Source organism: Panthera leo, chromosome F2 (assembly GCF_018350215.1).
Source record: "Panthera leo isolate Ple1 chromosome F2, P.leo_Ple1_pat1.1, whole genome shotgun sequence".
NCBI lineage: Eukaryota > Metazoa > Chordata > Mammalia > Carnivora > Felidae > Panthera > Panthera leo.
This window is the reverse complement of record NC_056695.1, coordinates 48316648-48377595: the sequence shown is the minus strand read 5'-3', so window position 1 is coordinate 48377595 and position 60948 is coordinate 48316648. Positions and strand designations below refer to the sequence as shown.

The 60948-nt window shown below is 46.2% G+C and overlaps 1 protein-coding gene across 5 annotated transcripts; it reads left to right on the top strand.

Moving 5' to 3' along the window:
- Window positions 1-12200: 12200 nt before the first annotated feature.
- KLF10 (Kruppel like factor 10) lies at window positions 12201-30686 on the top strand. 5 transcript variants are annotated; one of them, XM_042923869.1, is made up of 5 exons: window positions 12201-12477; window positions 16329-16455; window positions 27389-27622; window positions 27728-28640; window positions 29121-30686. In XM_042923869.1, exons 2-5 carry the CDS (start codon window positions 16414-16416, stop codon window positions 29378-29380), a joined length of 1449 nt encoding a protein of 482 aa, XP_042779803.1. In that variant the 5' UTR covers window positions 12201-12477; window positions 16329-16413; the 3' UTR covers window positions 29381-30686. The 5 variants fall into 5 exon arrangements, with proteins under 5 accessions (XP_042779803.1, XP_042779804.1, XP_042779805.1 ...); XM_042923870.1 differs by lacking the exons at window positions 12201-12477; window positions 16329-16455 and adding an exon at window positions 24074-24334; XM_042923871.1 differs by lacking the exons at window positions 12201-12477; window positions 16329-16455 and adding an exon at window positions 24445-24495.
- Window positions 30687-60948: the final 30262 nt, after the last annotated feature.

The following is a 60948-nucleotide window of genomic DNA, read 5'->3' as shown; positions in this document are numbered from 1 at the left end:
GTGCTAACGTGGCAGGATGCCAACATGGTGATTCAGAGAAACTTCCTGGAAAGGATGACACCTGGGGTAGGTCCTGAATGACGTGTAGGAACTAGCAAGGGGAAGCAAAGCAGAGGCCATTGCACAAGCAAAGACATGACCCCTTGCCTGCACTTTACCTTGACGAGGCATAGGTGTGGCCCACACAGGAGTGAAAGCCAACTTTCAAAAGTGAATTCTGAAAAGAATATTAGTCCACATACTTACACTTTAAAAAGTAGATCCCCTCCAGTCTTGGTTTCTGATATAACCTTCTTTCCATGAAATCCTCTTTCTTTAACAATGCTTGACCCAAACATAGGACCTCGATGAATTGAGGTCCCTCAGAATGATTTTAATGCTTGTGCAGAAGCAACACCAAGAGTTAGAATAATACTATCTTCTTTTGGCAAGATACTTTATAGGGCTTTTCTCTCTCTACTATTTTTTTTTGCATTAATTTTTTAAGTGCTTTAATGAGATGTTGAATACATACAAAAGAATATTTTTTAAGTTTTAAATTTTAATTCCAGTATAATTAACATCCAGTGTTACATTAGTTTGGGGTGTACAATATTGTGACTCAACACTTCCATATATCACCGGTGCTCATGAGGACAAGTGCACTCCTTAATCACCATCACCTATTTCACCATCCCCCCCCACCCACCTTCCCTCTGGCAACCATCAGTTAAGAGTCTGTTTCTTTTTTTTTTTTTTAATGTTTATGTATTTTTGAGAGAGAGACAGAGTGTGAGTGGGGGAGGAGCAGAGAAAGAGGGAGACACAGAATCTGAAGCGGCCTCCAGGCTCCGAGCTGTCAGCACAGAGCCCAATGTGGGGCTTGAACTCACGAACCGTGAGATCATGACCTGAGCTGAAGTCGGACGCTTACCTACTGAGCCACCCAGGCGTCCCAAGAGTCTGTTTCTTGGTTTGCTTCTCTCTCTCTCTCTTTTTTACCCTGTGTTTGTTTTGTTTCTTAAATTCCATATATAAGTGAAATGATACGGTATTTGTCTTTCTTTGACTGACTTAATTTGCTTAGCATAATACCCCCTAGCTCCATGCACGTTGCTGCAAATGGCAAGATTTCATTCTTTTTTTATAGCTGAATAATATTCCATGGTGTGTGTGTGTGTGTGTGTATCACATCTTCTTTATCCACTCATCTATTGATGGACACTTGGGCTGCTTCTACCATTTGGCTATAAGTGATGCTGCAATAAACTTAGGGGTGTGTATATCTTTTCAAATTAGTGTTTTTGTATTCTTTGGATAAATAGCCAGTAGTGTGATTATTGGATCTTAGGGTATTTCTATTTTTAACTTTTGAAGAAAATTAATTTTTTGAAGAAATTCCATACTGTCTCCCACAGTGGCTGTACCAGTTTGCATTCCTACCAACGGTGCGAGAGGGTTCCTTTGTCGCCACATCCTCACCGACACTTGTGTCTTGTGCTTTTGATTTTAGCCATGCTGACAGGTGTGAGGGGATACCTCATTGTAGTTTTGATTTGCATTTCCCTGGTGATGAGTGATGTTGAGCATCTTTTCATGGGTCTGTTGGCCATCTCTGTTTTCTTTGGAAAAACGTCCATGTCATTTGCCCATTTTTTAGATGATTTGTTTTTGGGTGTTGAGTTGTATAAGTTCTTTATATATTTTGGATGCTAAGCCTTTATCAGGTATGTCATTTGCAAATAGCTTCTCTCATTTAGTAGGTCGTCTTTTAGTTTTGTTGGTTGTTTCCTTTGCTGTGCATAAGCTTTTTATTTTGATGTAGTCCCAAAAGTTTATTTTCAGTTTTGTTTCCCTTGCCTCTGGAGACATGTCCAGAAAAATATTGCTCTGGTTGACGTCTGCTTGTGCTTTCTTCAAGGATTTTTATGGGTTCGGTTCTTACAGTTAGGTCTTTAGTCCATTTTTGGGTTTGTTTTTGCATACAAAAGAATATTTAACATGCAAATACACAGAGTACTAATGAAGCACATAACTTCAATGCTGCTGTGGACATAGAATATCACTCCCACCTTTAAAGTCTTCTGTGTACTCCTTCCTGATCCCATCCCTCCCTCTACCTCCAGGGGAGAAAGATTTTTTTGTTCACATTTATTCATTCAAAAGACATTTTCCTGACCACCCCACTAGCTATGGGTCAGGCTCTGTGCTCTAAAGTAGTGAACAGAACAAAGCCTTTCCCTCCCTAACTTAAAGCGCTTTCACATCAGCCATTTCCATTTGATTTCACGTTCTTAATATCCCAATGAGACACATATAAGCAGCTAATAATTACTCTTTCCCTGGCCTGCTTCACAGATGAGAAAATGGAGGCTCAAACTATTGACTTATCCCAGGTCACGTGGTTTCTAAGTGGCAGAACTAGAACAAGAAGACAAGTGGTTGCACCCCTCCCATCCACCTCCTTCCATTGCACCACAATCTTCTCTCCTCCTCTCCTGGCCTCGCCCAACAACAACACACTGGGGCTTCGACTGCTGCCGAATGCCAAGCGCAGCAGCTGAAGTGAGGCAACCGCAGAGCAGAGAGCTGGGTGGGGTCCAGAGACCCCTAACAGCCATGCTGGATTCAAGACTAACCAGCCTGCATGTTGGGAGGGACGTCTCTGCAGTGAAACAGCTCCCAGTGGGGACAGACTTGTCCCCAGGAATTTGAGACCATATCCAACCCCGACTTTAAAGTTGCACTATATCATACGCACAAAACCATCTTTTTGCCTTTTCCATTTCATTGGGGAAAACATGGTTTACTTGTGGTTCACTTATTAGCTACTTAAGTTGGATAAACTTGGGGCCATTTATGTACGACTCGATTTCTGCTTCACTTGTTGGTATCCTTTGGTAAAGACCTCCCTGTAAACAAAACTGCTAATGCCTGATAATGCCAGGTGACAGAAAGACAGTTCTCAGAGGCTGCTCAAAGGTGAAGAATGGCTTCTATCTAGTGTAGCAACGCTGATCCATTGGCAGCAACTAACCGGGGTGTTGTCTTAAGAAGGCTCAAGGATCATAATAGATTTGCAATCATGGGCTCTGGAGAATGGAGTGGGGGCTCTTACACCACGTATTTATCAACCCTGATGTGGCCTGTGATCAGTCAAGATTAGCCAAGCACCAATGAAGGCCTCAGACCAGAAAGGTCCATGGTGCCCAGTAATTGGCCTATGTCTTGCTGTGTGGCCCTAGTCACATACTCAAAGGAAAGCAAAGATCTGGTTCCTGGTTCCAGACCCTTTCGAATGAGGACATAGCATGACAAGAAAGCCCCAGCTCTAGAACCAGATGTGACCTCTTGTGACATAATAAAAAAATATATTTGGTCTCTGCCTGTGATTCCTGACACAGAGCTCTTAAAACCCTTCTAATCTCCTGAGTGATAAAGATGCTAAGACATCTTTTGTTCTAATATTTGGTCTTTGACCCTAGTTCCTGACAGAGCTCCTAAGTCCCTTGGGGTTTCCTGGGTGACAGGAACATCTTTTGTTCTAATGAGGTGACTCTTGGTGAGCTCCTGGATAGCTTCAGGATGAGGGCTGGTCACCCGAAAGACCAAGCCATGGTTAGAAGCTTGGAACTTTTAGACCCACCCCCATCCTCCAGGGAGCAGCGAGGGGCTAGAGTTGGGTTAATAATCCATCATGCCTACGTGATGAACCTCCATGACAATCCCTCAGCTATGGGGTTTGGAGAGCTTCTGGGTTGATGAACACTTCCATGTGCTGAGAGGATAATGTGCCTCAACTCCATAGGAGCAGGAGGTCCTGCACTAGGAATCCTTCCAGACTTTGCCCTGTGTACTTCTTCTTCTGGCTGTTCATCTGTATTCTTTGTATCCTTTACAATAAGCCAGCAAGTGTAAGTGTTTCCCTGAGTTCCGTGAGAAATTCTTGAACCTGAGGAGAGGGTCATGCAGACAAACCTCTGATTTATGGCCAGTGGGTCAGAAATACAAATGACCACCTGGGACTTTCGATTAGTGTCCAAAGGGAGTAGAGGAAGACGAGAGTTTTCCTTTAGCTCTGTTGGCCTCATTGACTCCGTCCACGGATATTTTTGTTGCGGGCTCTTCTGTGCCAGATCCTCTGCTGGACACTGGGGATCCTAAAGTGACCAAATCAGAGACCCCGTCCTCAGGGTGCTTGCTTACTGTCAAGTGGGTAAGACAGATATCACATGAATAGCAACACTGCAGTATAGTGAGGGCCATGAGAGGGGAAATGCAGAATCCTACCAGAGGTTGTTCACACGGGTAGTCAGGAAAGGATGGCTGCCCATAACACTGGGGGCAGAGAACATTCTGCAATGAGGCAAAGAATCCCTATTCTTCCCTGAAACATGTTGGTGAGGTTGTTTTGTGACCTGCTGGGTCTTGATGATACTAGGAAAGCAGGTAGAGGCTGGACTCTTTGCGTTAAGGGGCGGAATAGGTACCCAGGGCCGCTGTTTATAGTTATGCAGGTTGTGGCTTACACAAGGTAACTGGCTTAAAGGGGAAAACAGGAGGGAGGAAAGGGTAACTTTTACTAACTCTGCCCAAAGAGGTAATCTTTCAATTACCCTATAACCATGGAAGGTAGGACGGACTGGATTACCTTTTAGCTGCTTTCATGGTGTCTACACATCTTAATATCCTTTGATCTAAATGGACATCCAGACATTTCTTTGGATCTACATGGAAGGGTTCACGCAGAGAAGCCGAAGCTGTGGGTTCTGGTTAAGGGTTTTATTACAGGCATGAGCCTCCCTCTGAAGGAGACGCTGGAGAGGTGAAGGCACAGGAGGCCCTGAAGGTCAGAGAAGGAGACACCAGGCTGTTAGTCAAGCAAACTAAATAGATCCACCACTGTGGAGGGACCATATGGAGAAGCCTGGGGGAGGTCTTTGGGGGGAGGGGCCCGTGTGGGTTCCTTCTCTGTGGATCTGCCACGAAGCATCTGAGGAAGAGCCTGGGACTGCTGTCACGTCTAGAATCAGCAGTCAGGAAGAGGAGCAGGATGTGGAGGGGAAGAGAGTGAGGACAAGTGAGACCCTGGCACCTTGGTATCTGCCTATCACCACATCTAACCCCGATGACCTTCCAAGTGTAATGGCCACTGCTTCAGTTTCACCTTCCAGATCCTGAACAAATTCCTCCATGGGCCAGATCTAACTCGGAACCATGTGGGAGAGGGGGTCTGGGAAAGGGAGTTCCATTTCAGCCAAGTCGCCAGAGTGCAGCCCGCCATGCTTGAAGAAAACATAGTGGGTGAGGGCAGCTCCAACCTTCTTTAATAAAGAAACAATTCAACAAAGTTAATAAACCTCCTGGTTTTAATAAAGAAACCAACTCTGCAGAAGTCCCCAGTTCAAAGCACCAGTGGTCCTGAGACTCATGGGTATAGCTGAATTGCTTGGGGGAGCTGATAAAAAGACCGATTCCCAAGGCTCGTCTCTCCAGATTCCAAGGTGCAGCTGGGTGCCTATTTCAGCAAGCTCTATAGGTGATCCTGATGGGCACGAAAGCTTGAGACCCACTATCCTCAACCTTACAAGCAAATAAATAGGTTATTAATCAATGCAACTCAAATGACCGCCTATTGGAAGCCCTTATCAATTACCTGCCATTTAGGGACACTGAGATGGTGACCCAGATGTTCGACGCAACCCCAAATTCCCTCCTGAGCTGGACTTGATGGGTCCCCCATCTCCCTGCCGGAACCCTCTCAAATTCAGACTCAAGATTCACTCCTGAACTCTTCTCTGAGGAAGCTGGGTGTGGCTGGACAGCCGGAGAAATCTCACGCAGACACTGCCAAGGGGCTGATGGATTGGGAAAGCCAGAGGTATGCTCCACCCTGCAAACTGGGTTTACTGGTAATCACACAATTGATTTATCTCATTCAGGTGATCACTATTAAACAGCATGCCTGTGACACCTTGAAGTGCGTGGGCATCCATGCAGAGTGCTATGTGTCGCAAGTGAAAATGATAGGCACCTGTCTTGGAGGTCAGGGATGACCAGACCTGCAGACCCTCCCATGTTCTTGTTGGCCCTGGGGCTCTCAGATCCTCACCCGGGGAACACACCTGCCCACCTGTCTCCTCCCCAGCACCACGGAAACTTTTGACCCAGCTTCCAAGGCTACTGAGAGTGCCAGCCTCTCTCTCCTTGGGGAGGTAAGGCAGGCAGCTTGAGAATCTCAAAGAAGGATGGGGCAGGGTCTGGAGTGGCCCAGCTAAGGTGCAAAACAGAGCTGAGAGAAGATCTTCCTGCTGAGTTCCACAGGGTCAGAGTCAAGGCCAGCATGCAGCCCTCAAGTTGTTCCCTTCCCATGCCTGCCTTTCCTGCCTTTGCAAACAAAGTCACAGAGGAATTGAGGCACATTAAAATGCCCTCCTCACCCTGTCTTCTCCTACTACTGGTCAGTTTTAGCATTTCTGACTGAACAAATTGAGCCGGGGGGGGGGGGGAGGGGGCGCAGATCCTCAACCAGTAAAGTGCCTTGACCACCCAGGGAGCTTGTCAGTGACACAGATTCCTGAGTTTCACCCTCAAAGAACCTGACTCCATAGGCAAGACTGGGAAACTGCGTTTTAAATAGTCACCAGGGATTCCACTCAAGTGGCCAGGGACAAGATTCTGGAGAACACCACCCCAGGCAGAATGCCTGTGGAGGTGGGATGACAGAGGAGGATGGGGGAGAATACAACTCCAGCTAGGTGGGAAGGCAGATGGTACACAAATGAAAAAGACTTCAGGGTGGGCAACACGCATAGCTTCACGAAGACCCTGGGAAGGGAGATCGCCTGGATCCATTTATCCCAGTCTGCTTGGTTCATGGCTGTATCTCTGGCATCTCATAGGGTGAGGACAAGGGAGGGGCAAACGAGGCGCCCGGAGCATTAAAGGAGGCTCTCACTCCCAATTTCCAGCCCTGGACTTGTGCGACCCTAGGGAGGGCACCTGCTAAATGTCACCCCTCAGCATAGCCCTGGCACCTGCAACCGTGCCTGGCACACAGTAGGCACTCTGTAAATATCTGTTGACTGACTGAATGAATCTATTTAACAGACATCGCATAAAGCCCAAGCCTTTACACTCGGTGTGTGCAACTGGATGTGGGGGGTGGGTCCGGGAGGCAATGACACCCTCAAAACGAATTGGACCCAGATCTAGCTCCGAAAGAAGTTTCTGATCTGGTTAAGTTTGGCAAGCCCGAAAATAAAAAATGCACGGGAACAAAGGCTGGTGGATAATGGAAATCTGGGGGCAGGAGAGAGGGAGTCAGCCAACATGTTCCATGAGAGCAGGGCCCCGGCCTCTCGTGCCATTCTCTGTTCCTGGCACAGCATGGGTAGGTACGTGGTGGGCACAATATACATTTGTCAAGTGACCGAGTGGTAAGCGCCAGCCTCCAGCTTCTAGAGATATACCCTGGTGTGCTGTGTAGCTTTATAACTGAAGCTAAGGCCGGTAAAGCAGGTGCCTGGAATTAGGTGAGGCTCACGACAAAGGCCCCCGCTAACAATCGAGCCGCGTGGTTGCCAAATTTGGCTGGATGATCCAAAACACCTGATGAGTGTTTGGAAAATAATGACTCCCAGGCCCCACCCAGAGGTGCCAAAGCAGGATCTTTAAACTCAGGGATCCGGATTTGAACTCCCTGGGCGCAGTTCGTGAGCACCCAGGCCTGGGAACTACTGCTCTCATCAGGACTCAAATCTCCAGCTTTTAGAGAGCACTGGATCCCAGCCTTCAGGAGTGGCCACATCCTCCCACAGCCCCGGGCCAGGTGGGGAGGCAGAGGCAGGTGAGGCTCAGAGAGCAGCGTGCCTGGGCTCACGCCTACTGACCAGCTGGGTGACCCCTTTTGGTTTTAAAAAGTGTTTATTTAATAGAAGTTAGATCATAGTATTAGTAATTAGGTTATTAATAATCATTTAGCATGGATATATTAATTATTAATATATAGCAATTATATCGATATAATAATATTGGTAGATTGGCAGATTATTGTAGATCATAGTATTGGTGGTTAGATTATTATGCTTATTGGTTATTAGTGTGTTAGTTGTTACTGATGTGTATATATTAGATAATTTAATTTGAATATTAATCATTATTAGATTATTAATATATGCTGAAATGCATTTAATGGTATGCTTTTTTCCTTTTTTCTCCCCAATCTTTTATTGTGAGAAAATACACACAAAATTTACCATCTGAACCTTTTTTTTTTTTTTACGTGTATTTATTTTTGAGACAGAGAACGACAGAGCATGAACGGGGAGTGGTCAGAGAGAGAGAGACACAGAATCCGAAACAGGCTCCAGGCTCTGAGCTGTCAGCACAGAGCCCGACGCGGGGCTCGAACTCACGGACCGCGAGATCATGACCTGAGCCGAAGTCGGCCGCTTAACCGACTGAGCCACCTAGGCGCCCCTGAACCATTTTTAAAAAACGTTTATTTATTTTGTGAGAGAGAGAGAGAGAGCACACATGAGTGGGGCAGAGGGGGGAGGCGCAGAGAGAAAGAGAGAGACAATCCCAAGGGAGAGACCATCCCTGTGCTCTCAGCACAGAGCCTGATGGGGCTTGATCTCACCAATCGTGAGATTTTGCAAACACTTTTACAAGTCATTCATTGGCCTGTGTTTAACCTTTACTTAATAGGTCCTAAGTCACTTTATTAATTGATGCCCAGTGCCAGAAAAAGCTCTGGTTCTAAGTTTACAGCCTACTGAAAAAAATGATTAAGATGTGTACACACAGGAGGAAGATTCTCACCACAGTTCAGGTGATAAGATGCTTCAAATATATGAGAGGCATCCACACAGCAAAGGAATTCTATTTGTCTGGGGGAGGAAGCCCACCGTGGCAGAACTGGGATTAGTGGGGATGGGAGCTTCGGGAAGGAAGACATCCATTTGGCGCAAGGAAAAACTTTTGAACAATTATTTTCAAAGAAAAATAAAAACAAAGTGCTGTTGAAGCTGCTGTGAGCACCCGAACACTGAAGTATTGAATCAGGGGATGGAAGTGTCACCAGTCAAGATGCTGAGATGGGTCCGAGCTGAGGTCAGAGGGGGTCCCACCCAGGTCTAGGACTCTGTGATGGTGTGGGCTAGAAAGCGCTCTACCTTATCTGGACGGACTTATCTTCTGTAGAGGGCCCAGGGAAATGTTTTTCAGACCGGATTAAGGAGAAAGGATTTCTACCTCTGAAGACCTGTTCCGGAATATTCCCAGTTGTTTCAACAGCTAGTTACCAAAATAGAGCGTGCACGTGAACTTATTTACAAAATGGAGGGGGCATTATGCACCTCAGTCACAGGGCTGCTGTAAATACCAAGTGAACAAATATGGGAAGGTGCTCGAAAGGGAGCCTCGGCTCAATAAGTGTTAGAGATTATTATTAGCATTATAATGCATAAAAACTAGACAGGCAGTTTCTTTCTCAGGACACAGTTATTAAACAGCTAGAGAAATTACTAGAAAGAGGGGCGCCTGGCAGGCACAGTTGGTAGAGCATGTGACTCTTGACCTTGGGGTCGTGAGTTCAAGTTCCACATTGGGTGTAAAGCCTACTTAAAAAAAAAATTTAAAAAGGCCTCCTTCCAGAAATTACTAAACGTCTATGAAAATTGCCAGCGGTAGAGTAGGGGGAGGTAAGTTGTTGAGTTTAGAAACCAAAAGTTGGTTAACATCCCCGCTTCTCTAAGTACAGAAATAGTGACATTGCCTAATTCCATATCGGCACAAATTACAATAACTTATGTTATTGTAATTATGTAACTTATGTATTGTTTAAATAGGATATACTTTACAGTATACAGTTTCCTCTTTTGTGTATATATGGGGATATATGGGGTAAGTATTTATATGTATATTTATAATTATTCAAGTCTCCATTATCCAATTCCTTGAAGTTAGGGAACTGAGTAGTGAAAATATTTTTTAATAAACAAATCACTTATAACATTGGTCCCTACTAAAACATTTCTCAGCTAACACTCCTGTCTTACCAAGTAGGTCTGTGTGAGTCAATCTCTTGCTATTTAAAAAAGTTAGGAAATATAATATAGTAAAAGTGCCAAACTCGCGAAAGATGCAGGATTTCATGAAGTTGCCAAAATAATTTTGGAGAATTGCTTGCATCTCAAGCAAAGACATCGGTAAATAAAGATGTGGCATGTGTAAACCAGTTTACAATTGAGAAGCCACTCTGAGAAAGGTGTGCCATACAAGCCCTTCAGAAGCAAATGATTTAATATCAAAGGATAAAGAGAAGCCTTAGGAAAAATTGATAAACTCTTAAATATATTGCAAAAGCAACAAACAAAACCCCAAACCTGGCGTCTTCTGTGATAGTGCTTTAAAAGCCAAGTAAAGTGAAAGATGTTACAGTATATAATTTTGTCAGGAAATGTATGCTGAGAAAAGTAACGTATAATTCATTCTTTGAGAATTAGTGCACATTTTCAGTTATAACCTAGATTTGTTAAACCTAAGAAAGCATGTTTTAGTACCACTCAGTTTCATTTTTCAGTATGAATTTCCAGTCAAGCTCCCCCCACCCCATTACCAAACCATGATTCTCTTATTAAGTGGATTCACATTAAATGTCCTTGCCTGGCAGCAATTATCCCCAGATATGGCAAGAGAAAGAGAGGGAGTGTGAGTGAGCACTAGAGACCTTTCTCAGTAGTCGCCTAATTCTTCAGCTAAGTAGCAATGTGAGACAAACAGACCCACTGTCCTTTCTTTAAAGTCTTGTGCCATGGAGGGAGAAAGATATTTCCTCTTACTAGGGAAAGCCCTAGAAAGTTACCTGGGTTCTTTTCCCAGACTTTCACTGGAAGAGTTTGTAGGGTGAGCGTGAAGTAGACCGCGACATTCAAATCAGATACTTCAAGGCACCTCAGAGTTTGAACCTCAACTTGACTCTGAATCGCTGCTTGACTGTGTTAGTAGAACTTCAAACCTAGAAAACCATTTTACAAAATGGTCCCTGAGGGTCAAAATTGTGTTGCTTTTGGTCAAATACGTTTGGAATCGATCCCCCCATTTCATAGGTAAGAAAACTAAAGAGATTGCGGACATGTGACTTTCCCCAGACTACACTTGCTATTAATGGCTCAATTAGAATCAAGACCCAAGTCCCCTGAATGTACAGCTGTGGTTCTCAACCTCGATTGCACACTGGAATCACCTGACAGCTTTTAAAACTACTGATGTCTGGGTGTCATCCCCAGAAACTCTGGCTTAATTCGTCTTGAGTACGGCTGAACTGGGGATTTTAAAGAGCTCCCAGGTGATTCTAACATGCAGCCAAGGTTGAGATCCTGATCTTTCCTAATTTTTGCTCGTGCAAAAGGACCTATGTCACTTAGCACCACAGTCTTTCACAACCTTCCACTTTTCTCTCCCAATTAATCCTAGTTCTTCTTTGGTGTTGTCATATCCCAATAATTATCAAAGCCTAATGCTCGAAAGGTGGGCTGTGTGACCACAGAGCAGTGGGCACCTAGTCGCCTCCCTTGCTTACACTGGACAGATGTTGAATTTCAAAGCCGAATGTAGCACAGAACCAATGCCACCCTAGCAGCAGCCGTATACCCAAATTGAAGTTTAAATATTCTGCATATGCTCAGGCTTTGGATTCTCTCCTGGAGCAACAGGCAGCAGAAACTAACCACCCAAGTCCTAGCAAACAGCAATGACTTTTGGAGCTGAAAACTGTGGACTGCTGTGATAATGGGAGCATGACCAGGCGCTGGACCAACCCGCTTCACTACCTAATTGCTCTGCCCTCAGCTGTGAGACGGCCTTTACATCCCCCCCCCTTAGTTGCGTGCGTAAAAATTAGTGTTGGATCCCACCACAAGAGGAGCCGTGGTGAAAAAGCAGACCTAAAAAATTAATCTCTTTTTGAGAAAAGTGATCAGTACAAGGAGATAAGCCTATTCCAGAAGCCCAAGCCCTTGCGGTCCTGGGCTTCAGGCCCATGTGGCTCATGAGGGTATGCAAGCTCCATCTCCAAAGGCCATCACGGCCAGTCTCTCAGCTTTCTCGAGAAGCTCTGACCCCGCCTCCTGGAGAATGAATCAATCAGGACAGGCCCACTGCGGTCCGCAGTAGGCTGGGGGATTCCCATGATGCTCTGTAACAATAACCTGTTGCTTAGGAGGTGGGTTCCGGCAGCTACTTCCGGTTCCCGCCACTCCAAAAGCGGAAGTGCAGGCTTCCCAGCGAACCGCCAACCAGACAAATTCCGACCCACTGGCCCTGCGCACCCCGGAGCTGACTGCACGTGCAGAAAGTAGCTTCCACTTCTCTGAAAGATGTACGGGCCCACTGAGGAATACCCACTCCTTGCCTGCATGGGCTTTCACCCGCAGTTTCAAGCGATTTGGATTTCCATCCCAAACCAGAGGACTCCGGCAGTTCGTCTTAACGGTATTCAAACTCTGTTTTAGTTTTATCCAGTGCATTTCTGGAGCATTCATTCCACAGTTTCTTGAAGGATAGCAAAGTAGAAATGGTACTTTAATACCTCAGGACACAAGAACTTGAGCAACACTCTCCTTATCATGTATTAAATCTGTGGCTTATTCTAGAACAATACGAAGCGTAATACGAACTATTACCAATTACAGTTTTGAATTAGGTGCGGAAGCTAATTAGAGGCCAGATTGCTCCATCTTTTGGCTTAGGGGCCCAGGGAAGCCATTTCTCAGAGCTTATTGGGGACGTGCCCCTTATGTGATCACTTCTGGGCAGTGGACACAGGCAAATAAAGTTCCGACCCTCCCTGAGTTTATAGTCTAATGGAAAACGGAGATGTTTGAATTATAGATAACTGTGCTGTGTGATATGTATGCAGGAGAAAGACGCACGATTAAATGACTTCCTTACTTAAAAAATAAAAATAAAATCGGGGCACCTGGCTGGCTCAGTCAGGGGAGCATCTGGCGCTTTATCTCAGGGTTGTGAGTTCCAGCCCCAAGTAGGCACGGAACCTACTTAAAAGTAAGTAAATAAAATAAAAAATAAAATAAATGACTTCCTAAGGTTCTCTGTCAAATCAATGGTGTCACCAAACCTCAGGAAAGCAAACCCCCTGGCTTAACATACCCTAACACATCTTTGGCTAAAGTTGGCCTCATCACTTTGGGGCCCAGACCCTGCCTGCTAGGGACCACTTGAAGGTGAATGTAGCAAGAAGCTTTGATGAAAAGAATTTGACTGCAGCCAAGATGACGGCAAAGAGGGTATGTTGTGATCTGTTGTGAGGTAACAGTGAAGAACATGGCACCTGAAATGGGGAGCTAATTTTGGGTTAGGTCGTGTGGGGCTGGATTGTAAAGCCTTTATACATGTGGTAGAGGAGAGTTTTAGGGGGTTTTGTGTGCTTTTATCTTTTTTTTTTTTTAATTTTTTTTAATGTTTATTTATTTATTTTTGAGACAGAGAGAGACAGAGCATGAACGGGGGAGGGTCAAAGAGAGGGAGACACAGAATCCGAAGCAGGCTCCAGGCTCCGAGCTGTCAGCACAGAGCCCGACGAGGGGCTCGAACTCACGGACCGTGAGATCGTGACCTGAGCCGAAGTCGGACGCTTAACCGACTGAGCCACCCAGGCACCCCGTGTGCTTTTATCTTTTTGGTCTTTACCCCAGGTGAAGAAATTTTCGAAAACTCAATTTTTAAGCAATTCGCCATTAACCTACGCAAGATTCTTCCCTATTTTTTCTTTTTAGTTCCAAACCCTGATTCTATTTTTCTTTGCTCCCGTAGCACCCACTCTAATATGTTTAATATATCTTTATATGGGCATGCATGCCTTCTTACAAAAGGTGTATTATTTTTATGCCAATGTGTCTTTACAGAAAGGATAATGTGCTCTGGTGATAACGTGTTCTGTTTCCTATATTTTTCCCCTTAATGCTAGGTTTTAAGATCCATCAACGTTGTTAATGTGCATCTGGTTGACACTTCTGGATTTAGTTTTCAACAGCGCACATCTGCCATATTTTACTCACCCCCTTCTCTATGATGAGCATCTAAACTGCTTCCAACATTCAGCTACCCTGTACACATCCTTGAGTCTGCGGGAGAATTTCCTACGAATATATGTATTCTAGCATTTTCCCACAGATCATAAGGCATGCGCATGCTGGAGCTCAACAACTGCCAGATGACCTTCCTGAGTGGTGGTGGTACCAGTCGAGACTCCCTCCAGCAGTGCCCCAGACTTCCATGTTCTGTATTCTCACCTGCACCATTTTGTCCCTTCTGACATTGACCATTCTTAGACATGCAAAGGCAGAGCTCAGGTAGATGCAGTAGGTCATAGGGAGCTGGCGAAAGCTCTTCACCTGTGGGTACCGTGAGAAAGGGGCTGCTTTAGAAGAATTGTGCAGGAACAGATCTGACTTGCAAAACCAAAAGATGCAATATATATATATATGTATTCTCTGAGAGGTTTGGGAGATGTTTAGCGTGACAAATAAAAACTATTTTGTACATATACTTCCTTTTTTGTTCAAATGTCCTCTTCGGTATTTGCTCCTTCTTCCCATGTTTGGTTAGTTGGTGCTGATTTGGTCTGAAATGTGGTTTGACTTGGCCGTGGCCGGTCTCTGCCATGGCTGGTCGCAGGAGGCGGGGAAGAGGCAGAGCTGTGAGATCAGAGTGTCCCGCTGAGCAGAAGTCTGGCCTCACTTGGTGAGCTCTGTCTCCCTCCCTGTCTTCAGCTGTCATTCCCCTTGAGGGTTGGGTGGAATATTACAGTGACAATAAATAGTAACAATGAACATTTGTAGAGTACTGGCTACTCAGAATGTGATCTTCAGACTGGCAGCTTAGGCGTCACCCGGGACACGGTTAGAGATTTGGAATCTTGGGGGCCACCCCAGGCCCACTGAATCAGAATCTGCCGTTGGCAAGATCGCCAGTGGGTTCTGTGCACATAAGCACGGCTTCAGTCTTTGCCAAACATTTTCACATAGATTGTCTCATTTAACCTCTTCCCAACACCCCTGATTTCCTTGGGCATAGTTGTTACATACCTCCCCTGTTACGGTTGAAGAACGGGCTTGGCAGGTGAGAGGGACTAGCCCAAGAGTATCAGAAGAGCCCAGGGCAAACAGATTTTCAGACTCTGCAACTGCATCTCAAGGTCATACTTTATTTATAGCCCCCTTCTCCCCGTGCCCATTTTCCCTCAGTCCAAAAGGAAACCACCCAGGAAGAGCTCATTTCAGAGCCAAAAGAAAGTGGAGTGGAGGTGAAGCCTCCGGGTCTCCTCAGGGATGTAAACGGCCACTGAGACCAAGAAGCACTCCCTGCTGTGCAGCCTTGATCCCCCTCCTGCTGCACTGCAGCTTTGAGCTAAGAGGGGCAGCCCGATCTCACGGAGTGTGAAGTAGGTGGAGATATTAGTGGGTCCCTCCCTTGAGCAAAGTCTACCAGGTTCCATTTTCCTTCTTAAAAGCAAGCCAAGCAGGGGTTGCTTAATCTGGGGTTCCCCAGATCCCTAAAGCATTTGTGCGTAGAATTCAGGAGTCTGGGAACTTAGCATTATCTCCACCCTAACTAAAGGAAACAAACCCACAGTAGCATCAGCAGGACCTGTGACTTTGTAACTAATAGAAATCACAGATATTCCCATACTGAGTTGCAACTGTTGCACACCTCGAAATCTTGTTCATGCTCTTCTTGACTCCAGTACTTTAGGTATTAGACCCACACTAGATCCTGTTGTTGAATATGTTCAGAAAAGGGCACTATATTGCTAAATTACAACTTTATTTTTTGATATTTTGATAACTATCAATAGAATAGTTTCCTTTGTAATTTTACAAATTTCATCTATGAACTTGAAAATATCATTCTGAGAAGGAACTCATAGGCTTTACTAAACTGTAAAAGGACTATGTCAAACTTTGGAAACCATCACATCCCCAGGCTGTTTTTGGTTGGTTTGGGTCACCCCCTATATTTGTTTTAGGTCTTTTTGTTTGTTTGTTTGTTTTTGTCAGCAACATAGCACGTAAAACCAAAGTGGCCTATATGTTTGTCTTCAGGTGTGAAACAAAGGATTTCCTGAGAAGATTGTACTCCATTGCATAGCCAGGCTCGATGGGAGTGAGGGCTGAAGAACTCCAAGGGAGACTATTTATGACCCTTCTGTTATTCTAGAAGATCTTCTCAACATTCAGAAGATTTCAGTTAAAAATGCATGCCACTTGTTGGACAGAGGGACCATTAACTATAGCTTTCTTTGGTCACTTACCTTTCTGCAGGTTTGTGTCATGATCTCAGTTATAATTCACAAAGAAGCTGGAAGATGTTTGGCCTTTGAAAAGGAACACCCCTCTCTTCATACCCATGACATTAACCAAGATTACCAAGATTCTGAAGTCTGAAAAGGTAAGTTAGTGACTGCACTATCCAGAGAAAATGGAGGCTCAGACTTTTATGTAAGCTGTAAGAATTCTACCTTGATAATTATCAATGCACAGAGAGATGTCCATGATAGATTAAGTTAAAAAAAAAATCAGGTTACAAAACAGCACATTTTATTCTGTAGAGAGAGGGGAAAGTGAGAGGGCAGGGCAGAGAAAAAGAGTCTGAAAAAAATATATACGTTAATAATATTAATTCTGGGGAGTGGAATTACAGGAGATTTTCATCTTTTATTCCTTTTTGTATTTCTTTTTCCTTTGTGTGATCAGCATGTACTACTTTTGTTTTTTAAAAAAGGCGGTAAGCCTATTTTCACTTTGTAAAAATCAAAATGTTTAACAAGTATAGTTTACTGCTAGTTGGAACCTTGCAGAGTCACTTAACCGCGTAACTAGCTTCATACCTCTTGGGGAGATGAAAAAGAGCAGAATGGAAAGTGGGAAAAAATTTAATTGTGTACAAAAAATTCTAACATAACGTGCTATGCTATACCATGGACTTTATATAGTGGGTCAAATCAAGTCCCCCATATTCTCAATGAACCAGGCAGCAACTGGTACATAGCAGGCCCTCCATCAAAGTGAACTCCCTTCCTTCCTGTTACATGTTCATTTCCAGTGCACAGTGCTCAGTACAGTGCTTGGAAGGTCGGAGGCATATTTTTCTTCCAGATCTACATACTTCCCATTTTCCCAAGTTTTTTCTTACTCTAATTGTTCTTCCTTTCCTACTTCATCGGTTCTTCTAGTCTTCCTTCCTGGGGTTTTCTCCCAGCTGCTTGAGATTTTTTTTTTTTTTTATAAGATGAATATTTTGAAAACTGGCTGTCACTCCAGAGCTGATACAATTACACACCCACTGTTTCAGTTATTTCTTGTGGCATAGCAAACCCACCCAAACCCAGGGACAGTCCTGTATGCAGAATTGGGGGGCGGGGTAGTGCCTACCTGGTGGAGGGGAGGCAGGAAACGCTACGTGGGTTGCCCTTTCATTTATCATTCCTAATTCTGTGGGTCAGGAATTCGAGGAGAACTCCTCTCTGCTCCAGGCTGGGTCACCTGGGCCTGTGTGACTGGTGCTGGAGGGCCCTGGGTGGGTCTGCTCATGCATCTGGAGTCTTGGGCCTGGCTGTCAGTTGGGGTGCCTTGGTTTCCACCTCCTCCATTCAAATGTTCTCTCGTTTTTCAGTAGTTCAGCCCAAATGCCTCTGCCAAATGGCTGGTTTCTAAGAGGGTGAAAATGGAAACTCCCAAGTCTTCTTAAGACCTAGGCACAAGTGGTACCTGGGTGGCTCAGTCAGTTAAGCGTTCGACTCTTGATTTCAGCTCAGGTTGTCATCTCATGGTTCTTGAGATCAAGCCCCAGGTTGGGCTTTGCACTGTGGAGCCTGCTTGGGATTCTCTCTCCCCCTTTCTCTGCCCCTCCCGTGCACTCACTTGCTCGCTCTCTCTCTCTCTCTCAAAATAAGTAAATATATGTTTTAAAAAATTATTACAAAAAATAAAAAGACCTAGGCACCAAGTCCTACCATACCACCCCCGATTTTGTTGGTCATAGTGAGTCACAGAGCCAGCCCCCATTCAAGGGGGCTATTAATGCAGGAATGGCAGTCACACTGGAAAAGGTTACATGGAGTGAAACGGGTTGTTGTGTCCATCTTAGAAACAATCCACTCAACACAAAGAATTCAAGATTTTATTATTATTTATTATTTATTTTTAATTTTTAAAGAAATCTCCATACCCAACGTGGGGCTTGAACTCAACCACCCCAAGATCAAGGGTTGCATGCTTTTCCTACTGGCCAGCCAGGTGCCCCTGAATTCAAGATTAAAAACAAATTTTTTTTAATGAGCTTAAAACCCATGGTAATTGGTATGATGAAAATAACAAATACTATTCACTAGTCAGTAGGGATGTTTTTCCTAATCTGTGTGACACTTTCACTTCCTGAATCATCCCTTACTTGCCTCCCATCTCCACTTTATGTCATATTAGGCTGGGTATGTAAGAGAAGTCCTCGCCATGTCCCCCTTTGTCACGATTTCACCACATGGCCGTTCCCTCTCAGTCTCCTTCCTGAGCCCATAGTTCCCAAGAGACCCAACCTCAGTTCTCTTATCTCTTGTTTACTCTTCCTAGGGGATTGCATCTACTCCTCTGGCTTCAACTATCACCTATACCCTGATTACTCCCAGATTTTAATCTCTGGCCCAGATCTTTATCTCCTGGGCTCCAGACCTGAAATTTCAACTGCCTCCTGGGCATCTCTGTTTGGAAGTCCCACAGGTAATCTTATCTTTATAGGTCCTAATTCAAATTTGGCATTTTATTTCTCTACACCAAAACCTGCTGCCTCCCCATGGCCCCTACCTTGAGCAATTGGGTCTTGTTTCATCCAGTGAATCAAGTCAGAACCTGGCAGCCCTCCTCCACATCTCTCTTTCTCATGCCTCCATCCAATGAATTGCCAAATTCTGTTGTTTCTTGGTATTTCTTCTTTCTTTCTTTCTTTCTTTCTTTCTTTCTTTCTTTGTGAGACAGAGAGAGACAGCATGAGCAGGGGAGGGGCAGAGAGAGAGGGAGACACAGAGTCTGAAGCAGGCTCCAGGCTCTGAGCAGTCAGCACATAGCCCGATGCAGGGCTTGAACCACAAACTGTGAGATCATGACCTGAGCCGAAGTCGGACGCTTAACCGACTGAGCCACCCAGGATCCCCTCTTGGTATTTCTATTCCATTCTTTCCATGCCTGCCACCATTTCCTTAGTTTAGGCCAGCATCATCTTTGTTGCCTACATTACTGCAAAAGCCTTCTCACTGGTGTTAGACCCCACTTCTCTGGCCCATTCTCCATAATGAGCCCAAATGGGCTTTCTATACCATCATTCCTTGCTAAAATCTCTCAGTAGATCCCTATTGTCTTCAGGATAAAAGTTCTACTTCCACATTCCTTAGCCCTGTTGTGCAAAGGCCCTTTATGTTTGGGGCTACTTCCCTTAACACCCTAAGCTCCCCACCCTACCTCTCAAATCTGTGATCCAGACAGTTTAGAGCATCCTGGATCCCCAGCGGTCTGTCTACTCTCTACCTCCACCCCTGCTGTCCTCTAGCTTAGGGATCAGCTGAGGGAAGCCTTCCCTGACCTCTTCCTTGGCCCTCCTGGGACACTGTGCACACCCCTCTCCTGGCATTAGCCATACTCTATAATAATGGCTCCCTCTCCTGTTTACTCCTCCCACTGTCCTGGAAGCCCCTTTGACTTGGTTTTAGTGTTATTCCCCAGTGTTCAGCTAGTGCCTGGCATATGGTAGGGCAACAATGAATGGTGAGGATACCCACTGACTTTAAGGAGCAATGAGAAGATGGCTGTTGGTTACAATATGCTCTAATTCCATAACTAAACTGAGGGATCTTTACATGTCAGTCCCCCTGCCACTTTCTTCATTATTCTGATGGAAGGAGAAACCAGCACCATCAGTAAGAAGGGTCAGCATCTATCTGAGGTACCGCTTACTACTGCCCAGGACTTTTTTTCAGTCATACCCAAGATGACAGTTTTCCATGCGTGGTCCTACACCGATGGAAGCCAAGGGTGAGGTAAAGAAGGATCTATACTTCTGTCCTCGGTGTCTGTCCACATTCTGTCTGTAACTCCATTGGGTCTTCAGAGACAACCTACAATTCTATTTCCTCCGTTAAAAAAGTCTTGAGTGCCTAGGGGTGCCCGGGTGTCTCGGCTGGTTAAGCGGCTGACTTCGGCTCAGGTCACGATCTCACGGTTGGTGGGTTTGAGCCCCGTATCAGGCTCTGTGCTGACAGCTCGGAGACTGGAGCCTGATTCAGATTCTGTGTCTCCCTCTCTCTGCCCCTCCCTCGTTCACACTCTGTCTCTCTCTCTCTCAAAAATAAATAAACATTAAAAAAGTTGTTTGTTTGTTTTTTTTTTAATTTTGAGTGCCTAATACAGAACAGACACTGGACCAGAAAGATTATGACATGGCTGCCATCTTGAAGGAGGTGTTGTAAGATACCTTCTTGCAATAAGATGTGATATGTGCTCCACTCCTAGCATGGAGTGTGGACAAAATGCTATGGGAACAGAGAACAATGGATTCATCTTGAAATTACCAAAGAAGGCTTCAACAAGGTGGCTGTACAGCAAAGAAGCCAAAGGAGCCCTTCAAAGATAAAAATGTACATTTCTTCCAAGACACCATGGCTCCTGTTACACTTTGAGGAAAATCTGTACTTCGCACTGTGGCCTGTAAATTCCTCCTAGTCTGACTGCTCCTGCTCACTCTCCAACCCTGTCCCCCCACACCCCACTTTCCCCAGCACCCTCTACACCTCCAGCCACACTGTATCACCAAGTGAGCTCCTTCCTTGTAGGACACTGTCATAGCTGTGTCTTCTACTCAGGCACATTCTCCATGAATCTGCCTATCCTATCGTTAGTTTTCAGCTTAAGAGTCTCTTCCTCAAAGCAAGATTCTTCTTTAATTTTTCTTAATGTTTATTTATTTTTGAAGGAGGGGGAGACAGAATGTGAGCAGGGAAAGAGGGAGACACAGAATCTGAAGCAGGCTCCAGGCTCTGAGCTGTCAGCACAGAACCCAATGCAGGGCTCGAACCCACAAACCATGAGATCATGATCTTAGCCAAAGTCAGTGGCTTAACAAACTGAGCTACCCAGGTGCCCCGAAAGCAAGATTCTCTTATCTCCTAAACCAAATCACAATCATAGGCACAATCATATTATCATATCACCCCATCGTAATTCTATGCATTAGTTAGCTTCACCATCATAAGTGATTGTATTATATATATATATATATATATAGAGAGAGAGAGAGAGAGAGAGAGAGAGAGAGATGGAGACAGAGAGACTTGTCTTTGCCTTCCCATCCAAGCTTTCTGAGAGCAGAGACCTGGACTGGTTCCTTGCTATTGTTCTGGTACCTAGGACACATAGTAGGTGCTCAGCAAATACTTGTTGAACAGATTGGGTAAATGAGCAACACAATGTTTGCTAAATGAGGACTGTGGCTTAGAGATGTGGAATTGTACACATTGAAGAACAACAAGTCATTTGCCCTGGCTTTGGGCAAGGGTATGTCTAGATAGGAGAGGAGTTAGAAGGATGGGGAGGGGAGTTGGGGGCAGACTATACTACTCTGAATGGAATAGCTTCTTATCTCCTAGACAACAGGAGCCAAGGACCATTTTTAAGTAGGGAGTGTCATGATTGGATCGTGACTTTCAAAACACCACTGTTGAGGCAGTATGGAGAGTTTGGGCACTAGAAATCAACTGGGATGGGGTTGGAGGTTGGATGGGGAGACTGCAGATTATTCAATCCAAAGGAGAGTTGATGGCAACAATTAAAGGAGAGAAATGAAAAATGAGGAAAGAGAGACGTTTCTGAGGCAAAACTTTTCCAATCTGGGGCCCAACTGGATCTAGGACTTTGGGGGAGAAGGTGAAGGCTGGATGGGAGATGATGAACCTATACAGGAAGGAGCAGAAATGATTTTAGTTTTGGTAATGTTGAGTCTGAGGTGCCTGGGGAACATCTTTCTCTGAATCTCTAGGAATTGTGCCACCACCACACTGTTCCTCCTACCCCTTTTCTCTTTTCTTTCCTGTTTTGAATCACTCCCACAAGCCATGAATGCTCCCTGCTTCTCAGCGTGCTAGGGCATCACGCCAGCAGGCCCCACATTCCTGAAGAAAGGACTGGATTCAGACCTGGAGGGCTGGCTGTGGCCACCTGAGGGGGCGGATCCCTGACAGGAAGGAAGGCTGGCCTGTGGAGGGGGCGGATCCCTGACAGGAAGGAAGGCTGGCCTGCTGGTTGGGCGCCGAGGGGAGCTTCCCCTAATGCAGCAGGTGCCCTGGGCCAGCTGCTCCAACCCCTCCAGCTCAGATCAACAGGATGGGACAGCCCTGGCGGAAGGAAGCCTACAGGAAGGGACACCCCTGCAGACAAGAGTGGAGGCAGGGAGTGGAAGGGAGATAGGAAGAGCTGCCTGGGCTGCTGAGCTGGCCCCCCTCCAGCTGATTAAGGAGGGGCAGTGACAAGAGGCCATTCAACCCCTGGCCCTGGTCAACTGTATTATTACTACTGTTGTTGGCTACCCTGGATCTTAGATATACCAGAAGGAACCACTAGAAGATGTTCACGGATTTAACAGTTTCTAAAATAATTAATTCCCTTCTGTGCTCATTCTGTGGTTATTGGGAAAGGAAGGACACTTAAATTAGCCTTTCAGTTACACGGAGAGGTGAGACAGCTTGAGGGAGGGGCCGTGATTTTTGCCACGTGTTCAGCCGGTCCAAAGGAGGTAAAATCTTTGGTTTGCTTTAAGCCGGGTTATCACTGCCCAACTCTCCAACAACAGCTGCTGTGAACGGGACCAAACGGCCAAAAGAGGGCAAACTGGGAACGAAAGCAAAGTCACGGGCTCCCCATCTGGAGGCCTCAGCCCGCCTCGGAGCCCTGGGGGTCGGAGGTGGGGTAGTCGGAGAGAGGAGGGCCGGTGGCGCTTTGGAGGGGCGGGTGTGTCTTTGACTAGGCGGGCTTCCCCGCAGCAACCCCGCCCCGAGGCGTGCTCCGACCTGCGCTGGGTGACCCTAGGAGACCCCTCCCCACAAGCCGTTTCCCGGCAGGGCGTTTCCGGAGGCCTTGGCCCGGGGTGGTGGGGTCTACCTTTGAAACAGCTTGTAGACTGCAATTTAAACTTTACAACGAGCTCAAAACTCGATTCTCCAACCGAGCGTCGGCTCCGGAGAAGGATAAAAACTCGGGTCTACAGCCCCTCATCACCCCATTGGTCCAGTCCTCAGGGCTTCCTGCAGTCCCCACACCATTCTCCCAGCTGCCTGGAGGAAGGATGGGCGGGGCGGACGGGGCGGGTACTGCTGCCAGCGACGCAGATGGGGAGGGCGAGCCCGCGCCGGCGGCGGGGGGCGTGGGCGGGGGGCGCAGGAGCAGGTGTCGGCTCTGCGGCCGGGTTCCCCTCCCTCCTCACCCCTCCCCGCTTCGGTGCTCCCCACGGCTCAGCGAGGCAAAACCCAGTAAATGCTCGAGAAATGCAGCTCAGTCGGTCAGCGGGCTCTGCTTTCTTGCCAGACGCCTAAGGACGGCGCTTCCAAATGCAAATCTCTTGGCTCGGGCCCCTTGGCTAGCAGCCGCTGCCTCCCCCGCCCGGCTGCCCGGCGTCCCGCCCACCCCGTGGCGGGCCGAGATGGGGCCCCGAGCAGAGGGGACGGGGCGGAGCGGGCATCCCTCCCCACCTCCCACGTGGGGCCGGCCCTCCGCATTGCCTGGGCGCGCCGCGGCCGCGCCTCCGGGTTAGGCCCCCGCCCGCGGCACCGCCCCCTAGGCCGGGGCCGAGGACCGCTGTTGGGGGGGTGGGCGAGGGATGAGAGGGTGTCACTGAGTCAGGTGGCGGCGGGAGTTCCCTCGGGCCGGGCCGAGGGAACACGCTGCCGGGGATTGTGTACACGCTCCACTGACACAAGCTTCACGCTGCCGGGCAGCCGCTGATCACGCGTGGCCCCGGGAGCCCATTGGCCGGCGCCTCACACACCTTTGCCGCTGATTGGCCGTCCTCAGGCTCCGCCCCCGCCCCCGCCCGCGGCGCGGGGCAGGCGGAGAGGCTACCTGAATGGGGAGGGGGCAGACGGCGCGGAGCGCGGCGGCGGCGGGAGCGACGTCGAGTGTCTCCGGGCGCCCGTCTGTGGCCAAGCAGCGTAGCAGCGTAGCAGCCAGTCAGCTCGCCGCCGGCAGCCAGGCAGCCAACCATGCTCAACTTCGGCGCTTCTCTCCAGCAGGCTTCGGTAAGTCACCTGGGGATGCCCCTGTCCTTCCTCTCCTTGCTGCGTCTCAGGGGCCAGCCGGGGCGCCAACCCCGAGCCCTTGACATCAGCGGCGCCCGAAGACCGGGGTGCAGCGGGGTCGTGGAGGAAAAAGGGGCTTTCTTCCTGCAAACTGGGCATTGGTGAGAGCGTGTGTGTCGCGGAGTGGGTCAGGAGAGGCGAACGGGGCTCTAGAGACGAAGGGAGAGGTGTATAATGAGGAGGGGAAGGGGCAGCTCCGCAGGGAGACTTGAGGTGGGCGAGGGGGAGGATGGCTGGAGGAGCGCGGAGAGTGAGGAGGGGGCTGCTGCCCTGGCAGCGAGGACTGGGGAAGGTGTAGAGGGGAGGGGGGGACAAGGGGTCTACCCTGCACCTGGCACCCGAGAGAGATGCCGCCGTCTGGATCAGGAATGCGACCCAGGGCGGGAGGGGGCTTCTGGCGAGCATTTGAGGGGCGGGGTGTCCACTGGCGAGGCGAGGGGGCTGCCCCTCTCAGGGGTCTGAGCCGAGCCTTGCAGGACGGGGGCTGCTCAGCAGACAGCCGGGTGCTGGGGGAGGGGGCGCCCGGCGTGGGCGCGGGGGAATGGCACGTGGGCCCCGGGCCGCCGAGGGGAGACGAGGCGCCGGCAGGGGACTCCCCATCCCTGGCGGGAGCAAGTGGCCACCTATTGAGGGCCCCCTGGAAGGGGGGTAGGGAGCCGCCTTGGGGATGCGAGGGTGGAAAGCGGGAGCCTGCCGTGGGGCGGGGGACGTGGGCGGGGGGAGTCGGGGCCGCGAGACGCGGGGGCCGCGTGTCGAGGCGGGAGCCGCGGGCCGTGCGTCTGGAGCCGGAGCCCGTGGGGGCTGCACGTCTGGGAACCTGTGGAGACTCGGCGGGCGGAGGCCGGAGCTGCCGGAAACCGCGGGGAGGGGGCGCCGCGTCTGCGGGAAAGACGGGGTGGTCTGAGGTCCCGTGGGCGGCGTGGGCGGGAAGCGCCGAGGGCTCGGCCGGATCCCCGGGGGCTGCGGCCGGGAGGAGGGAGGGGGCTGGGTTTCCGCGGGGACACGGCTCCTCCTCCGGCAGCTGAGGCGGAGGCCGGGGGTGGGCCGGGAGCGGGTGCGCCCAGGGAGCTTCTCGTCCCCGAGTGACCCAGCCCCGGCCTCCGCCAGGGGCGGCAGAGAGGCCCAGCCCTGCTGTCGGTTCCTAAGGGAACGGCGGCTCTCCGGGAGCGGGGAGGGGCGGGCACTCCCGGAGCCGGCGCCCGCGGCCCCGCCCCTCCCCGCGGGCTGGGGCGCGCACTGCCGGGCGGTTGGCGGCGGCGCCCGCGGCCCCTCCCCCGGGCCGGCGCGAGGGCGGGGGCCCGCGGGCTCAGGAAGTAGGTGAAAGGTGACGGCGCGGCAATTCCCAGTTCACGTTTCCTGCGCCGCCCGGAGCAGCCGCCGATCACGCTTTGTTCACATGCCTCGCCCCCACCTCCCCCGCGCCCCCCGCCCTTCGCGGCCCAGCCAATCCGGGCCTGGGCCGCCGGGCAGGCTGGCCAATGGCGGGGGCAGGGGCGCGGGGACGTGCGAGCGGCGAGGAATGTTCCCAGTGACTCACCCGCGAGCCTCATTGAGGTTAGGGCGGCCCCATCCGTCTGTCCCCGCCAGCGAGGATCTCCCCCGCCGTCCGCCCCCGCCCTTCGTCTGCCTCCCCCGCCCGCGCCTCCACCCGCTCTTCCCTTTCCTGCCTTGCGCCCCACTCCCTTTCCTCCCCTCCCCGCTTCTCTTCCTGCCCTTCCCAGCTCACGCTCCCCTTCCTTGCTTGCCTGCCTTTTCTTCTTTTTCTTTTCTTTGCATTGGCGTCTTGAGGCTTTTAGACATACGTGCGCTGTCCGTTGCAGCTTACATAAAGGGGCGCGCGATTATGCAATAGCGTTGTTGGTGAAATCTCCAGAGCAGTGGCTCCTTTTCTAAGGTTATCAACACGAAGGGTTTATGTATTTTTTGAAACTAGCGTCGAGAGTAGTACTTTGTAAAGAATGCTTTTCGGTATTTTTACACAATTTCTACTTCAACCAAAAGAATGGCATCACATTAATGGAAAATGGAAGGTGGTGGGTAGTGCCATTTTTTTTTTAAGTGCAGTTTAAGGAACTTTAATATGAAACATTAAACACTTGATAGAGGGAGCTGTACGAATGGCAAGCATGCACTATCATTCTTGTCATCTGGCAGTTATTTTTAAAAATTTAAAAAATGTTTGGACTATCGCAGACTCACCAGGCAGTTTTTGCAAATTCTGGGTGGAAGATTACATTTTGATTGTCCATTTTTTAGTATCGCATTAGCTGGTCATAGCTATGCATGGCAAGCCATTGTTTAAATCTAGTGAAAGGGAACACAAATATGAAGAACTTGAAGCCTAAATATGGCTTTGGGATTTTTCCACATATTTCACTTTATCCCTCTCTACCATAGATAATCAAGCTATGAAAGGTATTTTACCTTTAAAATAACCTAATGTAGTAATTTTAAAAAGACACTGAAGATTTCTATTCTGTTGATATTATCCTAACGTGCCAAGTGACTTTGAAAAGATCAGACCCATATCGACAGACCCGAGTTCTGTCCACTACACTTTGCCTTTTCCCCACTACCAGTTGTGGGGAATTGGTACCTCAAAAGTCCTCATACCTCACCTGCAGTATTGAAAAAACTTTTGCATAACCTTCCCTTAGTTATTTCATTTGATCTCAGTTGCAGATGGCTGTTTTGGGAAGAATATAATATTTCTAAATCAAGTTCTCTTTTTTGGATCATACATGCATTGTTATCTTTGGCCTTGGTCTCTTTAATGGTAATATGCTCCTCTTCTACCTTGCAGGGGTATCAGTGTTCAACCCTAAGTATTAGAGAAAGAATGAGGAAAATTTTATCTTTAGTAGGGGCGAGAGAAAAAATTATTTCACAAACTTGGGAATTTGTGCAACTGTAAAGGAAAAATTGTGCGTTCCTTTGCGTGTTATTTGGATGACAAAAATATGGTTATAAGCATTTGATCTTTTGTTCTTAAAGGAGGAAAGGATGGAAATGATTTCTGAAAGATCGAAAGAGAGTGTGTATTCCTGGAACAAAACCGCAGAAAAGAGTGATTTTGAAGCTGTAGAAGCACTTATGTCAATGAGCTGCAGTTGGAAGTCTGATTTTAAGAAATACACTGAAAACAGACCTGTTACTCCAGTATCCGATATGTCGGAGGAAGAGAATCTACTCCCGAGTACACCTGACTTTCATACGATCCCAGCATTTGTAAGTTTCATTGTTTTTAACATGAGACTGTAGATGGTCTAATTTTTTATAATTTACATAACAAACTTAATTTCTCATGCCGATTTCTGTGTATTTCTTTTCTAGTGTTTGACTCCACCTTACAGCCCTTCTGACTTTGAACCCTCTCAAGTGTCAAATTTGATGGCATCAGCGCCATCTACCGGACACTTCAAATCATTCTCAGATCCTGCCAAGCCTCACATTGCTGCACCTTTCAAAGAGGAAGAGAAGAGCCCGGCACCTGCCCCCAAACTCCCCAAGGCTCAGGCAACAAGTGTGATCCGTCATACAGCTGATGCCCAGCTGTGTAACCACAGATCTTGCCCAGTGAAAGCAGCCAGCATCCTCAACTATCAGGACAATTCTTTTCGAAGAAGAACCCACCTGAACGTTGAGGCTGCAAGAAAAAACATACCCTGTGCCGCTGTGTCACCAAACAGATCCAAACGTGAGAGAAACACGGCGGCAGATGTTAATGAGAAAGCAAGTCCTGCACTTTATGACTTTTCTGTGCCTTCCTCAGAGACAGTCATCTGTAGACCTCAGCCCGCCCCTGTGTCCCCACAGCAGAAGTCGGTGCTGGTCTCCCCACCTGCAGTGTCAACAGGGGGAGTGCCACCTATGCCGGTCATCTGTCAGATGGTTCCCCTCCCTGCAAACAACCCTGTTGTGACAACAGTTGTTCCTAGCACTCCACCCAGTCAGCCACCAGCTGTGTGCCCACCTGTCGTGTTCATGGGCACTCAGGTGCCCAAAGGCGCTGTCATGTTTGTCGTTCCCCAGCCTGTTGTTCAGAACCCAAAGCCTCCGGTGGTGAGCCCAAATGGCACCAGACTCTCTCCCATCGCCCCCGCTCCAGGGTTTTCCCCTTCCACAGCAAAAGTCACTCCTCAGATTGACTCATCCAGGATACGAAGTCACATCTGTAGCCACCCAGGATGTGGCAAGACGTACTTTAAGAGCTCTCATCTGAAGGCCCACATGAGAACACACACAGGTACCAACCATTTCTTATTCGTGTCCTTGAGATTTAGTTGAATGTTTTTTGGCCATGATCACAGGTACAAGCCAGGCATGTTAAAGAAGAACTTGCCTTATTAGCCAGTTCAGTGGGGGATATTTACAGGTTTCTCAAAGATTTCATCAAGGTGTTTGTTTTAATTTCTCAAACGATGATTCTTTATGTGTCTGAGTAGTTACTTTAATAAAGTATCTCTAAAGCCGTTGTACCATAGTTGAAGTCAGAAAACCTTTTTGTGTTTGGCATTTATAAAGGGAAGATTCCTATAAATGTGATTGAGTGAAAGTTGGAAATATATGTAGCATTCAGTTAACAGTTGATTCATTTAGTAGCTTTTATTTTAAAGAGCATCTCTTAAGATATTTTAAAATGTATGTCTTTGGATATAATTAGATCTGCAATTTATAGTGACTTGATGAATGCATAGTGACGATGATCTGAATTTCTTTGTCTCAGGAGAAAAGCCTTTTAGCTGTAGCTGGAAAGGTTGTGAAAGGAGGTTTGCCCGTTCTGATGAACTGTCCAGACACCGGCGAACCCACACAGGTGAGAAGAAATTTGCTTGTCCCATGTGTGACCGACGGTTCATGAGGAGCGACCATTTGACCAAGCATGCCCGGCGCCATCTGTCCGCCAAGAAGCTACCAAACTGGCAGATGGAAGTGAGCAAGTTAAATGACATGGCCTTACCTCCAACCCCTGCCCCCACGCAGTGACCGCTCAGAAGGTGAGAATCCGAAGTAACTTTGGTCACAGCCAGGAGCCAGCGGTGATGTAAAAATGCTTCTACTGCAAGTCTGTGGCCCTCCGGTGCGGCGGAACGCAGAAGCCCCACAGCCTGAGGAGAAGCCTCAGCCCTGGGCTGGAGGACAAGAAGTGCTGCAGCCACAAGCAGGTCACAGAGTGGCAGGATTCATTTCTTATCACATAAGAGAGATGAGAAAGCCTTTATTCCTTTAAATATTTTTTGAAGGTTTCAGATGAGGTCAACACAGGTAGCACAGATTTTGAATTTGTGTGCACAATTTATTACTTCGTTTTCACCGTTTGTACTTGAGACCAACTTTTCAATGTGATTCTTCTAAAGCACTGGTTTCAAGAATAGAGACTGGAAATAAACATTATGGTACGGAGATGGAGATGGAAAATTGATTTGTATTACAAACTTTGGCATCTTTTCCTAGTTACCTTGTTTACTTAAATTCCTAGTCTTTCCAGTCAATTTCGTGGATGTAGTTGTTAAATATGATCTAGAACTAGCATTTTTATACTTGCTACCATTTGGAATTAAGCAGCTTGTATATTGCTAAAGAGGGCCCAAAGATTTGGAATCCTCAGTAATTTAATTGCTTTGAAGTATAGCTATAATTTTTTTGCATTTTTGTTTTGAAAGTTTAACAGATGACTATATCTAGGCATTTTATTATGCTTTGAGCTTTAGTTTGCCTGCAGTTTCTTGTGTAGATTTGAAAATTGTATACCAATGTGTTTTCTGTAGACTCTAAGATACATTGCACTTTGTTTAGAAAAAAAAGTGGAAGATAAAAATATATATTGTAAAGAAGGGATACCAAGAATTTTAGATAACTCCTTGAAAAAGATGACTTATGTCATCAGTAAAGTACCCTTATATTATGAGGATATAATGTGTGCTTTATTGAATTAGAAAGTTAGTGACCATTATTCACATGGGCAAGTGTTGTCCTGTTAATTTATAGGAGTTTTTTGGGGGGGGAGGGAAGTGGAATTAGGTGAATAGAAGTTGTTAAAACATTCACTTTTGTTAACAGTATTTCTGTTATATTCTGTTATATAGTGGATGATATATACAGTGGTAAAACAAAAGTAAACTGTTTAAAATCTACAGTGAAAAATGGCACTATATCTTTCCATTTAACATTTTTCTCTATTGGGTATTGATTTCTGACATCAAAACTTGGACCCTTGGAAAACAGGAATTTTCTTTTAATAATAAAAAAAACTTTGTGATTTACAATTTGCACAATATTTCTTTTGTTGTACTTTATATCTTGTTTACAATAAAAATTTCCTTTGGTATATTTACTTGGTTGATGGCATTTGTTGAAAACCATTCTCACTCTAAACATGACATTGATCACTTATGAGTGTATCCAAAGACTTAGTGTCTGCATTTTTCTAAGAGCTTCATTCAAATTTAGAACTGCAGGGGTGTATCTCTACTGTGAATCAAATTAGTATACGAAGTGAGGACTGGTATCCATATATTCACTGAGATAACTTAACAAGCCTGCCCAGTTCAAGAAACCAACACGTTTTAATCTTGAAACATTCTTGTACATTTTGATGATTTGGGATTGAGATATAGCTCTGGCTCTCAGCAAAACCTTAAGTAGCATTAAATTAAGGGGCATACCACGATGAATGATTACAAGCAATAGGACTGCTGTGGCAAATGAAAAGAATCCTGACCTGTTAAATGGAGAGTGAATTACCTCCGGAAGTTAGATTAGCTTAGGCCATTAAGTGAAACCTTAAATGCAATAAACATGCTGATACTTACGCTGCATGAAAGGTAATACACCTGGCAGGAGAAACACTTGCTAGTCACTTGTCAGTGGAATTAGGAGCTGTAAATGCTAGTTGGGTGTATTGAGTGTAATTTTGGAGGTTGCTATTTTAGTTGGCTCTGAAATCCCCTTGTCATGAGAGAACATTGTCCACAGTATCCAACTTAGCCATTGACCTAAAGTCTGGCTCGCTGTTGAACACGCATGGTAAGGGGCAATGTGCTCACTTGGCACCAGTTATAAGACAAGCATCTCGGGTCATCTGTGCACCTGTTACGACTTATTTCTTGGAAACTTAACACCGTGTAAGTACAGCACAGCCGTTGGGGAGGGTATTGTTCTGCAGTCTCAATGCTGGGACCTGGACCATCCTAATGGTTTCCTCATGGTGGTAGGTCTCCAGAAGTGGGAGTAGAGGAAGGTAGCTGCCCTAGTGCCCACACCCTTGTGATGACGTGGCCAGTGGAAATGTGCCACCCGTGGCTGTGTTCTTCCCAGTCCTAGCTGGCATCAGACTTTAACTTCAAAATTTTGTAAATCAAATCATTTGAACAGAGTAATGAATTTGAGTTGAATGTTCGCGCAAACTGATGTTGGTGCAAAAGTTGCCCCCAGACAAGAACATTTGCAGCATGTAATGATAATTACGGTATTAGTGTAGCTTTAGCAGTAGTTTTGGCTGCTTCTTGTCTGACTTCCGTATAAGTTGGACTGTATGAAATTACTGATATTCAGGCTATTTTAATAGTTCATTCTTTTTAGATAATTTTAGACTTAGAGTTGCAAAAATAGAGTTCCCATTTACCTTTCATCCAGCTTCTGCTGGTAACATAGCCATAGAACATTTATCAAAACCAAGAAATTAAAATTTGCTTAATGTATGTTTATTTTGAGAGAGAGCGCGAGCGAACAAGCTGGGGAGGGGCCGAGAGAGCGGGAACAATCCCAAGCAGACTCCGTGCCTGTCAGCGCAGAGCCCCACGTGGGGCTTTGAACTCACAAACCGTGAGATCATGACCCGAGCCAAAATCAAGAGTCGGATGCTCAACTGAGCCACCCAGGAGCCCAAAAGTAAGACATTAACCTTGCTACAATACTTACTAAAGTTTAGAACCTGTTTGGGTTTCACTAGTGTTTCTACCAGTGTCTTTTTTTTTTTTTTTTTCTACCAATGTCTTTTTTTTTTTTTTTTCCTATCAGAGAACCTAATCCAGGATCTCAAACATTTACTTGTCATATCCAATTTTTTCCAATCTATGCTCACTCATTTTGTCTTCTCTCATCTCTTTGAATAGTCCTTCTTGGTTATTTTGTAGAATGACCCTCACTTTGGGTTTGTCTGATGTTTTTTCATGACTAGATGAGGTTATGTGTTAATTGGGAAGATACCACAGAGTGATACGTCTTCACTGCATCATAGGAAATACATGATGTCTGTATTACTGGTGATGCTAAGCTTGATCACTTAGCTAGTGATGTCTGCTAGAATTTTCCGATGTAAATTATTTTTCTCCTTATAATTATTAACTATTTGGGGAGATATACTTTAAGATGGATAACCTGTTTCTGCTTAAACTTTTGCCCACTCAGTATGCTTACATAGATCTTGCATACGGCAGTTATTACTGTGATATGCTAATAGCGATTTCATATGTTCTTCATTATTAATTGGAATTCTGGGGAAAAGAGTTGTTGCTTCCCCCCCATTTATGTATTCATTTATTTATGTCACTGTGGAATTAGGGATATTTATGTCATTCTTTATGTTCCAACTTTGATCCTTGTTAGGTCTCTCACTATTCAACCATTTTTGATGGACAAAGATGGAAATTGTATCTGGGTTCAACCTATCATGTTCATGTTTCACCGGAATGAGAGCTGTTTGGTGTTAGTCATCTCACTTTTTGGAAGTCTTCTCTGTCCTCATGGCTACCACCCTCTCTCACTTGAACAACCACAGCTATCCCTAATGGGTCTCATCTTGTCTCCCACCATCCAGCCCCCTCAACCAGTCTTTTGAAAATGCAAACCCGACCATGTCACCTCCTTATTTAAGACATTTCACAACCTTCCCAGTGCTCTTAGGATCAAGTCCAGGTTTCTTAACATGGTCCAGAACAGTGCTGACCAATAGCGATACAATGTGAGCCACGTACGTAATTTGAGATTTTCTAGTAGCCACATCAGAAAAAATTTTAATTAATTTTCATATTTTTATTTGACCCGATACGTCCACAAAGTTGATCATTTCGACATATAATCAATATAAAAATTGTTAATGAGATACTATCTTTTTCTGCACCACACTTCAAAATCCAGTATGAATTAAATGTCTACAGCATATCTCAGTTGGAACTAAGCACATTTCAAGTGCTCCGTAACTATATGTGGCTGATGGCTGCTGAAGGCACAGAGCAGAGCTGGAAGGCCCCACACGGTTACGCTTCTAACAACCTCTCACACCACTTTCCACCTTATTCTCTACACCATGTCCAAGTTCTGAGCCTTCATACACATGATTTCTCCTGCTGGAAATATTTTCCTGCCCTTTCGCTTTGACATTTCTGCTTTAATAATTACACTTTGCCAAAATTGCTTAATATCTTTTTCCCTTTCACTATAAAACTCCATGAAGACAAGGACTCCATGAATCTCGCTCACTGCTCTGTCACCAGTGTCTGGCGCACTGCAGGGGCTCACTAAATTTTGTCAGACTGAAAACTGAGAGGTCTGTGCAGCTTAGGGAGAGAACAATTAGGGAGCTGTTGCAAGACATGCAGGGTACAGACGAAGGCAATGAAGAGCTGAAGACTGCCTTTTTCTTATTCCCATCAACCTCTGCTAGTGCTAGAAGCACTCTCACTACGCCTTCAAAGCTCTCAAAGCGCCACTGGAATTTAGGTTCTTTTCATTGCATTTTTAACTGGGCAGGGAAGAAATCTGATCAAGACGGACATATACAAGGCTCACCAAGTCCCTCTCAGTGAGTCTAATTCCTCAGCCTGTAATGGCTCAGCTCTTAACCTGTTCTTTCTCTTTGGAGGAAATGAAATCCAGGGACACCTTAAGGGAAGCCTTGTCTCTAGAGATGTCCCACTGATTGTGTGTGTGTGTGTGTGTGTGTGTGTGTGTGTCTGTCTGTCTTAATCCAGTTCTGGCATTTTTCTGACCAACTTAACAACAGTTTGAGAAATGGCTTAGAGTTGGTTCTCAAATAGAAATACCTCTAATTTTCTACATAGGTAGCTGTGCTCTAGAGAAGGTATAGGGAAAGAGCACTGATCAAATTGAAAGACCTGGTGTATTAGGGTTCTCCAGAGAAAGAGAATCAGTAGGATTCATATCAAGAGATTAATTACGAGGAATTGCTTCATGTGATTATGGAGGCTGGCAAGTCCCAAGATCTGCGGTGGTCAAGCTGGGGACCCAGGAGAGCCAATAATATGGTTCCAGTCCAAATGGAGGCAGGCCCAAGACTCAAAAAGAGCTGAAATTTCAGTCACAGTCAGAAGACAGGAAAAAACTGAAGTCCCAACTTGAAGACAGTCAGATTGCAGGTATTTCCCCTAACTCAGCCTTTTTGTAGTAGTCTGGCCTTCAGTTGATTGGAGGAGACCCACCCACATTGGGGAAGGCAATCTGCTTTTCTCTATTCAAATGTTCATTCAATGTCTATTCAAATGTTCATCTCATACGGAAACACCCTCCCAGAGACAACCAGAATGTTTGAGCAAATATCTGGACACTCTGTGGCTGCATCAAGTTGACACACAAAATTAACCATCACACCTGAATTCTGGTTGTGGTTGAACTGATAACTAGTTTATTCCTTGGGAAAATTGCTTTTATCGTTCTGCATCTCAGCATCCGCTTTTAAGAACAGGGCTGAACACACTCATAGAGCTACTGGCAAGCTCAAACAAGGCTCTGTATACAAAAGCTCTTGGAAAATATAATACATTTTACATTTCCTGGCACTGTATAGCACCCATGTGTGGGAACATAAATATGGCAGTAAATGGATTAAAATTCCCATGTAAGGTGGCTACCTATTCTGGGAAAGGAAAGCCACTCAAAGCTAGGGAGATTAGAGAATTTTGATATCCAGGGTTTCCATACTTCTCTCAATGTGTGTAATTATTTGGGTGACCCATTTGCAGTAACTGTCATCACAATTAGACCAGTCCTAATGGGAAGGAAAGCACAAAGTGGAAAGCCATGGCTATTTGCTGAGCATAGCTAAAGCATGGACAATTGTCATTTGATTATAAAGTACAAACTTGGACAGAGTTACCATAGAAGCACCCAGTATCTGAACTTAACTACCTTTATGGAGTCAGTCAGTTAATGGAGCTTCCTTTGTTCCCCTTGTAATGACCCCTGCTTGTGTGAATTCTCCATATCTGGGCTTAGTTATGATAGACGCCCAACATCAGATGTTCTATCCAGCAATGGCTAAAAATGCTATACAGACCTCTAGGAGTTGGAGCCCCAGGGTCAGCAGGAGTGATAAAAACATCTTTCCTCCCAGAAACTGATCAGGTCACACCTCTGCCAGGTCTGCCCAGGTAACGTGACCTCCTTCTATTGACAGGCACCTTCCGAAATCTCTCATCTTCAGCTTGTTGTTCCAGCGGAAGGAATAAAACCAAATGGGGCCACATAAATGAGGTCTGTTGTTTTAAGCTTCCCCCACCGGCTGGCATCCTAATCTTGACAGAGACTTAGAAATTTGTGGCTTTCTTCCCCATGGATGCCAATAATCCCAGTTTGATCTTGATTGACCAGTGTGGAAGTGGGATGTGAAAAGGGTGGAAATACCCCCAAATATAAGATGATACCTGATCATCCTTTGATTTTCTTAGGATAATTTGATTTTCATTCTAAGCGTAGCTACTGGTCAGTGGAGGCACAGCCTAGGTTTGGAAAAAGCCGTGTGAGGTTCTGGGGAGAAAGAGAGAAGTTAGGAATAAACCGAAGTGATGAAGGGATGATCACTGGTAGGTGTCGGTAGATGAGATTGGATCCTCTGATTAAATTCAATTATCCAAACCTTGACCATAGTTTAAAAAGGCAGCCTTTTAGTTTGCACAGTCTCACTGAAAAGATAAATACAAGCATCAAGTGTTTATTACCACTGTTCAAAGTAAAGCAGTGTGATCCTGTAACAGGAAACATCTCCTGGGGTCACGGAGCCTGTGTAGGGCTATGAGCTCTGAACTGACTGTAATTATGAGCTCAGCAATGCATTTCATGGCTCTGTTAGCTCTGTTAGCCCTAAAATGGGGATTCTGATGCTTATCTGACCTGCTGCCCAAGAGAGAATTAGGCGGGAAAGCTGTGAACAAAACAAGCAAACAAATGCTAAGGGAGCTGCCCCAGTACAAGCAGCGGGTACTGCAATTGTCACAACTCAGACCAATTGTGAAAACAGAACAGGCTCCAAAGTTTCTAACGTTAGTTAGAAATTGTGAAGGCGTGGTCCCTGTTCCGAGGGAAGGTCAAGTTCCAAATGTTCAGAAAAATGTTCACAGTTCGAGGCTAGAAATCTGAGATCAAGTCTCAGCAAGGTTGGTTTCTTCTGAGGCCTCTCTCCTCGGCTTATCGACGGCTGTCTTGTCTGTGTCTCCCCGTGGTGTTCCTTCTGTATCTGCCTGTGTCCTAATCGCCTCTTTTTTTAAGGACACCAGTCATATTGGATTAGGGCCCACTCCAATGACCTCATTTTACCTTGTTAACTCTTTAAAGACCCTATTTCCAACCACAGTCACATTCTGAGGTCCTGGAATTTTGAGACAACGCAATGTGAGTCATTGGGCAACCTATATCAGTCTATACTGCCCCATCTTAATACACAGAGAGCAGTGAACTGGTCTTAAGTTCCTATTTTTAGTATCTGGTAAATTTCCCATGAGAACTAAGTACCCTCAACTCCCTACCGCGTGTCACACAGTGACATCATGCCCAGTGCAGTGTGTAATTCCTAGCCATAAGGGAGACATATTATTCTATTATGCACCCAGGTATTTCTTAGTCATGAAATAATCTTTATCCTCGACAAAGCTTTCCTTCATTACGTACTTACAAACTTTATTTGCAATGTAATTTGACAATCCCCTTTTTTCTCTTAATTATCTCTAAAGATAAGCTTGTTCTGCCTCAGACATAAAGCAGATACAGCATCTTCTGCCTGATCCCAACAATATCGTGAACAGAATAGGTATAATGGTGGTCTTTTGATACCCATGTTTGGATTTGTTCAATTTTATTTTGTCCACGAGATTAAATATTCTCTTCCCAAATTTCCATTTAGTTCAACTAGGGAAATTCGGCCAAGGCTGTAGTCAGCCTTGCAGGCTGGAGACATAACCCAGCCGTGTTACCTTCCAATTCCATTTATCACATTCATTCTGTTCTGTGTCAGTGTGGTTCTAAGAACAGTGATCTTCAAACAGAAAGGGAGCCTGGGTCCCCATCCCTGTAGGGGTCATAATAGTGAGTTCATCAAATAGTTCAGGCTCTCTCTGCGCTTCAGACACATGTTAGCGTTACACTTCTCCCTGGTGGCTGGGCGAGGTCATGCATTCTGGTCTGGTCACAGAAATGATATGTGTCACTTCTGGACCAGAGTATGTAACTGCTGGTGTTAGGCCCTCCAGAGCTGTCTTTCCCTCTATTATGGTGACCAGCAAAATTCCAGCTAGTCAACCTTAGCTCTGGAATGAGTATGGTAAGGAGCGAGAACGAAACTTTTGTAGTTTTAAGATGTGATTTGGGGGATCGTTGGTTGCCACCTCATAGCCTTTACTTGGAAAGGTGTACTGACTGATACAAGCCCTTTTGTCCCATGAGGTTGCTTTGCTCCAAATGAATTTATTCTCCTCCCTCCAGGGATCATTTCAACATATCATGTAGTATTGAGGGGTATGACTTTAAATTCTTTTTTAATTTTTTTAATGTTTACTTATTTTTGAGGGAGAGAGAGAGAGCATGTGCACATGAGTGGGGGAGGGGCAGAGAGAGAGGGAGACACAGAAGCAGGCTCCAGGATCTGAGCTGTCAGCACAGACAGCGACGCGTGGCTCAAACTCATGAACTGTGAGATCATGACCTGAGCTGAAATTGGACACTCAACTGACTGAGCCACCAAGCGTCCCTGACATGTATGACTTTAAAGGAAAAAAAAAAGGCCTGTTACACTTCCCCCATGACATTGGGTGCCTTATATTTGCATAACTAAATGGGGCCATATCCTATTTTTGATCCTGAACAAGGAAGCGCTTCTACAAGGTGTTTGGTCACATCTACCTAGAGAGAAAAGCACCAGCAGTCACACCATCCCCCTTCACACTACCAGTGCCCTGCTTGAGTTGGTGGAGACAAAGCAAAGGTTAGAAACCATTGTTTAGATAGTGCAATGGCGCCATCTTGGATCACACACAAGGCATCCTGGAATTAATGCCTTGGTTTTGAGACTCACAAGTATTTAACGGGGACAATCTACTCCCTTCACCTGAAGTATCTTGTGTGTAGGGAGGAAAGCTGGGGAGTGGAATCCTCCGAGGAGCTCGGAAGGTGACAGAGAAGGGTGAGCAGGTCTCTCCCAGCATTTTGCACTTTGCAGTGCTAAAGAGTAGGGGAGAAAGAGTATTGGGCTGACCATTGCTGCCTCGTGCCTGGTTTTGATGGTGAGGATATCACAAACGCTAAGTGGGTAAAATGCTGATCTTCTTCCCTAAATATTTTAAGAAGGCAGAGTATCATGGTGGCCCAGAGCATGAGGTCTGGACTATTGACTTGTAAATCCCAGCTCTACCTTTTAGTGACTATGTGACTTAGGGCAAGCTAGGATTAAGTATGACGATGAAATGAATCTGCATCTATAAAGCCCTAGGAATGCCTGGCACCTAGTGAGCACAACCTTGAAGTGTTGATGAGTTGATGATTTTCTACCTTTCAAATGCCCCAGCCACCGGCATCCTGTCAGGTACAAGGTTGATCCATTTGCGATCTCTGCCCTCAGGGGAAATAAAAAGGGGGAGGGTTTCTAACTGAGGACTTTATAAGCATTTGGATTAGGGAGGACTTTCTAGGCTCTTCAATCCTGAAGATTCAGGTTAGGCAAGACAGCCGGCTCCCTGATTGTCCCCTACTTTGAGCTAAAGCTGGCACTACAGGCCGGCTTCTTCTCCCCGGGCCTGGTGCTTGGGTGAAGAGGTGTTTAACCTTTTTTTTTTTTCTGAATCTGAATGTTTTAGGGATTGTTCGGTTTTGTTTTCAGGCTTTCGTTGGCAGCTGCGAAGTAAATCCTTTTCAGCAGGAGTGAGCGTGGCTGTACTCAAACCACCCTGCATCTCTTGGCCAGTGTGCAGGCACCCTGGGTGGCCTCAGTAGTAGCCACTACTCACTGTGGGAGAGACTTGGAACAAGAACTTGGCCCCAGTGCTGGTTCCTCTGTTCTGGCTCGGCTGGCTCAACGCTGAGTCTGCCCAGTGGCCGTGTCTGGGTTGGGGATAACAGGGAGGAGCTACTTCATGTCAAGCTTGTCCTAGTTCAGCCCGGCCCCAGGCTCAGTGCCCAAGTGATCCCAGGCCAAGTGGAAGATCAGAGGGAGCCTTGAGGCACCAGTTCCGTCCTCCTCTGTTTGAAAAGTTGAAAACATCGTGATCTTGGCTTCAAACTGTGGTTTTCTCACTTACCTAATCTTGGGCATACTGTTTACACTCTCTGAACCACGTTTTTCTCATGTGTAAAATGGACGGATATCAATACTTACCTCAAACGAATTTGTTTTAAGGACAGGCCTCCGTAACGTGTTTGACACAGGAGGCGCCCGAGAAATGTCGGCTAGCAATTACCTGCACTCCCGCCTTTGCAAAAGCATCCCGCCAATGCTCATTTCTGCTCACATTACTTCGCTTGTCTCTCGTCTCGAAGTGTCTCTTTTTTCTCCACTGCACATACACAAGTCTTCTTCGTTATTGATGTCCATTTCCGAGCAGGAAGGGGGAAGGGCCCGTCCTGGAACCACTTGGATCAAATCTGTGTTAGTTTACCAGGGCTGCCGTAACAAACTACCACAAACTGGGTGGCTTAAGCGAGAGGAACTGATTGTCTCACAGTTCTGGAGGCCAGATGTCTGAGATCAAGGCCTTGGCATGGTGGTTCCTTCCGGCGGCTGTGAGGGAGAATCTGTTCCATGCCTCTCTCCCAGCTTCTGGTGGTTCGCTGGCAATCTTTGGCCTTCCTTGGATCGTGGAAGCAGCTCCCGTCTCTGCCTTCATTTTCACATGGCGTTTCACATGGTGTTCTCCCAGGAGGCATGTTTCTGTGTCCAAATTTCCCCCTTATATAAGGACATCAGTCATGTTGCATCAGGGCCTGGCCTAATGACTTCATCTTAACGACATCCCTATTTCCAAATAAGGTCACCTTCACAGGTATTAGAGATTCAGACATATGAACTGGGCAGGGGGTGGGGACACAACTGGACCCCTACAGGGTCTAGTTCTAAACCCTGGGATTCCTCCTCAGGATTCCCAGTCTCTGTGAACCAGGGACCCCATCTGCTCTCATTTCCTGGGCCTGCCCTATCCCTCTATCCCTGCTGACTTCCTTCCTTCTTTGCTGTCCTCTAAGACAGACTCACAGGACAGGCTTCCCATGTAATTGACTACTGAGAAACAGATGGCTGTTAACAAATCAGGAAAGATCTGAGCTCCTGGGGCAGCTGGGGATCCTCATAGAAGCATACTAGACCCCTGGATTCTTGATGTTCAGGCTCCCTTCCCTTGAGAGGAAGTAATATATAGGGGGAGTAGAATAACGTCTATGGCGGGTGGTATAGGTAGGAACTGGCCACCTTGAAACTTTCCTCCAACCCTGAGATTCTTTTAGAAGGGAGAGTCCAGGGTCTCAAACCCAAATATCTATAGGAAGGGTTGGGTGAATTCTGTAGAGGAACCAAGTCTGACATGTAGAAAATGAGCAGAGATGGCTGAGGTACCAATGTTGCTATGTGGAAAAGCAATTTTCAGAAGAATCTGATTTTTTGAAGAAGCTGGAAATCTGGATTTTTTTTTATTGTGATAAAATATATGTAATATAAAGTGTTACCATTTCAGCCATTTTAAGTATCCAACTCAGTGGCATTAGGTACATTCACAATGTTACACACTCATCATCACTGTCCATGGAAATCTAGATTTTTATATCAAATGTTTTGATTTTTAACTTTGGCATGTAAGTCATATAAAAATAAACATTTTGTGTTGGCAGGTTGCCAATTTGGAACTCCTAGGCCCAGGAAGTGATTATTTGCTATTTTGGCCCTGGGATGGTGAAGGTGTCATGAATGGTGGGCAAGACAGGCCCCAAACCCTGGAGCCCCGAGGCAAAGCCTGGCAGGGGTGACCGTTCAGAGGAGCGGCCCCCCACAGGAGCAGCTGCCAAGTTCACGGGCCAGTACTTAGCACAGGTGTTATATAGAAGACATTTTTGTCTGAACTAAGGAAGCACTGAGGTTTCTTGGGTAGAGTGGAGGAAGGGAGTCTCTGAAGGGACCGACTTCGGGTTTTTCCCCACGCTGGCAAGTTGAAGCTGGAATGGATTGAATCCGATTGATCAAATGTGACCTTTCTTGCCTTCCTAGAGGCCTGGAGTGGTTTGTAGCCGTATTGGGTGTGATGTCTACGGGCATTCACACTCGGTTCCTTGTCTACAGCTCCTGACTCCCCGAGCCCCCTTCCTGCTCCCAAGGTGGTCCCAGGCGGCCCTTTGAACCTCTGTCCTCCGTGTTTATTTCCGAGAATGGGGCTTATCAAAAATCCCCTTCTCTTTGTGCCCCGCCTAGAGAAAAGACTCTGAAGCCTCATCCCCTGATGCAATCAAGAGGCATGGGAAGCTGAGGTATGGGGCATTGCCCACAGACGCTCAGTCCAAAGGCCCAGTCTGGGCAGTGGCCAAGTGTCCCTCCCAGAGGGTCTCAGGGGATAAAGGGGGAACACAGCATTACAACTGAGGCAGACCAGGTTTAGGACCAGGACTGTAGCAGCAAGCAGCAGGTCAGAGTAAAGGAGCATGGAGGCTCCAGGAGGAGGATGGGCATCTGGAGCCCAAGCCTCGTGAGCTGAGAAGGATGGAATTGGAACAGTTCTGGGTTTCTCTCCAGTGGGTCTGTGTCCCCTTGGCATCTCGGATACCTTACCTTCTTAACATGCTGGTGCTGAGCCCCGTCTTTTCCATAAAGTGTTCCTAGGAGCCTCTGCGCTCCCCGCCACCTTCTCTCCTTCCTGAGTGTCCACTCTCCCAAGCTCCTCAGCCCCTGGCTAAACCCTGTCCTGTCCTGACCTGTCCATGACCCATCACCTTCTCTGGGCAGCTTCGGTGTCTGATGCAATGTTTATCTCTCTCCCTGGGCAGAGCTTTGAGCTGGACGTATTTGGTATCGAGTCAACCCCACCGAGTTACCCAGGACTCTCCTTCAACTCACCTACTTGAAGTGAGGGGTTTATCGTCGTCACAAATGACCCACCATGACTTCTCTGGACCACAGGCTTCCAAGAACATTCTCAGGCCAGACAAGAAAAGGAAGAGAGGAAAGGAAAAGAGACAGGGGAAAACAAACAGGAAACAAAACCCTGGGTTCCAGGGAAATCTCACTAGCCTAAAATCTCCACGGTAGCTGGGAGGCTGACTCCGCCACTGGCTGGGATCTTGTCCAAGGGTGTCTTACATTCATGGAGCACAAATTGAGGGTGATGTGATGTTATCTGTATGGCTGAAGTAGCCTTTTTTCTGGCTTTGGATCTGGCACTTCCAATCCTTACCCTCAGTGACCTCTGTCTTCGTGGGCTCATTCTTGGGCAGGAGAACTTTGCACACAGCCTGCTCTCAGGGGAGTCCACTGGAAACTAGCCACCCACATAACGTCTTGCTTTTAGGATCTGGTGGGACATGTGTGTGTGTATAAGAGAGAGACACTGAAATACGTTACATGGGGAGGAAAACACTGAAATTTTTAAATGTTTATTTATTTATTTGGGATAGAGAGAGAGAACGTGCACACACGAGCAGGGGAGGGGCAGAGAGAGGGAGAGAGAATCCCAAGCAGGCTTTGTGCTGTCAGCGCAGAGCCCCACGTGGCATTCAGTCTCATGAACCGTGAGATCATGACCTGTGCCGATAACAGATAAATCCAGAAGCCCAAGTGGCTTCTGCCCCACAGGCATTCCTGCTCCTTCAGAACAGTGATGCAGGAACCCAGGCTCATTCCATCTGGTGGCCCCCGCGGCCTCAACAAGATCACCAGGGGCTTGTCCCCATGCCAGCCAGCCAGAGGGGGAGAGCAGGGAAGACTGATTGGGAGGGGTTTAAGGCCTGTCTCATTGCCTAGGGCTGCCATAACAAACCACCCCAACCTAGGGGCTTAAAATATCAATAACGTATTCTCCCACAGTTCTGGGGAGCACATGTCTGAAATCAAGGTGTCAGCAGAGTTGATTCCTTCTGGAGGCTCTGAGGGAGAACCTGTTCCATGCCTCCCTCCCAGTTTTGGGTGGCTGCTGGCAATCCTGGGCATTCCTCGGCTTATACCTGTATCACTCCATTCTCTGCCTCTGTTCCCATGAACTGCTCCCCTATGTGTCTCTCTGTGACTTCTCCTTTGTTGTCTTATGTGGACACTTGTTGTTGGATTTAAGGTCCACGGTAATCCAGGATAATCTTATGGACCATTCTGCCAAATAAGGTCACAGGGACATAAAAAGAAATATATATTTGGCCTCTGCCCCTTAGTACCTAACACAGAGCTCCTAAAACCCTTATAATCTGAGTCATAAAGATGCTAGGACATGGGAATGCAAGCTGGTGCAACCACTCTGGAAAACAGTATGGAGGTTCCTCAAAAAACTAAAAATAGAACTACCCTAGGACCCAGGCATTGCACTACTAGGCATTTATCCACGGGATACAGGTGTGCTGTTTCGAAGGGACACATGCACCCCCATGTTTATAGCAGCACTATCGGCAATAGCCAAAGTATGGAAAGAGCCCAAATGTCCATCGACGGATGAATGGGTAAAGAAGATGTGGTATACACACACACACACACACACACACACACACACACACACACTGGAGTATTACTCGGCAATCAAAAAGAATGAAATCTTGCCATTTGCAGCTACGTGGCTGGGACTGGAGGGTATTACGCTAAGTGAAATTAGTCAGAGAAAGACAAAATCATACGACTTCACTCATATGAGGACTTTAAGAGACAAAGCAGATGAACATAAGGGAAGGGAAACAAAAATAATATAAAAACAGGAAGAGGGACAAAACAGAAGAGACTCATAATTATGGAGAACAAACTGAGGGTTACTGGAGGGGTGGTGGGAGGGGGGATGGGCTAACTGGGTAAGGGGCCCTAAGGAATCTACTCCTGAAATCATTGGTGCACTATATGCTAACTAATTTGGATGTAAATTTTAAAAAATAAAAAATTAAGTTAAATAAATAAATAAATTAATTAATTAAATAAAAATGTTTCCTTTAAAAAAAAATGGTGCTAGGACATCTTTTGTTCTAATATTCAGTCTTTGACCCTAGTTCCTGACAGAGCTCCTAAGTCCCTAGGGGTTTCCTGGGTGATGGGAGCATCTTTTGTTTTAATGAGGTGACTCTTGGTGAGCTCCTGGATAGCTTCAGGATGAGGGCTGGTCACCTGAAAGACCAAGCCATGGTTAGAAGCTTGGAACTTTTAGACCCACCCCCATCCTCCAGGGAGCCGAGAGGGGCTGGAGATGAGTTAATCATAAATCATGCCTACGTGATGAGCCTCCATAACAATCCCTCAACTATGGGCTTTGGAGAGTTTCCAGGTGGGTGGACTTCCCATGGGCTGGGAAGGTACTGTGCTCCCCCTCCAAGGGGGCAGAAGGTCCTGTAGTCGGGACCCTCCTGGACTTCGCCCCCTGTACCTCTTCATCTAGCTGTTCATCTGTATCCTTTATTATATCCTTTGTAATAAACCAGTAAATATAAGTGAGTATTTCCCTGAGTTCTGTGAGCTGTTCTAACAAATTCTCAACCTGAGGAGAGGATTGTGAGATTCCCCCAATGTATAGGTACATCTGATTGGTCAGAAGTACAGGTGACAACATAGGACTTGAGCTTAGTGTCTGAAGTGGGGACAGTCATGTAGGATTGAGCCCTTAACCTGTGGGGTCTGTGCTAACTCCAGGTAGTTAGCGTCCCAATTGAGTTAACTTGGGGGATAGCCAATTGGTGTCCACTGAGAAGTGGAGAATTGTTTGGTATGAGGGAACTCCCCTCCCCAATGTTTGGGGTCCAAAGTATTCTGTAGGTACAGAAAAAGTCTTTCTTTTGGTCACATCGGAGGTTCTGGGTAGACATGAATTTCGGGGGAGACACTGCATCCCACACTACAGGGCACACCTGGATATGTTTCACCTCTTGTGCTCACTTTCCACTGGCCAGAAATTAGTCACGTGGATGTACCTAATTATGAGAGACACTGGAAACTGTAATTGATCCGTGCCCAGAACAACTAGGAAACTGGTTTAGGGAACAGAGGGGAGGGTCCTTGTCCAGGACCAGAAAGCCTAGGCTCCCAGGGGAAGGAATGACTCTCCCTTAGGCAGAACCAGTTAGATACTGACATCTCTCTTATCTAGTCCCCTTGCCTGGGGCAAACACTGGCTGATCTGCCATCAGACATTTTCTCCTTGATTCGCAAGTTTCAAGGTCTGTTCCAGGTGCTTGTATGAGCTAACAGAGCTGGTTTCACAGCTTGTCCTTCAGGTGAAATCCTTCAAGGCCCTCGCGTCCTAGATTACCTGGGCCCATTGCAAATTCTTCCCCACCCTCCTAGGCAGTCTCTCCCTCCTCTTGTTATACCTCTTGTCAGGGGAAAATACTTATTCCTCATTGCAGTCGCTTCCTTCCATGGGAGAGCGTTCCCTCGGCCTAGGCACTCCTGGTAACCTTCTATCACTTACTGGCTGGAGGGAGACAAGACAAACCAGGTTGGTAATTTTGGAAGGTAGAACCCAGACTTTTCCTGTTTCCTTTTTCTTGGGTGCTAGTTTCTAATAAGGACTGCAAGTTATGTTCCGGTCCTCTAGCCTGCCTGGTTTGGGGCTTCAGAATTAGGAAGCTGATTTGCCTGCAGACATAACCCAGATTTTTCAATATCAGCTTAACAAAGGTGATATTTTTGACCCTAAACACCTTATTCTTTTTGTTGTATTTCTCATTTGGTTTAGCATCAGGCTGGGAAGAGGGGTCTGTTGATTGAGACTTGATATCTCTATTACAGTCTTTTTAACTGCATACTACTTAGTGGAATACACATTTATTTTTAAAGGCCTTGGATAGTGCCTGACACATACGGTGTTTGTATTTGTTGAGTGAATGAATGAAAACTGGGAAAATGATAAACACTACAAAGAAATATCACCGCTAAAAAAAAACACCCCAGAGAACTGCAAAAATGGGACATTAAAAATTCCTAGTTTTCTGGAGCATAATTTGGCAACATTTATCAAGAGCCCGGGAAATGTTTATACTTTAAATTCAGGAATTCCAGTTCTAGAATTTAACCAATGGAAATGGATAGATATGTAGAAAGCTGTGTCTAGGGATGTCAGCCCCAACATTTTTTAAAATGGCAAATGTTGAGCAGCACCTGGGTGGCTCAGTCTGTTAAGTGACCTACTCTTGATTTTGGCTCAGGGCATGATCTCACAGTTCGTGAGTTCCAGCCCTGCATCAGGCTCTCCACTGATTCTCTGTCTCTGTCCCTCCCACACTCCCTCTTTCCCTCTCAAAAATAAATAGATAAACTTAAAAAAAATTAAAATAAAATGGCAAATGTTGAAACTATATATTAATACATATATAATATATATATATGAATTCCTTTTTTTTTTTTTTCTTAAAAGAGCCATACTTAGTTTTTGTTGCTTGTAACAAAGACGTGTATGGGGTGTTTTTTTTTGTTTGTTTTTTGGGGTTTTTTTTTTGGTTAAATTAGGCAGGGATCTTTGTTACAAACAACAAAAACCAAATCTGGCTCTTTTAAGCAAAAAAACAAAAAAAGCAAAAAAACCCAGGAATTTATTAAAGGGCAGTGGATAGCTCACAGAATCTCTAGGAAAAGCAGGAAATCAGACATGGAGGGTGTCAGAAAAAACAGTCGGAATAAGCCACAGTATGTCTAATGAAGACGCTCTGCTGACATTCCTGGGCACAAACACTGCAGCTAATGCTGTCAGCACCACAGCTGCTAAATGACAGGGTTCTGGAAGCTTCTGGAACCTGTTGGAGCTGTCACCCTGCCTCACCTTTACCTGACTGCAGGCCTGTGATCCCTCTGCTTCTTCATACTCCAGTTTCTGGGGCAAATTCATCTCATTGGCATGGCCTAGGATACGTGACCACATTCTTGCTGCAAGGTAGCCTGGAAAAGTATTATTTCCAACTTCCCTTGTGGGAGGCAGGTTCTGTCTCCCTGGGAGGGGAGTCTCTAAACATAGGAAAGGGTTCAGATACAAAGTCTACTAAGTACTAAGTACCACAAGAATGATGAACATCCATTACAGTGTTCCCTAAGGATTAGTAAGTACACTGTGGCACAAACAATTCCATTCCATGGGAGTCTTTACAAAAAAATCATGCTTTGGAAGAAAATATAATGACCCAAGGAAGTATCATGATCTTTAAGTAAAAAAAGCAAAACAAAACTTGAGTTATAAAATAGTGTGATCCAGGGGCACCTGGGTGGCTCAGTCGGTTAAATGTCCAACTTTGGCTCAGGTATGATCTCACGGTTCGTGAGTTCAAGCCCCACATCAGGCTCTGTGCTGACAGCCCAGAGCCTGGAGCCTGCTTCGAATTCTGTGTCTCTCTCTCTGTGTGTCCCTCCTCCACTCCATCTCTCCCTCTCTCTCTCTCTCTCTCAAAAATAAACATTAAAAAAAATTTTTTTAGTTAAAAAAATAAAATAGTGTGATCCCAAATACATTATTCAAAATTCAACAGACATAAAAATGGAACTATATACAGCAGAATGTTAATAGAGGGAGTCTGGGTGGAGGGAGCTTTGTGAGTTTTTTCTATTTTATACCTTTCCGGGATTTCCAAATTTTCTGAATGAGCACGCGTTTTTATAATTAGCAAACAAGTAATGCAAAGATTTTCAAGAGACTAGAACTGAGCAAAACAGAAACAGTAGGTGAAACATCTTAGTAACAAGCCCTTGAGCACACTAGCCCTTCACTTGGAAAAAAATGACAGCAGACTTTCATCAAAACCTCAGACACACCAGCATCTGTAAGCCTGCAAGACCTTAGGAGACACAGTCTTTTCTTTTCTTTTTAAAAAAATGTTTTTTTTAACATTTATTTATTATTAAGAGACAGAGAGAGACAAAGCATGAGAAGGGGAGGGGCAGAGAGAGGGGGAGACACAGAACCCGAAGCAGGCTCCGGGCTCTGAGCCGTCAGCACAGAGACTGCGGGGCTCAAACTCACAGACCGTGAGATCATGGCCTAAGCTGAAGTTGGACGCTTAACCGCCTGAACCACCCAGGCGCCACTTATTTTTCTTTTAATGTTTATTTTTAAGAGGCGGGGAGGGGCAGAGAGAGAGGGAGACACAGAATCCCAAGCAGGCTCCAGGCTCTGAGCTGTCGGCACAGAGCCTGACATGGGGCTTGAACTCATGACCTGTGAGATCATGTCCTGAGCCGAAGTCCCACACGGACTGAGCCACCCAGACGCCCCCACGGTCTTCATTGTCTGTAACACTCAACTAGTCAATTTCCCCCAGAGGAGGACGTAGGCGGAGGCCTGCTGGCCTGGAGGCACCCTTCTGCGCCTACCCCAGGAAACACAGTAAATATACATAAATACCACAGGTGGCTTCTTTGGGGGGTGCCTCGCCGGCTCTGGACCCGAGGTCTGACTGTGGGAAGGGTGTTGATACCCAAGTGGGGCGCAGGTGGAAATAAATTGATGGCTCCACTGTGAGCCCCAAGACATTTTTCAACTAGGGAGCCTTTGTGAGAAAGAAAAGGTCAGGCTTTCAGGAGTTTGAGAGACAGGAGAAAAAAAAAAAGTGACAATTAATGGTGGTGAAAAAGACAAAAAAACCCAAACAGCTACAAGCAAAAGTGGGACAAAATTCAAAATTAGCCTAAGAATATACAGCCAAAAGTTACTGGTATTGAAGAGAAGGAAGAAAGAAACCAACACTTTTTGGGCGTTGCCAAAGTACCCGAGAGTGGGCTAAGGGCTTTAGGGTATATTTATCTTCCTTTGGTGGGTTAATCACTCTGACCTGGCCTCCAATGTAGCTTGAGCCAAGGGCTTGAGGGTTGCAGGCACAATTTTCCTTTCAAAGGGCTTTCAAATTCTCACCAGTAAAATCACTCATTTTTGTCAAACCACATAAACCAGTGAGATCTCCATGAAGTGTGTTAAAAGGCCTCTTGCTATGTTCGCTTCAGTTGGAGGTGCGGATTCAAATGCAGATTTCTAGGGGAACTGAACCTGCTTAATGCTCAGAGGAGGGTCTGGAGAGCTGCATAGACACTCCCCAGGGAGTTCATCATAGCCATGTTGGAGAAGCAGGTGGCCAGCTGCCTCCCCAGGTCTGCTGGCTGAGCTCTGAGCAAACACTCAGACCTTAGTCCCCACGCTGGCTCTGCCACTCAGCAGGTCTGTGACCCTGAGCTCTTGGCTCCACCTCTTTGTACTGTCAGATACCCACCCCCCCCACCTCCCCCACCCCCGTACTTCCTGGAGGACAAACTGAGATAATAGAAATAACAGAAAGGAAAGCATGCTGAAAGCTGACAGTGCTCTGCAAAATGAGGCAGCGTGACCACATCAGATAATTTCATCAACTTAGAAAGTTCAGAACTCAGTGTTCTGGGGGAGAGCAAATGGGGCGGGGTGGGGGGGGGTGCTGTACTGCTTTAACAAACTAGACCTGGTCCAGGAAGGACAAACTTCACTCTAGGGAAGGCTGGAGGGCGGCTCTGTGTGGTTTCATGGGGTTAAACCGCCGAGAGTTCCTGCGGCCTCTCTTCAGGCTGACCCCAGCACCACCCTCTAGGCTCAGGGTGGTGTGGCTGTCTCCAAGTCTGAGGTCGGTTCCTGTTCTGTCAAATTCCAATCCTGAGAGCCCGACTTGGTTGGTCTGGCAGTTTGTTGGAGACAGAAGCGTCTGACTGCAGGGTGGCCTTGCTGGGCCCTGGGCCAGGGCTGGGGCTGCTCAGACGTGGCTGAGCCACAGGGCAGGGCAAAGGAAGGCAAGAGGGGCAGAGATGCCAGTCCCCAAGCAAGGGTCCAGGAGGCCTTGCCCTGGCCTAGGCAGGCCTGAGCCCACCAGGAGACCCTTCCGTGAGCTGACCCCCACCTCAAATGGTGGTGACATAGCTCCCGGCGTTCATTCAACCATCTGCTAAATACTTGCCGATCACTCACCAGTCACAGACCCTGTGCCAGGTTCCAAGAAAACCACAGTGGACAATACACCGCTCCTGTTTTCAAACTGCTTACAGTTTAGTGGTTCTTACCCTTGAGTTTGGATCTAAATCCCTAGAGACCTTGTTCAAAGGGCTGATTCCTGAGCCCCACCCCAAGATTCTGACTTAGGAAGGCTGGAAGGGGCACCAAGCATCTCACGTGATTATCCTGGGGAGGGCGGGGGGGGGGGGGTGTCTTCTCATCAGGTTTGGAGACACGCTGCTGTAGCCCAAAACTTTGGGGAAGAACGAGGTGAAATGCAGCCTGGAGAATGTTGCCTGTTCCATGGGGACTACCCATAGGTAGCTTTAGACAGGGAAGGAGAGGGTGCACACTGGTGAACAAGGCTGATGTTGGGAGTTGGGGAAGCACTTTCTCTGCATTGGGTTACCCACCTTCCATCAGTCAAGCCCCCTTGCCAGCCAGCCTCCTTCTTCCTTGGATTTTCAGCACCCTATGAGGTAAGATGTTTTGCCTGGCTGGAAGCTCATTTGGGCTGGATTCTCCTGTGCTCTGTAATTGTCTGTAGCTGGCCTGGCTGGTGCCTTTTGGGTTTTTTTTCTGGATACCTCGCCCCTTGATTATTTTCCATCCTGGTTTCCTGGCAAACTGTGAGCCTGGGTAACTTTGTACTTCTCATGCATTCTAGAATCTTAAACGCTATCTCTCTGTTCAGACTCAGAAAGCTACTGTAATTAACCCTACTCACCCTCAAATCCATTTTAATACAGAATCTGGATTAGGAGGCCTAGTAAATGCACAGTGGAATCAGGACTCTATTCTCTGACCACCACCTGCCCACCCCCTGCTGCAAGTTTTAAAAAAGTTATTATCAAAACTAGAACACTTCTTTAAAAGGATAATAACCAGATTTAAGAAAAATGTTAGTCTGGAGGAAAGCCGATTGGGGTCTTGAATCTTGTGTCCAAAATACATTTGTGTAAGAATTTTGTTGTGTCTGGGGCAAGCGTCTCCAGTTGAGGGTCTCTCAATTCTACTGATTTTTAAGAGTTTTTCTAGTGCTTAATAAAGGGAGGGGGGCAGTCTCTGGAAAGGTTCTAGAAAGTAAAATGAAAGAAAAGAATGAAAACGCAAAAAGCGAAGCTTCCATATTCTAGAAAGGTTTAGACGGTTTGTTGCACCATGGGGAAAATAGCACCAATGCTGACTGCAGTGATTTGGAAAGGATGGAAAACAAACCAGAGTGGTTCTCTGCCTGGGCTCCCCTCAGGCTCCACTACTTGCAACATGGCAAGCTTCCCAATTTCTGAAAAACTCCGTTTCCTGACTGGCAAGATGAGGATACGAGGACCAACTTGTAGGTTAAGTAAGATAATTTGTGTAGAGTTTAGCAGTACAGTGCCTGACACCGGGATGTAATAAAATAAATGCCTACCGTCCCCATCCCCATCCTCCTCACCATTGCCTTCCTCCTCACCATTGCCTTCCTCCTCACCATCGCCTTTCTCATCATCATCTACCTCACCATCAGCCTCCTTATCACCATCATCCTCACCATCACCTTCCTTGTCACCATTAGCATCATCTCTCGGTGTTAGAGTCCACTAGGTTGCTTTCTGTAGTAAAATGTGGCCACTTTACGGAATACAGTTTTCTCTCATCCTTAAGGTAGTAGCCCCTTTAGTTCCGTCATTTAGCTAAGCTTTTTGGGGACTTTTTCCCAAAGTGACACTTATTGAATAGTGTAATGCCTGGTTCTGAACTTTACATGCCACTTCTCTTTCAATTCTCTCAACACCCCTGCGTGGTGAAGTTCCTCTATTGTTAACATGAGTGTGGATGAGGAAATTCAATCAGAGAGGATAAGGACCTTGTCAAGGTCGCACAGCTGTTACGGGGCAAACTAGCTCTTTCATTTGAGTCTACGTGTACCATTATCATTGAGGAAACACTTTACCACTATGAACTCTGGTCTTTGTCTATATAGAAAAATAGAGGATCGCTGATAAGAGCAATTTATGAATGATCAATAAGATCATATAGAAAAATAGAGGATCGCTGATAATGATCAATTTATGAATGATCAATTCAGAAATTGAAATTATCCACTTCATCTTGAAAATGCAGGATAGTTATGAGATTTAAATGAGAAAGCACATTTTTATAAAGCATCTAGCATATTATAGTCATTTAAGAAATGTCAAAGTCCTCCTGTTTATACCTTAGTATACTGTCCCATCATCAATCACCCCAAAGGACCTACCAAGGGGCATGCAGAGTAAGTGCTCAATGCTTTCTTCTTACTTGAATGAACTTGAGCTTCTTGAGGGGTCTTGTAACTGAGAAAGTGTCCTCCAATTTCTCGGTTGCCTGGCTTGTCCCACAGAATAACCTTGAGCTGGCAGGGCCCTAGGCACAGATGGTCCCCTCTATTCCGCGAGGTCTCTTATCAGAAGACTGCAGGAGAAAAATGAGGAGTGACAAGGAATATTTGGAGAGTTGAGCAGGGGTTGGAAGAGGGAAGAGATTAGAGGGACAGAGGGAAAAACTCAAGGAAAAATCGAGGGAAGATGAGGGCATTGACCTGAAAAGCAGGGTGCCCTCCCCTCTTTCTGCTAATGCATGCTTCAAGGCACTCTGGGACTCCTTCACTTCATGCTGTCAGTTGGGACCCTGTCCATGGCAGACTTCCTTCCATCTACCTTCTGTCTGTCCCACTGGCCTCACTCTTCAGGTCCTAGTTATAGGCTAGAACTCGAGTAGCCTGCCTGCTGTGATATTTAGGACAAAGGCTAGGTGGCTGCAACAGGGGACTGAAGTTTACTTTCCTCACGGAACAGTTCTGGCCGACACTCCGGGGTTGGCGTGGGGGGCTTGATCGTGTCAGAGACCCAGGCTCCCCCCCATCCTGCCCTGCAGGCTCCTCCAGAATGCTGCCTTCCCTGCACAAACATGGCTCAGCCCCAATCCACAGCCCACGAGAAGGAGAGACGAAAGGGAAGCACGAGGTCCTCGCTTCGTAAGCACATGATCTGAAAGTTGCACATGCTATGCCCTCGGCAGCCTGTTAACCACAGGGATTTGGTGTTAGTTTGCTGAGGCAGTCTGTCATAGGCTGGGGGGCTTAGACCGTGGAAGTTTCTTTTCTCTCACTTCTGGGGGCTGGAAGTCCAAGATCAAGGTGTCGGCATGTTTGGGTTCTCCTGAGGCCTCTGTCCTTGGCTTGCAGATGGCCATCCTCCTGCTGTGTCTTCACGTGGTCTTTCCTCTGTGCGTCTTTCTCCAAATTTCTTCTTAAAACAACATTAGTCCTACGGGACTAGTTTTCATCTAATCACCTCTGTAAAGACTCTCAGTCACATGCTGAGGGACTGGGAGTTAGGACTTCAACATGGGAATCCGGGGAGCACATAATTCAGCTCACATCAGGGGCCATATGTCCAGCTGAACCAGAGAGGAGAGCATCCCTCAGGCCTCTCCCTGCCAATGTGTATCTCTTAGGGACTATCTAAATCACCGCCCCTCCTTCCAGACTATGCCTTGGGCTTTCTGTCTCTACCTTGGCTTAGGCGGTATCTTTCCTGAGGATGTCTTCCTCCCACACCCAAACCTTGCAATGCTCCCCACCTCTTCCCACAGTGCCCTGTCCTTGATAAAAGTTGTCCTTTTACGGCCCCACAAAATGTCATTTCACTCCCTCAGTCATACATTCAGTCGACAGACACCCGCTGATGCCCCACTGTGTGCGGGGCTGGATGAGCCGCTGGAAACGAGCAGTCCCTGTTCTTCAGTGCTCATAGCCTGGGCACGGAGTTTCACCCCTCTGCTCTCCCTGCTATACTTGATCGATCCCGCTCAGACTCTGAAGGAAAACCACTTTTGTGCGTCTCCTCTATACTCAATGCTCTACTGCAACCTGCTTCACTTCTGACGCTTCAACGCTCTTTTTTTTTTTTTAATGTTTATTTTTTTATTTTTTGAGAGAGAGAGCACGAGCCGCAGAGGGACAGAGAGAGGGAGACACAGACTCCGAAGCAGGCTCCAGGCTCTGAGCTGTCAGCACAGAGCCCGTCATGGGGCTCGAACCCGTGAAACATGAGATCATGCCCTGAGCCGAAGTCAGACACTCAGCCAAATAAGCCACTCAGGCTCCCCCATCCAATCCTCTAATCAAGACTGTTGCCCCTGGCAACCAGCCCCCATCCTTAGGTTACTAGCAGCTTTCCAACACCTCCTTAACATAGGGTGTGGTTGAAAGGGGCTTGTCATGAATAACAAAATAACAATCCATTTCGCCTTTATGGCTCTGCAGCTACATCAGGAACCAGGAAAAAGAGATGCCTCCTTAGCTCATATCACTTAGGAAATTAAAAAGGTTTTAGGAGCTAGTTCCAGGATGGAAGACCAAATATATGTTTCTTATTCTAAATTACAATATCACAGATGCTTATGCCACACTTTGCTGTGTGAGGCTGCTATTTATATACTAGCTTTATTTCTTCTTCTAGAGAGGAAGTGCAAAGTCCAGGGATGAGCATACACTACAAGCTGTCTGAGTCAGTAACACTTAATTTTAAAAAGTAAACCTGATCCACTTCTGGGTATATACCCAAAAGAATTTAAAGCAGGACTTGAACAGATATTTGTACACCCACATTCATAGCAGCATTATAACAATAGCCAAAAGGTGGAAACAACCCAAATGTCCATGAATGGATGAACAGATAAATAAAAACCGGTATATCCGTACGATGGAATAGTAGCCTTAAAAAAAGAGAGGAAATTCTGACATATGCTACAAAATGGATAAACCTTGAATCCATTGTGCTAAATGAAATAGGCTAGTTACAAAGAATAGATACCGCATGATCCCACTAATATGAGGCACCTAGAGTAGTTAAATTCGTAGATACAGAAAGTAAAACAGGGGCTCCTGGGTGGCTCAGTCTCTTAAGTGTCAGACTCTTGATTTCAGCTTAAGTCATGATCTCACGGTTCCTAGGATCGAGCCCCACATCGGGATCTGCGCTGACAGCATGGAGCCTGCTTGGGATTCTCTCTTTCTCCTCACTCTTTGCCCCTCAGAAAAAATAAATAAACATGAAAAAAAAGACAAAGTAGACTAGAGGTTCGGGGGAGGGGGAAGGGGGCAGGGAGATTGGAGCTATTGTTTAATGGGAACAGTTCAGGAAATGAGAAACTTCTGGAGATGGATGGTGGTGATGGAGGCACAACAATGTGAATGTGTGTAATATCACTGAATTGTACCCTCAAAAGTGCTTAAAATGATACATTCTGTTGTGTGTATTTTACCTCCCTTCTCTCAAGAAAAAGTAAATCTGGTAACGTGGACAGCTTGGGACACACCGTTCTCCTATCACCAGCCCAAGCCAGCTCCTTGTTGGAGCACTGTGTGAGGTTTATATGCACACACTTCAGCTGGATGTCAGGCCTGGGAGCATCAGGGATTATTTTGGAGGAGAGGGGTGAGAACAGGTACTTCCTGTTAGCCTGGAGACTTGGACCACCGGCTACAACTTCCGTTCACAGAAAGCTTCAATTGTTGCAGGAAATTTTGCATATTTTTTTTTTTCCCTAGCAGTGTTTTTTCTTCAGCTACCAGAACTGTTAATTATCAAAGAGACAGCGTTTTTACCGACAGGAAAAACAGAGTCTCATTCCTGTCTCAGAGGGTCCGGGGGTCCTGGTATTAGACAGGATGCAGTGCCTTCTTGGACTCCTGGGGCCTGTCAATCACCTTGTGGTTCAGCCCGCCCACTGCTTCCGGAAAGATCAGTGAACTGGAACAATCCTCCCAGTTCTTCCACCCACGTCCGTGTTACAGGAAGGACCAAACTTTGAACCCAACTAGGTAGGTGGTGGGCAGGGAGGGCACCTACTTGAGTAAGTTTTAAAGAAACACAGGCGCCATTTCTTGACTCTTTGCTGACCCCTCCGAGAGCGCTTTGGCCACCCCAGAGCTGTTGCGTGAGCTTTGATAAACCTTTGAAGCAGCAAAGCTGGCCTGGCCCAGCTATTATTAGTAGGAGAACTTTTGACCCTGGTCTAGATAGGAAAGGGTGTCTGACAGCCCCCAACTGGCTAAGCCTGGAGATAATTAATGCTCCTGTCACCTTTTCATCCCCTGTTGCTCTGTCTGGAATGCTCCTTAGTGCCAGAAACCTAGGATGAGCTTGTGTCAGAGTTGCTCCTGGTTATTACGGGCACACTCCGACTGGGCTGGGCTGATGAGTTCTGTTTGCCTCCGTCCCGCACTGTTCTCAATCTTCCAATATCCGGAAACCTGAAGTATGTGGAAATTAGGGATTTCCTGTGATTATTGGAAATAGCCAGTATGGAGTCGCCCTGATCTTACTGTAAAGGAATATATTACTTAAAAAAAATGTTTTTTAATGTTTATTTGTTTTTGAGAGAGAAAGCACGAGTGAGGGAGGCACAGAGAGAGAGGGAGACACAGAATCTGAAGCAGGTCCCAGGCCCTGAGCTGTCAACACAGAGCCTGACGCAGGGCTTGAACTCACGAACCGTGAGCCAGAGTTGGATGCTTAACCGACTGAGCCACCCATGCACCCCTGTGAAGGAATATATTCTTTATCAAAACTAATATGCCAAGTACGACCTTATACATGGTGAGGGTTAGAAAGGAAAGTAATGAAAAGTCAATCTTCCTGGGTTCAAATCCCAGTGTTGTCACTTACTGTGTGACCTTGGGCAAGTTATTTGACCTCTTTAGCCTCATTCTCTGTATCTATCAAATGGGAATACTAGGTAGGTACCTCACTGAGATATTGTGAGGGGTACGTGAGATGCTCCATATAAAGTGCTTAGCAGTGTCTGCAACAGAATATGCTAGTTCTTGTAATTGTTACTTTGACATTCAAGCAGAAGAATGTATTTATGCATGACTTTCATTTGTAATATTTTCTAAGACATTTTCACGCCCAGTCTATATATCTTTTTAGTGATCGGTATGTAGTAAAAAGCGGAGAAAAACATGACCGTCTGAGAATGCAGAACTCTGCGAAGTGCTTTGCAGTATCAACAGCTCTCCAAACACCTGGGTGCCCAGCCCACGCACGTGCTGTTTTGACACCTGGAAGACTGAGCATTTCCAGGCAGATCACGCATCCCTAAGTTTTAGGGAATCATAGAAGGAGAAAGAATGTCAGAAATGCACTTGGTTTTTCACCGTCCAAACGGGCGGTAACTAAACGCACGTACTTGGCACTGAATTGCATGTCTGAGGAGGCAACCAGAGGCGGAGAACTTGAAGTTCTGCAACTTGCCCTCGAAAGAACACAGATCTGACACGGTGCTCCCACCAACACGGCACTTCTGGGACACCAGGCTGGAGTGTTCTATATTCCTTAACCTGTCTTACATGGGTCATCTTTGAGGGCAAGACAGAATTTTGCTGGGGATCCAACCCCAGAATGAGACCAAGTCACGTCATTGTGAACAACAGCCTTCTGTGCCAGTGCCTAGAGCTGGCTTAACAGAACGCAGGGAGGTTTTCGTATTCCGGTTGTACTCAAGGGCCAACGTTTGGGATCTTGGTGTGAGATGGTCACATAATACAGAACTATACAGAGAAGACCATTTCCACTGATGGGACCGAATCATTTCAGCAATTGGCTTGTACTCTGAAATCATGAGTAACAATGCTAGTTAACGCTGTTGCTTGGTGACCTGCCCATGGGTCCGTGTGGCTACTAGTGACTTTACAGGACTTCTTTTTCTTTCTTTTCTCTTTTCTTTTAATTTCTTAATTTCTTTCTTTCTTTCTTTCTTTCTTTCTTTCTTTCGGACTTCTTTTTCTCCTTCTTCTTCCTCCTCTTCATCTGGTAAGGTCAATGCATATTTAGCCATAGGTTAACCTCCTTATCTAAGTGGAAACCAAAGCGTCACCTTGAAAATCTTCCCAAACACTCATACCTCACATCATTTTCCACAAATGAGCTGTGTAGTTTGTATGACCAAACATAGTAGTTAAATAGAAGGGGATCTTGGACCTCATTTTGATATTTTTGATGTTTGGAATGCTCTCTAAACATTAAACCAGATGGTCTGATCAATGTCCAATTATTACACCTGATAGATTAAGTATTACAAATCCTAATTTAACGTAATTTTGCCAGTATAGTTTCCTATAGCATCCTCAGCTTTCCCTTTGTGGAACTTAATTATTACTATCCGTCTAGATGACGCTACTGACCCCCTCCCCCTTTAGAAGGCCCTTCCTGTATTCTAAATTGTCCTCCTCCCATCAAGAGTAATGATGAATTTGCACTGGACCATACACATCTATCTTATGCTCATGTACGATGACATTCATTTCACAGACTTGGAGTGCAGCGGGCATTGGTCACATTTGCTTGCTCTAAATTCATTAATTTTTTTTTTTAATCTGATTTTCCCTGGGAAACCAATTCCCCACTCTGAGTGCATATGTTTGGAGTGGCTAAATCCACGAGCCCCCTCGCAATGTCCCCTCCCCTTTGCAACATGGGCCACCTGCAATCCAACCTCAACTGGCTGTGTAATCTACCCTCAGGCACAGAGATGGCACAGGAGTGAGCACTTGGTCCAGATGGCCCAATGACACTTAGTGTCGGGAGGTTTAATGGAACACTTGTAAAAAGGATCTCTCTTTCCTGGAGCAGGTGGGGCGGGGTGGGGGGGATGTTTTTGATTGGAATGTGAACCTGGAATAACTATTAGCCATTTCACCTCTGAATGGGAGGAGCTTATTTAAATGAAATCAGCACAGGGGCGCCTGGGTGGCTCAGTGGGTTAAGTGTCCGACTTCGGCTCAGGTCATGATCTCACCGTCCACAAGTTCGAGCCCCGCGTCGGGCTCTGTGCTGACAGCTCAGAACCTGAGCCCGTTTCAGATTCTGTGTCTCCCTCTCTCTCTGCCCCTCCCCTGTTCATGCTCTGTGTCTCTCTGTCTCAAAAATAAATAAACATTAAAAAAAATTAAAAAAAAAATAAATGAAATCAGCACAGAGAAAGCAGTCAAAGGACACATGTAGAAAGAGACCAGGTCCTGATGACAGCACTGGAGCCCCTGCAGATTCCCCCAAATTTCTTCTGGACTTTGGTTTTATGTACTAATAATACTTTTTTTTTTTTTTTTTTTGGCTTAAGTCTATTTGAGTTGTGCTCATTGAATCAGTGAATGAGTGGGTGAATGAATGAATGAATCTGGCCACACACCAACAAAACCAAGTCAGTTTCTGTGCCATAGCTTTATATCACAGTGAGTCATTCCCATGTGTGACAGGCATTGTTAGTTGCCTGCCGGTCTGCCACTTCTCCTGTCCCGTCCCTCCCCCCCCCCCCCCGCCCCCCACCTGGTTTCTTGTTAACAGGGCAACCAGGATCCAGCCTGCAGGGATAACTCATAATTGATCCCTAGTATGTCTCATAGAGGACACATTACAAGACTTTTAGGATAGTTGGTCCCCACTCATTAAATGACAGTAACCATTTTTGACCACTAAAAAGGCCTTCCTCACTGTCCACTGTCATCCCCCACATTTTCAAACTCTTGTTGCTTCTTTCTGACAAATACTCATTTTCCAAAATTTTCTTATTTTTTAATAAGAAATAAGGGGAGTAGAATTCTGCTAATGAAAAATAAAATTCCTTCCTGTCCCTGCTCTCTTTCTTTCCACTGTGAATAAAAGGGTGTGAGGATGTGATGCTTGTGAGGCAGCAGCCATATTTAGACCAGAAGTGTATTAGTTTTCTAGAAGTGCTGTAACAAATGACCACAAACTCAGTGACTTAAAACAACAGAAATTTATTTTCTCGTCATTTTGGAGGCCAGAAGTCTGAAGTCAAGACACCGGCAAGGTTGGTCTCTTCCAGAACCTCTGAGTGAGAATTTGTCATTCTGTGCCTCTGTCTTCACAGCTCCTTCTTGGTATTTTTCCTCCCTTTCTCTTCTAAAGACACTTGTCATAGGATTTAGGGTCCATCCTAATTCAGGATAATCTTGTCTTGAGATTAATGATATCTACAAAGACTCTTGGTCCAAATGAGGTCACAGTCACAGGTTCTAGGTGGACATATCTTTTGTGAGGCCACCTTTTTTTCTTTTTCTTTTCTTTTTCTTTTTCTTTTTTTTTTTTTTTTTTTTTTTTTTGAGAGACAGCATGACAGGGGAGGGGCAGAGAGAAAGGGAGAGGG

Coding starts and splice junctions, on each gene's coding strand:
- KLF10 (XM_042923868.1), top strand. CDS start 26,353: ATGCTTTTCGGTATTTTTACACAATTTCTACTTCAACCAAAAGAATGG. Junction 27,623..27,727: donor TTCATACGATCCCAGCATTT/GTAAGTTTCATT, acceptor TTTCTTTTCTAG/TGTTTGACTCCACCTTACAG. Junction 28,641..29,120: donor CCACATGAGAACACACACAG/GTACCAACCATT, acceptor TCTTTGTCTCAG/GAGAAAAGCCTTTTAGCTGT.